General features: G+C 41.8%; 1 protein-coding gene across 1 annotated transcript; it reads right to left on the minus strand.

Annotated features, from left to right (window-relative positions):
* Nucleotides 1-34,627: 34,627 nt before the first annotated feature.
* Nucleotides 34,628-52,134, minus strand: LOC147640229 (uncharacterized). The gene is made up of 7 exons (XM_086778253.1): nucleotides 51,227-52,134; nucleotides 50,811-51,093; nucleotides 46,562-46,819; nucleotides 45,732-45,905; nucleotides 45,457-45,633; nucleotides 36,181-36,294; nucleotides 34,628-35,843 (listed from the first exon to the last, which is right to left on the minus strand). The coding sequence occupies exons 1-7, from the start codon at nucleotides 52,051-52,053 to the stop codon at nucleotides 35,463-35,465; spliced, it is 2,214 nt and encodes a 737-aa protein (XP_086634379.1). The 5' UTR covers nucleotides 52,054-52,134; the 3' UTR covers nucleotides 34,628-35,462.
* Nucleotides 52,135-72,089: the final 19,955 nt, after the last annotated feature.

Here is a 72,089-nt window from a genome sequence, read left to right on the forward strand (position 1 = left end):
CAATATTTGCACAAAAGCAAGGCTAAAAATATGGGGAGAATGGCTCTATGGACATTCTTAGGATGGAGAATGAATTTAGGGCCATGCCTTTAGATAATTTTTGCATAAAAGCAAGGCCATTGTTGTGGGGAGAATTATTTTTGCATAAAAGCAAGGCCATTGTTGTGGGGAGAATTATTTTAGGGCCATTCTTGGGGGAGGGGTATGGCTTCAAGGCCATGCCTTTGGATGAATCTTGCACAAAAATAAGGCCAGAGGGATGGGAAGAATGGCTCTAGGGCTATTCTCTAGGGGTGCAGGGGCAGGATGGCTTCAAGGCCATGCCTTCAGACAATTTCTACACAAAAGTAAGGCAAAACGGATGGGGAGAATGGCTCCAAGGCTATTTTTGGGAAAGAGAATGGCTCCATAGCCATGAAGTTCCTCTTGAGTAATACATAGTGAGGAACCCCCCACATGGTCTTCCACATCTTTAGTGATGGTACCTTTGAAGGTTGGTAGTTTAACTTGCACACAGTTAAGGACTATTGCCAATGGCTCCAACCCTGGTGGAGCTGCCATAGGGCTAGAAGAAGAAGATGTTGAGGAGTAAGGGAATGAGAAAGAACCCTATGATGACTAGTTCAAAGAGGAGAACAAAGGGGTGAATTACCTCCAGAAGCTCTAGTCTTCGGGGGCATACACCAAAAAAGAAAGAGAAATTTTTTTGAGACTATCCTTGACCTCCAGGAGAGTCCCATCATGATCGCCAAATTTTTTCTTAGTTGTGTGACTCCACCAATCCTTGATAGGGAACTCGTAGACTACCTACACAAACACTATGGTGGTTGGGGGAAAGGGAGTGTGGATCCTCTCAAGGAAGTATACCGGGCAAGGATGGGTCGACCTCACTGGCTAGACATGCAAGACCTATGCTCTACACCATCTACCGTGCTCTCCGACCACCTCCTAGCACCGCAGTATCCCCATAGGACACTCACTCACACCACACCCACTCACACCACACCCACCACTGACCACTCACTCACCTCACACACACACAGAGATAAACAAAACACCACAAGAGCATAACATTGTATACCAAAATGTGGAAAAGAATGATACAAGAGAGACTGTGCTCCAAAAGAGAATGTCCACACTACGGAGAGAGTGCTCCCCTTAACTCTTCCTTGGGTGTCCACCTCCTCGAATTCCCAACCCCTCATCATGTTGTGTAGAGGAAAGATCTTCCGTTAAGAAAAGGAAGATGGTGCTCAAAGAGGATCTTGCCCTGCCTTGGGAAAGGGAGAAAGGTTTTGCCTCCATGAGTACCATCGGAGTTGGCCATGCACGTCATAAGTGCATGGCCATGCACGTCATAAGTGCCACTGGTAGTCGAAGGACCATATGGATCGAAGATGTCAGAGGGCATCAATAATGACAGTGGTCGGGGATGTTAGAGGGCACCAATGGTGATAGCGATCAGAGGTGATAGTGGGAGGACTTGCTCTTGGTGGAGTGTGGAGGACCTGGCTTCAAGTCCCCACGGGCAAGATAGAGCAACATATATGAGAGAGAGCAAGAACACAAAATGTATAGAAAGCTTCTATATTACCTTTTATTTCAGCCACTCCAAAGTTAAATTAACCTTCACCTTCATGTGTTGGTTGTGTTGTGTTGCAAAAAGTTCTACCCTTTATATAGGGTCCACCAAGGGCTAGGGTTGGGCCAACCCTAGATCCCTTTTCCACCCACATGTCCAACTTATTTGGGGTGTGTTCACACCTACATGACCTCTTTCTCTCACCCTTTATCACTTGTACATCATATATTTCAACACCCCCTCTCAATGCCACCATGGGACAATGCCAAACATGGAGCAAGGTGAGCATTGACATACAAGAATAAAAAGACCCCCTCTCAACCATAGGATAGATTACAAGGTAGGTAGCCTTTATAAATTAGGCTTTTACAAAAGTGATGAGTTATAGAGAAATGTGGTTCACTCCCAATTCTAGCAAACATGCTTCTACTCGTCGATTAGAAGTTTTCATGTCGTGGGCGCCCTTGGCTTTAGCTGAAAAACACGCATTTTTTCAAGAAGAATAGCCAATCTCTCATAGTTAGCCAAGGAGTTTCACTTCAAGGTCTTCTAATGAAACATCATATGCAAAGTTGGGCACCTAAAACTATAATCTGATCGAATATCCAATAATTGCAAATCCCCTTTTCTTTGGGAACCAAGTTTGTATACAGGCCCTGTCCTAGGTTTAGACAGGTATAGTGAATGTGAGTAAATTGCCTATAACTTTTACATTATTACTCATACGATGTTCCCACTTTGCATATCACAAATACAAATAACATAGAGCTTAACTTGATTTATCGAGTAATTTTTGATGTGTTCTACTATTTTCTATATTATTTAAAAGATATTAGAATTATTAAAAAACATACTATTTTATCCTCCCACCACATCTACCATTTAAAATGCTCAAATTGTATGGATCTAGTGATGATTAGATTGGGAAAGATTAGTATAATGTGGGTATAAGATAAAATTACAAATCTAACGGTTTGATTTTTGTAGATTTACTTTGGAAAATTTATTATGACTGTTAAAGGCCCATTAAATCAATAGTAATTTAATTCTAGAAAAGTAAATATTGAATCTTTCAATCTAAAAACTCAAGGGATCAATACTCTTGTTGCCATGAATTTATTAAAAGAATTTTGGCTTGATTTGAGTATGGGAAGGTCCATTTTCAATCCTCCCAAGTGAAAATTCCCATATTGTGTCCTCCCCTTTTCAAGTCTAAAACCAATCCTAGTTAGGTTTGGAAATCTAGGCTTGGTAAACTTCACAGCTTAGGTTTCATTCCATGTGTGAGGCTTGGGTAGGCCCAAACCTTATATATGCATGCCACTTTATGTCCACGTGAGCATCGAGAGGATCCACATAAGCAGCTTGCCACATAAGCAGCTTGCCACCTCCACCCTCCATGTCAACATGTTGACTCCCCACCTCATCATCCTAGTCATCATTAATGCCACATCATCTTGCCACCTTTGCATGCCACCTCGCACATGGTGACATGGCATGCCACATCATGGAATTGCCACATCAACCATAATAGTGCCACATGTCAAGAGAATGCCACGTGTCATGCACGCTTGTGACACGTGGCATCTCCTTCCCACCTCCCCTCTTTTTTCAAAAATATATTTTTGGAAAAGTTAATTTAGTAATTTAGAGAAACAGAATATAGAAATTTAAATAATAAAATATATGTAACTTATTAAATAAAAGAATTTAAAATCACTAATTTTAAAGGATTATATTTTGGGATTAGATCAATAAAAATATTATTAAAGATCATATTATTAATTTTAAAAAAAATAAATTTTTTATTTTTATATTTCTTGAAAATTTTTTATGTAGAATAAACCTTTGAATAAAATTTGAAAAAAATACTTTATTTAAAAAAAGCAGTTATATAATTATAAAATAAAAGATTTCTTTAAAGATATATTTATATATCTAGTAATGATAAATATTTAGACTTGTTAATAAATATTATAAATAATATTAATTTTTAAGTGGATAATAGTTTATCTTTAATTATCTTTATGTTTATCTTAGTTATCCAATCAATCTTAGATAGGAAATCCAGTGAGATTTGAAGTGGATAACCTATTTTTCCTATATAATCACACATCTCTAGTACTATCCCACACTTATCTGTAGTACTATCCCATCATTGAGCCTTTATAATATTTTCTCTCTTAGCTTCCTTGAGAATGGGTTCTCAAAGTCGTAGGAGTCGGAAACGTGATAGGACTAGACTCCCCCCCATCCACCAAGTTCAAGAGGAGGAGAGGAGAAGGGTAGCTCGTGAGAGAAAGAGAGAGTGGAGAGCACGTCAACGAGCAACACCTTCCGTTTTGGCGATGATCCAAGCCTTGCTCCTCCTCTTCCACTTCCTCTCCCTTCGCCCTCTTCCCCCCCACTACCCCTTAGTTTAGATAATCCACATGAACCCGCCCTTCTTGAGTCCTCTCTTCTACAAGAACCCACCCCCCCTCCTTTGGGCGCCCTTCGTGTGGATAGGAAAGAACTATCAAAGTCAGGGGCACATCGTCGTGCCCATGCAATCTTCCAATCCTATTTCAAAGACCTCACGTCTTCATCACAGGCATGTGTGCTTGATGCTTTGATTGATCTGCCCAACATGGCCAACTGCAGGGCGCTTTCCGACATTGGAGGTCGAAGAGAGAGGAGAGCTGGCATGGCGGTGCTACAAAGTGTTCGTCATTCCTATATAGTTAACAAGAAGAGGAACTCTGCGCGGACGCTTTGGCTGCTCGACGGGCTATTGTGGCAGCCATAAGTAGCTCCCAAATGAAGGGTAAGGTTAGTGCCACATCTCGCATCCTTTCCATAGCACCACACGCACTTAGAGTTGGGTCTATTAGGCGACAAAGTTTAGATGCCAATGAGGTTGGTGCTATGTGGGCGAGTAGTGGTCGTGTAGCTAGGCATGATCGCCTACTAGATGAAACCACTAGAACCTTGATAGAAAGTTTTTGGGAGGAGAATTGTCGTGCATCGCCAGTTTTCAAGAAAGCTTTGCGTAAGAGAGTGACAAGAGGAGTGTTCATTGAGCACGGTGCTTGCTTTCTTGAAATGTCCCAAACTGAGTTGTATTCTAAGTCTGTGGCTTCGTATCCAAAGCTTAAAATTGGGCAAAGGTCATTTGAGGGGTGTAAGCCTTGGTTTGTGAGGTACTCACGTCGGCGTGACACATGTTGTTGTCGCTACCATGTTGAGTTCAAACTTTTTTATGATGTGTTCCATTCTCTTAGTAGGCATAGAGAGTTGCCTCGTAGTCCACGTGATTTCATCCACTCTCTTTTGTGTGCACGCACGGAGGATGCCCAGTTCCATAGGATGCCTTGTGTGGAGAGCAATTGCACATCATGTGGTTCACTTGCACATCTACAGATGGTAGATCTTGATGCAAGTGACCAAGAGATAGTGGCATGGCAACGTTATGAGTATGTGACACACCAGCTCTAGAGTGGTGGACAGTCCAGGAAGTTGCAGCTCGTGGACAAACATACACCACGTTGTCACTTCACAGCCACATTTAGGGAGCAGATCTACCCCTACATACGGCACAGTCATTGTGCCAAGTGGCAAGATCGTCAGTTCCGAGCATGCCTAGCAGAGTTTCCTATTGGTGTGGTCGTCTCTGTGATTGATTTTGCAGAGAACTACACTTTCACACCTTTTCAGGAGATACAATCTGAGTATTACTTCTCAGAGCAGGTAATGGTTATATTTTGTAATATTTGTTTTATGTTTGAGCTACATTACTTAATTGATTTTTTGTGTCCTAAACGTATGTATTGCTTACCTCACCAGGTTGCTATTTTGGTCCACATTAGCTATCGACATGCAGAGGCTCATGTAGATGGGATAGCGAGTACCCCCGAGACCCGTGTCATTATTCGAGAGTATCATTTCTATATCAGTGATGATCGTTCACATGATGCACATTTTGTGCAACACTGTTTTCGTCTCCATGACGATTTTTTAGGAGATTGTGGGATCAGACATGTCCAGCGATGGGTTTGGTCGGATGGTTGTGGCGCACAGTTCAAGTCATCATGTCAATTCTATTGGCTCTACAGGTTGTGCTTATGGCTTTCTTACATTTACAATTAAACTAAATTCACTAGAACATCTTAAAGAAAACAATAACTAAGACTATCTTTTATGGATTTATAGGTGGCATGTGCAGTCTAGTATCCCAGTGATTTGGTCATTCTTTGAGACTGGTCACGGGAAGGGTGAGCATGATGGTGCAGGCGCGTGTGTGAAACGTGCCTTGAGGCGTCATCAGCTGGCGACAGGATGCTCAGTGGTTCAGAGATGCGGGCCACGTAGTCGAGTGGTGCTCCCAACATTTGTGTGGGAGTGCAGCATCATCGTACCCCAAACGTGATGCTCGGATTGTCAGGAGATTTTTTTGGCATGTGGATGGTGGCACGATTGAACGTAGAGCCTCCCATGATTGTGACACAGTACCTGGCACCTTGGGCTTACATTCCATCAGGAGCACGTGCATGGCGGCCCCCACGATTTACACACGACGGTTTGCATGCTTCTGTGGAGCATGTATGGATGGCGATTGGTCACATTGTGCCTCGAGAGGATGGGCAGATGCATGGATACAGACATTCCTCTCCCCCGAGCATCCTTCACATCCAGTGGTGTCTGATGAGCACACAGGTCCTGCGTTCATGGTCAGTTATGGTGACCTGACAGATTTGCTACAGGAGGGTGATGTATTTGCTGTTATTGCCAGTGAGGGAAATAGCGAGGGAGTAGACTACTATGTGATAAGTGTTGCACTAGGCCAAAGTGCATGCTTGACCAGGATACAGTGGATGATCATGGGTTTTCTTATGACGCCCATAGCATGATTGTGGCAGGCTGGTTCTACCAGCAGATTCGACTTCATCGGGGGAGTCTTGAGTTCCAGCAGTGGAAGTGGGAGTTAGAGGCATTTCAGTTCTCTCATCTAGTGGTTGCTACCAGGCTCACTCTTGTTCGAGTACAGAGCCGAAAACACAGTTCTCACCCTCGTTTTCGGCTTCGAGTGGATGACCATGAGAGCATTCTAGAGCAGTTGAGAGCTAGAGAGGGTGCTGCTGACTAGATCTCTATCTTGATAGTGACTAAACTCAGACTAGCTGGGTTAGCTCACTTACATTGTACTTAGATTTTTGGGCAGTGACTAACCTCAGACTAGCTGGGGTAGCTCATTTTCATTCTGATGTACTTATTTGATGTTTATATCATTATGAGTTTTCTCATTATTGAGTATCATTACATTTTAGTTGATGTTCTTGATTTTATTATATTTTTTAACACTTTGGCTATCATATTGTTTGTTGAAAATCTCCATGCCATCGTACCCAAAAATGCTCTGATGGGGACCAAACTTTGCAACCATGGGGAGGGGACCCACCCCCACATGCTTGCAAAGTTTGGTCACAATCAGAGTATGTTTGGATTGGCAATTAGCGCCCAGTGCGGGTTTTTCAAGTCTCTTGGTTCTTAAGAGGCCATGGAAAATCCGGGCCTTCCTCATACCATCGTACCCAAACATGCTCCGATGGGGACCAAACTTTGCAAGCATGTGGGGGTGGGTCCCCCCCACATGCTTGCAAAGTTTGGTCACAATCAGAGCATGTTTGGATTGGCAATTAGCGCACAGTGCGGGTTTTTCAAGTCTCTTGGTGCTTAAGAGGCCATGGAAAATCCGGGCCTTCCCCATACCATCGTACCCAAACATGCTCTGATGGGGACCAAACTTTGCAAGCATGGGGAGGGGACCCACCCCCACATGCTTGCAAAGTTTGGTCACAATCAAAGCATGTTTGGATTGGAAATTAGCGCCCAGTGCGGGTTTTTCAAGTCTCTTGGTTCTTAAGAGGCCATGGAAAATCCGGGCCTTCCTTATACCATCGTACCCAAACATGCTCCGATGGGGACCAAACTTTGCAAGCATGTGGGGGTGGGTCCCCCCCACATGCTTGCAAAGTTTGGTCACAATCAGAGCATGTTTTGATTGGCAATTGGCGCCCAGTGCGGGTTTTTCAAGTCTCTTCGTGCTTAAGAGGCCATGGAAAATCCGGGCCTTCCCCATACCATCGTACCCAAACATGCTCCGATGGGGACCAAACTTTGCAAGCATGTGGGGGTGGGTCCCCCCACATGCTTGCAAAGTTTGGTCCCCATCAAAGCATGTTTGGATTGGCAATTAGCGCCCAGTGCGGGTTTTTCAAGTCTCTTGACGCTTAAGAGGCCATGGAAAATCCAGGCCTTCCCCATACCATCGTACCCAAACATGCTCTGATTGTGACCAAACTTTGCAAGCATGTGGGGGTGGGTCCCCCCCACATGCTTGCAAAGTTTGGTCCCCATCGGAGCATGTTTGGATTGGCAATTAGTGCCCAGTGCGGGTTTTTCAAGTCTCTTGATGCTTAAGAGGCCATGGAAAATCCGGGCCTTCCCCATACCATCGTACCCAAACATGCTCTGATGGGGACCAAACTTTGCAAGCATGGGGAGGGGACCCACCCCCACATGCTTGCAAAGTTTGGTCACAATTAGAGCATGTTTGGATTGGCAATTAGCGCCCAGTGCGGGTTTTTCAAGTCTCTTGGTTCTTAAGAGGCCATGGAAAATCCGGGCCTTCCTCATACCATCGTACCCAAACATGCTCCGATGGGGACCAAACTTTGCAAGCATGTGGGGGTGGTCCCTCCACATGCTTGCAAAGTTTGGTCACAATCAGAGCATGTTTTGATTGGCAATTGGCGCCCAGTGCGGGTTTTTCAAGTCTCTTGGTGCTTAAGAGGCCATGGAAAATCCGGGCCTTCCCCATACCATCGTACCCAAACATGCTCCAAACTTTGCAAGCATGTGGGGGTGGGTCCCCCCCACATGCTTGCAAAGTTTGGTCCCCATCAAAGCATGTTTGGATTGGCAATTGGCGCCCAGTGCGGGTTTTTCAAGTCTCTTGGCGCTTAAGAGGCCATGGAAAATCCGGGCCTTCCCCATACCATCGTACCCAAACATGCTCTGATTGTGACCAAACTTTGCAAGCATGTGGGGGGGACCCACCCCCACATGCTTGCAAAGTTTGTGTTTGGGGTATCATAGCATAGCGGAGGCTACACTCAAACCCACTCACTTGTCATTCCGTGAATGCGACCCGGTTAGCGCATAGAGGCTATCCCGAATGGGAGAAGAAGAATTAACCACATACTAATGACATAGACTCAATACATACTTAAGCTCAACTTGGCCTCATTCCTACACACCCATTCATTCACAAATCCAAGCAAGAGGAATACAATCACTATGCACTCAAGCAAAGAGAAAGACCTCACTCCACTCCTATCTTCCTACAAGCATGCACACATTCAAGCATCAAGCTTCCATGAAAGCTTCAAATCAATCCATGTACTCAAAAATGAAATACTAAAAGCATGCATAAGAGTAAAATGATTAGAGAAGAGGATGAGAAAGACTCATGACATTGCTAATAATTCAATGAAGAGATTTACCTCATACAATGATGTAGATGGGGTGAGAGAAGAGTCTTCACCTCTATGAAGAAGAGGGAGAGTAGGTCTCTCAAAGGAGCTCTTACATGAACTAAGCCCAAAGTGTCTAAAGCTCTCAAATGAGCCACCTTTTATACAAAAATTCTAGGACTCCCATAAGTCCCCATGTGGGATTATTATCAAACCCTCTCCCACATTCATCTACAAAGTGGAACTCTTTTCAAGAGCCCTAAGTATTGTTTTTGTTGCATCTTGGTATTGGTATTGATCCTCATTTGCAAGCAACACTCCCCCCTTCCTATTTTGCGCACGTCCTCGAGCGCGGTAGTAGCAAGAGCTGCAACAAAAAAACAATTGATGCAAGTCAAGTCCTTTATTGATAAAAAGAAAAGAAAAGCAAAATCAGCAATAATAATTACACACGTGAGCATACAAGTGCAAGGCTGATTAAAGTTTTAATGAATACTAAAAGAGGTGAGTAAAAACTAGTCAAAGTGAGACTTAGGTAGTAGATAATGCTATGCAAAGGCAAGTGTCGTTGTACACCTCCGGTTATGACCGCAGTCTCATTGTCCTATCAGTATGTAAGTTACTCCTAAGTGGCAACCCTACTCCTAAGTATGAGCAAAGGTGATTGGAGCTCTCTCTTGTTGTTTTTTTTTTTTTTTTTTTATGTGTGTAGAAGGTGATAAAGATTAAGGTTCTATCCCCATGAGACCCGAGCAATGGCCAAGAGTCCTCCGCCAAGAGAATCTAAAGACCGCTAAGTATCCCAAGGGCGACAGACCCTTTTTCTTTCTTTTATGACCTAAGGAGTACCCCTTGAAGATGAGGGCATCGGTTTCGAGGGCCCATAGTGTACCCCCGAGTCCTACCAACATCTATCAAGGCGATAGATTCCTCAAAGGTCCTCTATTGAAGCTTCTAGACATCAGTGTTTACCCCATGGAAACCAAGGCATCGGCCCCAAGGTGCTGAGACAGCCCCAGGTCCTACCAAGCACTTCGCATGGCGGTAGACACTTCATGTCACAATTCACCTTGTATATATATTTTTGTAGGGTATATTTTCATAAATTTTTATTACTCGTAGCACCCAGCTCATATCTAAGAGATAACTACCACTAGGGATAACTAATATACCTTGAAGACATAAGTACTTGGCATACTCCCTTGGTATATATCCTACACTGTCTTGGAATAGAAATATCTCTTACTAAGTTTTCTAAGACTCTAGAATGTACTCACCACCTTTTAACTACTAATCAAAACTCAAACCAGCCAATATTGTGTACATGCAAACCATATATTCGAAAGATAAGAGCGCTAAAAGAAATAAAGATTAAGATTTGCATACACCTGATGTAGTGCCCTGTTGATGTTGTTCGTTTGCCTTGAATAATTGCTGATTTTGTGCAGATTGCTCCTCCTTGATCTTTGTAAGCGTAGCCTATCTCCCCCCTTCCTAGTTTGTGTGCATGGTAGGTGGACTGTAGGGGCGTATCTGATGCTCTTCTTAAGCTGAGATCTCTGCACAAATTTTTATTAACAAAAGAAAAAAACAAAAGAAGAAAATTTGTTAGTGGTGCCAATCACCGAATATAGCCAAGGGGAAAAAACCCAATGGGAGAAAAGTGCCCTGGCTTGTCGTTCTTATTGTGGAGTCAATGAGTTACTCTTGCGCTGATGGTGGGTCCGTGTCCTCGTCTGCTGGAAAGATGGTATCAATTTCCTCAGGATGCAGAGACAACCCCTCACAAAAACCGGCCTCTGGAGAAGGTGGTAGAGGAAGGAGTGCTTCCTCACTGAAATATGGCATTGGTTCTATGGGAAGGTTAGTCAGACAGTTTTGATTTTGGAATTGTGCAATGTAGGTACTCATATTGATCCAATATTGACATGTGGAGGGTTGGGGAAGGAGGGCTTGCAAGATTGGTAGTTGCAAGTCATTTAAGCTTGAATCCCTCCATTGTTGTGCTTGTACCTCCTCAGGTAATCTTCGTTGATTTGGTCCCCTTTCTGGTATTCTCACATTAAGAAGATTATGGCGTTGGGGAGTAATTCCCACAATTTGCTTCATTAAGGCCGTGCCATATCGTCTAAAATAAGAGCGGCATATCCAACAAATATGTGAAGCTTCACTTAATACTAGCCGTGCGCACTCTTGACAATGTGGAAATGGGTGATGCTGTTGAAAGAATAACGTAACAAAGTGATGCCCACAGCAATTTTCACCTAAGGGAGCATAGAAATACCTAGAATGTGTTTGAAACGGAGGAGCACTATAACCCCCGCGATGATCAAGTCGAGTACTATCGGGGTCAAGGCATGGTGGACATGTATCGCGCCAAATATCCATCAGGAGTTATCTGGACGTAGAATAAAGAAATTTAGAACACTCATATCCTTCATGACAATTCCAATCAAAAACTAGATTATCAAAAAGAACACATCTCCTAAAGGCATAAGGAACTCCATTATTCAAACATTGTTTTACCAAAGAGCTTTAATTGTAGCGTTAATGCCTTATCTTTAGCTTTTGGTATATCCTTTTTAAGAGGTGTAGACTGTAGCAATTGTCTTGGAATTTGAGCAAGATAAGAGGATTTAGGCATTGAAGTACCAGAATCTATGCTCAAATGAGACTCCTTGGGACTTGTCGTAGGTACACCAGTTGATGGTTGAATTGTGAAACAAGGAGAAATAGGGGCAACAGTTGTTTCAATACATGTTTTAGGAAGATCAACACAAGTAGATTTGTAGGTGCTATCACAGTCACCTTTCCTTTCTTGGGGAATTTGTGTTGATTTCTTTTGCACCCACTGATATGGGCAATCAGGGGTGACTCTTGGAACCTTTCTGAAACACTTTTTTACCTTTTGCTCAGCATGGCATTTTGGAAGCCAAATTGCGGTTGCACCCTCATAATAACCTTGTGCTTTAAGAACTTGTTTTGGGACCCAGCGAGTAACAATCCGAGATTTAGGTTTGGAAATGATGTGCTTCTTAAGAGGCTTAGCAACTGGAATAGATGGTACAAGTTTGTACGCATCTTTGGGTAGCCACATTGATGAATCCTTCTTGCCTGGCCTTCTTTGAGCAGCAACTAGAGTAGTTGGAACATGCCAGCCATGGCCCTCACTTGAGTACTCATCAATTATCCACATCATTTGTTTTGGAGCTTCAAGAGCAGATTTTGATTGTTTATTGGGTAAGGTAGAAACATTACCTTTTGGACACGATAAAGCACGTGGTGTAGCAGATCCCAAGATACAATCAGAATCAATTTGCAACTTGTATTGTCTATTCTGCCAATCCAATGAGCAATTGGTTGCACTTAACCACGATCTACCGAGAACAGCCTCTACTACTGCCTTGGACTTACGTGCCACATAAAAGGGCACTGACATCTGATGATCCTGAATGGACATCATAAGGACGCATTTTCCCTCTATAGGGTTATCTTCTCCTGAGAAGCTCCGTAGGTCCACAGGAATGTGTACAAGTGTGGGTTGACCCAAGGCTATCCATGTGTCAAACGATAGAACATTATAGTCTGCACCAGAGTCAATTAAGGCAGAGACAAAGTAGGTAGTCTCATGAAGATGAAGGCATACTTGAATATTGAATGGATCGACATATGGCTCATCAGTAGCCAACTGTATGGCCAACACAGAAGCTTTGCGACGCTCCTTGGCTTTTGCAATTCTAGCTTTAGCCTCCTCTTGAGCCTGACGTTTAAGTAGGTCAAGTGCTTTTTTCCGTGTTTGTGCAGCATGCATCTGTTGAAGCATGGCGTCAGTTAATGGTTCATTGTATTTCTTGAGACGACTTCCATTAATGAAGTTAGGCATTTGCTCACCTTCTAGTGTCTCCAGACGAACCGCACCACTTGGAGTAAGCTCATTAATCACAAACGGTCCTAGGCCACGTTTCTTGAGCTTACTCTTATGCTTCTTAAGTGTATATAAGAGCACCAGGTCTCCTTTTTTGAATCGGCCAGTTGTTACATTTCTATCATACCATTGTTTTTGTCTCCTCTTCTCAGCATACATCCCCATTACCGCCAATAAGCGGGTCTCATCAAGCCTTTCCAATTCGTCAACACGTTGTGAAAGCTCATGACCAGTCCAATCCAATTGTTTAGCTACTCGTAGAGTAGGTACAAGAAATTCAATGGGAAGAATTGCATCTAACCCAAAAGCAAGTTCAAATGGGGTTGTGCCCACAGATGTTTTATAGGCTGTCCTATATGCCCAGAGAACAGAGTGCAACTTTTGCTCCCAATCAGTCCTATGTCCCTCAACAATCTTTGTGAGTGCTGTGCAGAGAATCTTGTTAGTACTCTCGGCTTGTCCATTGGTCTGGGGATGATAGGGTGCAGAACGCTTGTGAATTACCATAAATTCTTGAAGCAAAAATTCTATGACTTCATTTACAAAGTGTACACCTTGATCACTAACGATCTCAATAGGTAAGCCATAGCGTGTAAACACGTACTCATACAAGAACTTGGCCGTGGTTCTGGCATCATTTTTGACTGTTGCCTTTGCCTCTACCCATTTGGTCAAATAGTCGGTTGCGACTATAATATATTCTGCATGCGTGTTACGAGCTAGAGGTTTAATGGGACCGACAAAATCAATACCCCATTTTGCAAAAGCACGAGTGCTTAGCATAGGCCGCAATGGCATATTGTCCTTTGTGATGGGAGGTTTGGTCCTTTGACAGTCGTCACAACGTTTCACATATTCTTCGGCATCCATTTGTAAGGTTGGCCACCAAAGCCCAGACCACCTAATCAACTTTGCTGTGGTATTGCCAGAAAAGTGTCCACCCCCAACACCTGCATGTGCATGAGTTAAGATTTTCAGATAGTCAGCTTCACATACACACATGCGTAAGTTGCCATCCTTGCCCCTCTTGTAGAGTTGGCCTTCTATCAGCATATGGTTTGCCGCTTCAATTTTAATAGCATGCTTTCGATGTTTAGGAATTTTTGGATCCAAATGACCATGCTGAAGATAGTCCACAATATACTTACTCCAACTTGGTGTAGTTGAAATTTGGAATAATGTGACATTAGGAATTGGCTTCTGAATTTTACATGAAGCACAGTTACGAACAAATGTCTCAGCATCTGCATGCATGGTAGGCCACCATTGCCCATCCTGAGATATACGTCGCACACAAGTGGTAGCTGGTGCATGGATTCCATCAATACCTGCATGGGCCCATTCCAAGATCTCCTTATATTGGTCGGGATTAGGTATAAGCTTCAACACTCCATCATTACCCTGACGATATAATCTCCCTGAGATTAGCTTGAATGGTCGCCATAGGTCCACATTAGGACCCGCTAGTTGTATCTGCCCACTTGTTAAAATTTCTAAAATGGATTCAGACCATCTGGGGGCTGTCTCTACAAGGAAAAGTGTTGAGTCTAACATATCATCATCCACACCCACAGGAGCTTCTCCAGAGGTGATTCGAGACAAGTGATCTTCCCTTAGATGAGTTGTTCCTTTCCGAACTGCAACTTCAAAATCAAATTCAAGAAGGATGATAAACCACCTCACAATCCTTCCAGTTGCACAAGGTTTATTCACCAAATATAGCAATGCTTGATGGTCCACAAAAAATATGAATTTGTTTGCCAAAAGGTAATGGCGAAACTTTTTCACTGCATATATCATGGATAATCCTTCTCTTTCTGTTGTGGTGTAATTCTTCTCAGCATTGTTCAACTGTCGGCTAGCATATGAGATTGGGAAATCCTTATTGTGTTCTCCCGACTGAGCCAAAATACATCCAATTGCAAAGTTGGAAGCATCAATATGGACATGAAAGATTTGGTTCCAATCTGGTGCCCGTAAGATGGGTGCAGTCACTAATGCTTGCTTCAACTTTTCAAAGGATTCCTCACACTCATCAGTCCAATTAAACTTTACAAGAAGAGCATATAATGGTCTGGCTAGGACAGCGTACATGTAGATGAATCTACGGTAATAGCCACAATGTCCCATGAATGTTTGTACCCCTTTAGGGTTGATAGGCCGAGGTAATGAGACAATGACATCGATTTTATCCATATCTGTTGAAATCCCATTGCGAGAAACAATATGGCCCAAAATTTTCCCTTGTCTTACCATAAATTTGCACTTGTCAGGATTCAAGCATATACGATAAAGTTGACACTTTTGAAACACAAGTCTCAGGTGTTTTATATGATCATCACGCTCTTGTGAGTGAACACATAAATCATCCATGAAAATCTCAAGAAATTGTCTAAGGTACTCCTTGAATACATGACTCATTAACCGTTGAAATGTTGCTGGTGCATTTGTTAGACCAAATGGCATAACACGATAAGCAAAGATGCCATCCTCAGTAGCAAAGGCTGTCTTGTGTTGATCCTTTGGATCAATTGACACTTGATTGTACCCGGAGAATCCATCCAAGAAACTATATGCCTTTTTCCCTGCAACTCGTTCCAGAACATGATCCGTGATTGGTAGTGGGTAATGATCACGCACAGTAGCTGCATTTACCTTCTTGAGGTTGACACATACTCGAAGTTTCCCATTTTTCTTGGGCACCACTACAATAGGGGAGACCCATTCAGTGTGTTCAATCTCATAGATAAATTCTGCCTCTAAGAGCTTGTCTATTTCTTCCTTTATCTTCCGTGCAAAATTCTCATTGTAAGTATAAGGACGTTGCTTGGAGGGTTTTGCATCCTCTCGCAATGGTATTGTATGTTGACATATGCTTGGATCAACTCCTTTGAGGTCTTTATAACTCCAAGCAAAAACATCACGATACTCCTTTATGGTTTGTATTACTAACTTCTCCTCATCTAAGGACAAGTCTGTGGCAATCCACACATAGCGAGGCTCTTCTCCTGGCTTAGCAATATCAACCTTTTTTGCATCTTCAGGACCATCGTATGAAATCCCTGGCATGCTTGGTTTTTGTCGCATGGGCTGTTGAAGAACAATCTTCCGATCTTGAAGAGTGTACTGTGTGAAATTGGGAGGAACATTTAGACCTTGTTCTTGTTCACTTGAGTCTCCGCTCATGGAAGACCATGCGGTTTTGAGTTCACCTTTGCCATCATGCATCGGATTTTTAGCCGTTATCTTTGCACTTCCCACACTCTTTTTTGAATCGGTGTTAGACTTGAGTTTTGGTTTTTGTTTCTTCGTTCTATTACGATTTTTGCTAACAGTTGTTAGCTTTTCTCTTGCTTGGAATCCCTCTGATCGTTTGACTTGGTCTTTGATACTATCTTGTGCTTGGACATAGTATAGATATCCGTTCTTTCCTGAGAAGTGAGGTGGTGGTCGAGAGTTTTCACTCTTAGACTCCACCTTTTCTTTTTGTAGTCTCTCACGTTGTTCCCGCTCATCTTGTCTACTGATTCTCTTATGGCTCTTACAACATTTACGTTTAGGTCGGCTTCGAGGGATTTCTACCTGAATCTCCCTTCCTTTCAAGAGTAGGCGTGCCTTTCCTAACTCTTCCTCAGGGATTGTATCTTCATTATCAAAATCAGGGTCCCAGCCATCTTCCTTATCAGCATCATTAGCAGATTCGAGTGTCAAATCCTCTACTGAGACTTCCTCGACATGCATAGCTGTTGTGGATGTATCCCTATAGTACAAATCATCTAGACGGACACGTGTTTGTACCATTCTTATAGGAATAATATCATATCCATCAGAGTCACAGAATTGAATTGGCTTTGGTAAAGCACATGTCGATAATGTTGCAAGGACATGACTCCATTCTAATGGATCAATTAAATGCTCAGGGAAGGGTTGTGGAATGTATGCCTCGTCAGATACACTTCGATTACCTATAAGTCTCTCAGTGTTGAAATCCCTACAGGAGGCTCCACACATCCATAGATCTTCTCGCCCATCTGACAATGTAATTTTTGAGCCCTCGGATGAAGCAGAATCAAACTCATCTATTGGAGACCTTGTTACATCTCGATATGAGTGATTCCTTAGGTTGACCCTTGTGATGACAGAATCATGTCGGAGATACAAATAATTGTATCCCCAATCTTGAATCATTTTAAATTGTCGCATGAATGGTCTACCCAATATCACTTCATAGTTTGGATGCTTTCCGAAATCCACTACTGCAAAGGTATGCTCATATTCAATCCCACATGTGGTGACCAATATGTTCTCAAGCAGCCCAAGGGGATGTTCTAAGCTTCCATCTGCTAGCTGCAAGCGCATCCTGGTACTCCTAATAGCTGGTTTGCCCCATTTCTCCCAAATGGACCTTGTCACAATGCCCACTCCTGCACCACTATCAAGTATTGCAGTTGAAGATACTTTTCGCACTTCCAATGGGAGGGTAGCATTTCCCTGATCATCCTCACAAAATTTTCCTACTTTGTTGATAGGAACTGGCATTACATGCTTTGTCTCATGGTGTATTGTACACTCATGGGGACCCTTTTGTAGCAATACCTGCTCTGACAAACATGTGGCAATATCATTCCACAACTCAGGTTTAAGCCTTATCAATTCAAGCAAAGGTAAGGTACAAGTCACTGGTGCTGACAAAATAGCCTGCACCATACTCATATCTTTTTCCTTTGTCAACCTTTTATGCATGGAGGGTATCCTCAAGGTTTGAGAACAGTTCTCATATTCTCCCAGATAGGATGGTAAGGTTTTCATTGTATGCTTACTTCTAGGAGAAACCATTGTTTGACCTTCCTCCCGGATGCTTGGGTGTCCAAAGTTGTTTTCCGAATCTCTGGTAAAATCCACCTCAGAGAATGGAGGCGAACTAACAGAAGACATGTTCTCATTAATTTTCTCATTTACTGCGGCCCACATGTCATTTGCCATGTCCTCATTAGCATCAATAATTTCATCATTGCATGGGAAGACAAGGCTAGGTGATGGTAGACTTTCTTCTTTCAATGGAGTGTCAATTGGTGTCGATCTTTCGCTTTGAGCTTGTGAAATGAACTCACTTTTCATTTCCTTACTTGATGACACTTCCGGTATAGTTTCTAATGTTGGCTTAAGAGAGGTTGGGCCCCGAGGAATAGGTGGTGGTGGTCCCTCAAGTATCGACTGAGCTTCCCTAATGATTTGCTGATGTACAGCTAAATTGATCTTCTCTTCACGAGGGTTTGGGTATTCTTGAAGCTTCTTGGGTAGCTCTGATAAGGCTGCAATGCGACTTCTATGAGCATCAATGATGGCCTCTAGAGTCTCATTCACTTTATCCACAAAAACAGAACCCCCAGAGCTATCCTCAGTCGTACTAGCCTCATTTTGTTTAGCACTTGGCTCAGTTTGAGGTTCCTCACGCACTTCTTGGGATGTAAAAGTTTTATCCCGTATGTTTTGTTTAGAGGTTTCCTGAGAACTAGAAGTGGATGCACTTTTAGTTTGCTTGTTTCGGTTCTTCTTCCTCCTAGTGGTCTTTTTTCTACTGGATTGTAGGGTCTTGTCCACTAGATTTGTCTTTGCGTCCCTAGTTCGAGGTGTCTCATCAGTTTGTATTTCAGCGTTTCGTGTCTGTGATCGAGTCATGACTCTAAGTGGTACGACATCCTCATTTTCAAATGAAGGTGGTGATGGAATTGCCCCTACAAGGTTAAGTGAAACCTTTGGTTGAGAGTTGCCCTCCTCATGTGGTTTCAACAGACAATCCTTTGGGAAGTGTTCGACGCAACACCCCAGACAATATCTTTCTATTGGGGGAAACTGTTGCACTGTTGTATTGGACCTAGATGCTTGCCTTGAGCGATGTGGACAATCACGAGCCCAATGAGGTTCTCCACACTCATAACAGGGGCCCATTGGTTTGGCCTCTACTTTCCTTGGCTGCCATTGACCTGAGGGGCCTGGAGTCCTAGGTTGGTAGCCGCCTAGCAACATTAAAGAGTTTTGTTCCCCTGGTTGAATCTCCACCAGTGCTTGGTTTGGGTATGTGGTACTTTCAAAGCCATTTTCTTTGGATGAATATGATACATATTCTTCCTCCACATATCCTGGGTTTACCAATTCTCTACACATGTTTGAATTGTCGTAGTCGACAACCCTCACAGGAGCAGTCCCTGGAGCAGGAGGTTGAGCACCAAGAACAGGTCGTGCTTGTTCTTGTGTCATCGGTGGCTTACGTTCAAAATTTGTATATTGTTGATACATTTGTGGAGCCACTCCACCCCTCGGCTGCTCACGTTCTTGTCTCATTCTCGCAATGCGAGTACAATCTTGTGTGGTATGAGTAAAGTTCCAAGCACAAGCTTGGCACCACTTCTTCATGGGTTGGTTTGAAACTAAAGGAGAAAAGGTATTACAGTCCTCTGTTTTATGGTCACCGCCACATGCTCCACAAAGATGAGGACCTGGAGGAAGTACACTCCTCATTCTCTGCTGCTGTTGTTGTGGCTGCATGGGTGGACGATAGGTTTGTCCTAATCTCCTTAGCACTAGGTTGGCTATTTGATCTGGATTTACCAGCGCGCTAGACCCTGAACTTTGGTCATCACCCCACTGATTTCTTGGTTTAACCTCAGGACCAGAACCATCTTGGAACTTGAAGTTATCGGTGAAATCCATAGCATCATGGCAACACTCATTGAAACTTGTATGTTTCTTCGCATAGAGATGTGTATGCAGTGTCGAATTTTTGAGGCCTTTTAAGAAGAGAGAAATTAATCGACTTTGAGCGGGTTTCTCATCTTCTGGGCAACGATTAATGTACTGCTTCATTCTATTTACACAGTCTCTAACACTCTCATTCTCACCTTGTTTGAAAGAGTAGATGTGTGCTACCGTGTCATGTTGAATTCCCATCAAGGAAAAAGCAGCAATAAATCTCTCTTCCAAAACTCGTAAAGAAGTTTTGTCTGAAGCCTCTAATGCCTGAAACCAAGCAAGGGCTTTTCCTTCAAGAGTGAGTCCAAACCCTTCTATTTGAGTATGCTTATCAGCAACTTGCTCAGCTCGAACTGCTTGCCTAAAAGCTGCTACATGGTCGTATGGATCTCCCGACCCTTCATATTTCTTTACCAATTTCTGAAGAGTTGAAGGTCTTACTTGTCGTGAATACTCATCATAGGGCCTACGGCCTCTCACTCTCAGTGGAAATTGTTCCTCTCTTTGGAAAGATGGTCCACATGTTTCCAAAATTGGTGTGGGTGCCCTATTACCAGCCTCACCAAACCCCTCTAAAGATCTTGTCACCCTCATTTCAGGAGGTGCACTTATAGGAGGCCGAGTTGGCTCCCCCCTCATCCGATTGTCATAGTGGGAAAGATGTTGTAGTGGTGTGACCTGTGGTCGCACATTTGGTGTAGGACGATATCGTGGTGCTAGAGTTGGGCTACTAGCAGTGGTCCACTTAGATGTTGAAGGTCCCTCTCTAGTGAACTCTCGTAGGGGAGGAGCAACAGTTTCTCCAAGAAAGGCTGTCTCTCCTGGTTTGGCTGTATGTGTTGAGAACACTTCCATAAATAATGGTTGTCCCTTCCACGTGAGTTCCCTAATCTCTTTCCAATCTAACGTTCGGTATTCATTGGCCCATTTATCAACTATTCTGTTCATGTGTCCTGCACACTTCTCAACTACCACTACATAAGCTAGAGGAAGATCCAGCTCTGGCGATTTAGTTGTGGCATAATATCCCTCTAACGAATCCTTATAGACCTCTTGAAGTGGGTCATCCTGTAAGACCTTAGTCACAGGAATTTGTCGTACAAACTCCCATTGGCTTTCAGCCCCCTGATCCATTTTACACTTGCCTTTCCTATCCTTGTCCAAATTGAGATCTACCAGAAGCAAATCATCTATGGATGGCTTTGAGGATTGGGCATTGGAAGGTCCAGGCATGTCTGGCTCGATAAGCCAATCATCTCTAGACTCCCTTGCTCTGGAAAGTTGTGATATGTCTAAAAACTCTGTTTTAGAGAGCTCCCCTAATTTGTCTACCTTTTCTGGATGGTAGGTGACTTCATAGCGAACACCATCTCCACCCATGTACATGTTACCTTGGTCATTGACTAGAGGTGCTCTATCAAGTTCTGAGAATATGTCTGCGATCTTAACAAGGTACCTTTGTTGTGGGTCCCTAAAGATCTCAGCTCCTTGAGCATTTGTGTAGACATATTGGAGTCGCACATTGAATGTTAACCCCATGGTGTCAGCCTCAAATGGATTAAAGGATCTTGTGGGTGTTCTATTTGGGGCTACGGGATGACTAGTTGATGGCCCTAGATTGTCCATGGACAATGAACTAGTTGTTCTAGAGGAAAGGGTATCGGATTGGGATTCAGAAAGGGTTTCAGCAATATCTGCCAAGTTTCCTATCGATTGGGTCCCACTTTCCTGAGTAGGCACTCTAGAAGGTGCCCTAGGCCCTATGGCAGAATCTATCAGACGTCCTGACCGTAAGTGCATAAGGTCAAATTTTGTTTTGGTTTTTTTTGTGTTTTGTTTTGTCTTGGTTTTGGTTTTTGTGTTTTGTTTTGTTTTTTTTTTTTTTGATAAAAATATATATATATATGTATATATATATATATATTTTTTCCTACCTAATCACTAAAGGCAACTAAAAAAGAAAATGTGTGGCGTAACTATCTATCCTATTTGTTTATTTTATTTTTATTTTTATTTTTTAATGATTTTATGATTTTATGATTTTTTCCTTTTTTATTATTTTTTTTTATTTTTTATTTTTAAATATTATACACAAAATTATGAATCACACTAAAAAAATACTAACTATGCACAAAGTTACAAAAATGAAAAAATTGCAGGTTACACTAATTATGCAAAAAATTAAAAAAATGAAGAACTACAAAATATGCAAAAAAAAAATAATAGACTCCTAAAAATCAAAAATTTTCTTTTGTTTGTTTTTTCCTTTTTTTGTTGGTTTTTATTGTTTGTTTGTTTTTTTTTTAATAAAATGAATGAATTTCGTGCTAAATAAAAATATGACTATACTAATTATGCATCATTTACAAAAATTTTATAAAAAATAAAAAATAAAAAATGCAAGCTACTTAAATTATGTAAAAATTTTAAACAAGGAACAATGGATTCAACACTTTTTTTTTTTTAATATCTCTTTCTCTTTTTTCCTTTTGTTTTGTTTTGTTTTTGTTTTTGTCTTTGTTTTTTTTTTTTTTAAATATATATATATATATATATTACAAAAATTTAAAACAATACAAATTTCCCTAAATATGCTAAAAATTACAGAAATGAAAAATAAAAAATATGCAAACACTATGGACTCCTAAAAACAAATAAAAAGATTTTTTTTTAATTTTAATTTTTTTAATTTTTTTTTTAATTTTTTTCTTTCTTTCTTCTCTCTATATTTTTTTTTTGTTTGTTTTTTTTTTAATTTAAAAATAAATAAACATAAAAATTAATTAAAAAAATAAAAAAATAAAAAAAATGAAAAATCCACTAACCTTATCGCCGCTCCGCCGAATTCGTCCGGATTTGTCGCCGCTCCTTCACGTGTTGCTCCTTCGCATGCTGCTGCAATCAACCCTCCTTAATGGCCAGCTTCCACTTTCTTTTTTCGGCTTGGCACCGCCTTCTGTGCATTTCCAGCTATTACAGCTGCCTTCACCTCCTTCTGCAGCTCCCGTTCAGCTTCTCTTGCCAACCTTCGCCTGCTCTCTTGCCGACGGCCTCCTCCTCACCGCTGCGCCTACTCCTTTCACAGTCACCTCTCGCCGGCACAGCAGCTGGCTCTCGCTTATGCCAATGCAGCCGGCCACCTTCTCTTCTTTTTCTCCCTTCTGCGCTTGCGTTACCTCCACGCTGCACCAGGCTCTCTCCTCTCCTTCGATTCCTTCGCCTCCAACTGCGCTTCTACACGTGCGCTTCTAAACGTGCGCTTCTACACGCCACACGGCCATGTCCTGCTGCCTTCAACTGCTGCGCCCATGCTTTGCGTACTGTACAGCGCTTCGCTGCTGCTGCCCACATTATATGCACCTGCCTGCATGGCAGCTAGCCACCAGCGCCTCAGCCAGCCGCCATCGCTACTGCCCTCCTTGTGCCTGTTTGCACAGCTTTGCTTCTCTTTGCCTCTACTGCCCTGCTATAGACGTGGCAGCGTTAAGCTTGTGCACCTGCCTACGTGGCCCGTACTTGCACACGTGTCAATTGCCACGTCAACTGTTGATTGTGCTGTCCCTCGCTGCCTCCGCCGACGTCTTCTTGCTGCCGCCGACGTCTTCTTCAGATGCAGCCTTCCACTGTCAGTCCCGCCACGTCAATGTAAACAAAACAAAAAAAAACGATTATATATATATATATATATATAATTGTTTGTTTGTTTTTTTTTTTTTTTTTTTTTAAAACAAAACGTCTTCTCTGCCTCCTTTCAGCCGCCGACTTCCACGATACAGTCCTGCAAAAAATATAAATCTCTTCTTGCCACCATCCAAGACAACACACCAAGAAGGCAATATAGATTTTATATATTACAATAGTGATCTTGATGAAAGGGAATGGCACGGCTTACTTGCTTGCTTGCTACCAAAATTTTTATTGTTTTTTTACATGTTAGCGAAAAGCATGAAAGCATGAAATGGCAAAAAAAAAAACAATGAATGTAAGCATAATGATGGTACTTGAAAAGCAATAAACAATAAAACATAAAAAAAAACAATGCGGGAGAAACCTCAACCGCAATGGGGTTTAAATTTTTTTTTTTCTTGCTTCTCATCAAAAAACGAAAACCCACAAGGCGCCCTTGAGATCACACACTCAATGCCCTTGCAAACTCTACTCTAATCTACCCTAATCCACGATTTTGCAATCAATGGAGCACTTAATAAGAAGTAATGGTTAACACCCTTCACTAACTTAGGTGTGCGTTCCCCGGCAGCGGCGCCATTGTTTGGGGTATCATAGCATAGCGGAGGCTACACTCAAACCCACTCACTTGTCATTCCGTGAATGCGACCCGGTTAGCGCATAGAGGCTATCCCGAATGGGAGAAGAAGAATTAACCACATACTAATGACATAGACTCAATACATACTTAAGCTCAACTTGGCCTCATTCCTACACACCCATTCATTCACAAATCCAAGCAAGAGGAATACAATCACTATGCACTCAAGCAAAGAGAAAGACCTCACTCCACTCCTATCTTCCTACAAGCATGCACACATTCAAGCATCAAGCTTCCATGAAAGCTTCAAATCAATCCATGTACTCAAAAATGAAATACTAAAAGCATGCATAAGAGTAAAATGATTAGAGAAGAGGATGAGAAAGACTCATGACATTGCTAATAATTCAATGAAGAGATTTACCTCATACAATGATGTAGATGGGGTGAGAGAAGAGTCTTCACCTCTATGAAGAAGAGGGAGAGTAGGTCTCTCAAAGGAGCTCTTACATGAACTAAGCCCAAAGTGTCTAAAGCTCTCAAATGAGCCACCTTTTATACAAAAATTCTAGGACTCCCATAAGTCCCCATGTGGGATTATTATCAAACCCTCTCCCACATTCATCTACAAAGTGGAACTCTTTTCAAGAGCCCTAAGTATTGTTTTTGTTGCATCTTGGTATTGGTATTGATCCTCATTTGCAAGCAACAGTTTGGTCCCCTTCGGAGCATGTTTGGGTACGATGGTATGGGGAAGGCCCAGATTTTCCATGGCCACCAAGAGACTTGAAAAACCCGCACTGGGCGCCAATTGCCAATCCAAGCATGCTCTGATTGTGACCAAACCTTGCAAGCATGTGGGGGGGACCCACCCCCACATGCTTGCAAAGTTTGGTCCCCATCGGAGCATGTTTGGGTACGATGGTATGGGGAAGGCCCGGATTTTCCATGGCCTCTTAAGCACCAAGAGACTTGAAAAACCCGCACTGGGCGCTAATTGCCAATCCAAACATGCTCTGATTGTGACCAAACTTTGCAAGCATGTGGGGGGGACCCACCCCCACATGCTTGCAAAGTTTGGCCCCTATCGGAGCATGTTTGGGTACGATGGTATGGGGAAGGCCCGGATTTTCCATGGCCTCTTAAGCACCAAGAGACTTGAAAAACCCGCACTGGGCGCCAATTGCCAATCCAAACATGCTCTGATTGTGACCAAACTTTTCAAGCATGTGGGGGGGACCCACTCCCACATGCTTGCAAAGTTTGATCCCCATCGGAGCATGTTTGGGTACGATGGTATGGGGAAGGCCCGGATTTTCCATGGCCTCTTAAGCACCAAGAGACTTGAAAAACCCGCACTGGGCGCCCATTGCCAATCCAAACATGCTCTGATGGGGACCAAACTTTGCAAGCATGTGGGGGAGACCCACCCCCACATGCTTGCAAAGTTTGGTCCCCATCGGAGCATGTTTGGGTACGATGGTATGGGGAAGGCCCGGATTTTCCATGGCCTCTTAAGAACCAAGAGACTTGAAAAACCCGCACTGGGCGCCAATTGCCAATCCAAACATGCTCTGATTGTGACCAAACTTTGCAAGAATGTGGGGGGGACCCACCCCCACATGCTTGCAAAGTTTGGTCCTCATCGGAGCATGTTTGGGTACGATGGTATGGGGAAGGCCCGGATTTTCCATGGCCTCTTAAGCACCAAGAGACTTGAAAAACCCGCACTGGGCGCTAATTGCCAATCCAAACATGCTCTGATTGTGACCAAATGTGGGGGGGACCCACCCCCACATGCTTGCAAAGTTTGGTCCCCATCGGAGCATGTTTGGGTACAATGGTATGGGGAAGGCCCGGATTTTCCATGGCCTCTTAAGCACCAAGAGACTTGAAAAACCCGCACTGGGCGCCAATTGCCAATCCAAACATGCTCTGATTGTGACCAAACTTTGCAAGCATGTGGGGGGGACCCACCCCCACATGCTTGCAAAGTTTGGTCCCCATCGGAGCATGTTTGGGTACGATGGTATGGGGAAGGCCCGGATTTTCCATGGCCTCTTAAGCACCAAGAGACTTCAAAAACCCGCACTGGGCGCCAATTACCAATCCAAACATGTTCTGATTGTGACCAAACTTTGCAAGCATGTGGGGGTGGGTCCCCTCCCCATGCTTGCAAAGTTTGGTCCCCATCAGCAGAGCATGTTTGGGTACGATGGCATGGAGATTTTCAACAAACAATATGATAGCCAAAGTATTAAAAAATATAATAAAATCAAGAACATCAACTAAAATGTAATGATACTCAATAATGAGAAAACTCATAATGATATAAACATCAAATAAGTACATCAGAATGAAAATGAGCTACCCCAGCTAGTCTGAGGTTAGTCACTGCCCAAAAATCTAAGTACAATGTAAGTGAGCTAACCCAGCTAGTCTGAGTTTAGTCACTATCAACAGCAACCCAATCAAAATCGTCATCTCTAACTGCCGGTCAACGTGCGCATCGAGGCTGCTGTGCACGTCGAGGAGGCTGTGCCGGCCTGCGGGGGTCGTCGAATGTCTGCAGGGAGGTCTGCCTCAAAGGCAGGATCGTGAGCTGGTGCCGGTGTACTCGGGAGCTCACGAGTCCCAAAAGCTGCTATGGCCCTCTCTCTCTCTCTACGTCGTGCTAATGCAAGATGCCTCTGTCTGTAAACCCAAAATCTATAATCTGCAATGGTGCGTGTCTCCTACTCTGCCCGTGTAAGCTCCTCTGCTGCTGTAAGGACACGCTGCTCATGAGAAGCAGCACTGCTGCTAGCACCATCACCCGCTGTGCCACTAGGGCCAGCACCACCCACGCGCTCATATGCTGTCACCTGGCTCTCATGTAGGACTCTCTGGTAAGCGTCGAACTTATGTGAGCTCCACTCTATCTCAGGAGGCACCTCAGGCTCCTGGGCTCTATCGTCGAAGGCGTCGAGTCCCAAGTCCATAGCTGATGTAAAGTCGACAGGCCTGCTAGTCCTGGCATCTACTCGTACAAGGCCTGGGTGAAGATCATCGATGCCCACCAATACCCTGTACATCGCTAGGTCGACGCGTGCACGGCAGGATGGGCATGCTGAGAACCGGACGAGCTCCTGGGTGATGCAAGACAAGTGGAAAATATGTCCACATCCTAGGGCATATCCTCCTGTACTATCAATGTCCTCGATACATAAACAGCAGCACGCATCACGTAGGAAGGGTGGTGCATCCTGCGGGAGAGGTCGTCGAAAAACCTCTGTGACAGGCCGTGGATATAACGGTAGGTAAGGCACTGTCATGTCCGATGATCTACGATACTCTCGAACATGCAGCATCAGCTGCTCTGCCCTGTGCTGGGCAATCTGCTCCATAATCTGATGATGCTGTGCCTCAGCTCTGGAGCTCTCTACCTCGGTCCGAGCCTACACAAAAAAGTAAAGCATTAAAATATTTGATTAGTTTCTCATTAGGTATTACTTAAAGAAATTTGTAACTTAGGACCTTAATTATAACTCTTTTACGTGCAAGAGAAACCTACCTGCTGGATGTCGGACTCTCTCAGATGCTGTGCCTCTGCAGTAGCTGCCTCTGCCATCTGTAATGCAGCTCGGAGGCGGTCAATCTCCGCTCTCGCCTCTACCAACTCCTGAGTGAGCCTCTGAGTGGTAGGTGTGGGAACTTGCGTGACACAATCAACCATGCTGCTCATGTAAAAATATAGAAAAGTACATATAAACATGAAGATAAATGACCAAAAAAACTTAAGACGTAATATATATGTAAATACCTCCACATCTGTCGGTATAGATCGTGAGAATAGGCGCACCACGTGCTGGATGCTCTCCGTGGTACTCCGTACGTCAATGCCGACCTGCGTGCCAAGAGCCTCTACTGTCGACAATGGCACAAATGAAGGATCTGTGGTAGGTGCTACACGAAGGGCTGGTGGAGGCCGCCTACCCTGGTCCTGGAGACGGCCGCGCGGCCAGCACCACCACCCGGACGATGGCTGGTGTAATCGACCTCCTCCCCTAAGACAAACTCCGCATATAACTGCTTTGCGAAGTATATGGGAATCTGGCGGTTATTCGGCATCCTCCCATATGCGGCAACATATCGACTATAGATATGTGCCGCCGTACAAGGATGCGAACACCGTGAAATAGTGAGGGGCTTGCCCGCCCCGGGCCTCATCCCACGACTATCGAGGAAAAGATCTAGGAAAGCCCCGTCCCTAATAGGAGCAAGATCACAGACCTGACGATATGTCAGGCCATGTGACACAGGAGCAGCGCGATGGTGGGCTATCCACTCATCTACATAAACAATATCGTGAAGGCTACGAAGGGACGCAAGCATCGCCTCCAAGTCTGCCACGATATGTAATGTAGACGGAGTGTCTCTAGCACTCCTACGGATAGCCGCTAACTCGCGGTCTATCTCCGCGATGAGGTCCGCAATAGATGAGCGGCCCTCCTCGTGGCCCTCCATGCTAAAACCTAAGCCAAATGTGAAGGGTCCAATGTGAAGGGTCTAATGTGAAGGGTCTTATGCTTAGTGCTAAGTAGCACTAATGAAGCTAAGAACAAAGCTAATGGGCTCACTAATACTAATCCAAATCAAGAGAGCAAGAGAGCAAGAGAGTGAAAACGACTTGTGAAAATGAGGCAAAAAAAAAGTTTTTCGGTTTTATAACCTCGATCGAGGTTCGGTAACATCATGCAATTTAGGGTTTGCAAGATTAACGCTCTGGATATTAGGGTTAGTGCAACATACGGCCAAGATACACACCTAATTCTAGGGTTGGGGAAGGATCGACGGCTGAGATTTGATATTACTATCTCGTTCGAGGTAAATGGACGGCCATGATTTAAAGGCATTACCACGACAAGGTATCTCGACGGTCAAGATTCATTATATACCTCGATCGAGATATTTAAACGGCCGAGATCGCATCTTCCAGCGTACGTGAATGGACGGTATAGATTGCGTTTCCGTATCTCGATCGAGATAATTGGACGGTGGATATTGCATCTACGTATCTCGATCGAGATATTCGGACGGTGCATTTTGAATCTCTGTATCTCGATCGAGATATTTGGACGGCTGAGATTTGAACTCAGTATCTCGATCGAGATATGGGGACGGTGGAGATTGTATCCGATTACCTCGAACAATGAATGGTCGCGATTGGATGTAAATTTCTCGTTCGAGATACGTGGACGATGGAGATGTGCTAGTCAAATATGCCTACGGGGATACAGCGTGGCCCTGATGTGGATCCGAGTGGCATAGATATCTCGATCGAGATATTGTGGTGGCGGTGACATGTATTGGTGACATGGATGACGCCTGGAAACCCGGACCTGCTAGCGTGGCATTAGTTGGCATCTCGATCGAGATATGTCGATTTAGGCTCGGGAGACACGTGTCGTCTTTTGATTCGCGGCACTATCACGATCGAGGTACTCCGCCCGAGATGCATGGATGTCCCAATTTTAGAGAGAGTGAACGAAAGTGAGTACCCTCATCTTGCAACCACCCAGTGGTCATTGTACACTTCCAGAGCAAATGTTTACTCCTTTCTTTGGAGAGCAAATGTTTACTCCTTTCTTTGGAGGTTATGTCCAAATCCCGATTCTTTTCAACTCTTGCTATGATTGCAAAAAATAAAAATAAAAATACAATTAAGGCATCTTTGGTTTTTGTTGCATCAAGTAGCTACTATAGAATCAATGAGAGCTTAGGGAAGAAAGTTCTTATAGCCATTCTTGGTGGTACCTTCAAAGAGAAAGGCCTAAATGTATGAACGAGCTCTTAGGAGATGTAAACATGTTTTTTGAGTGAATTTTCATTTCTCCTACATTTATGTTTTGAATTCTCTTATTGTCTAATTTATATCACGTGTCCTTTGACTACGTGTCACTCACCTCTAATTGGTGGAGCACAAGTCACCTCTTCATAACATTAAAGAGGGGTAAGAAAATAGTACCCATACATACTTTGGAAAAAGAGTATTGGGGGAGAAGCCAAACTAGGGCCTATAGGAAGAATCATATGTTGACAACTAAACTCAGTATGAGTGGGAAACAGAAAAGCAAAGCAATGTGAAAAAACCAAGAAGTAAAACAATTGTGTGGTTGATCTCTAAAGCCCTTATAGAGCAAAAGCACGTTAAATCTCACAACGGGTTTTATGAACTGTTTTGTAATAGAATTGTAAATCTCTATTGTGCTCCAAAGTTCCACTAAGAAGCATGAGAACAACTCACTTAGCAACTAATGCACACACTTAATAATGAGGAATGCTTGTGAACAAATCATACATATGCTCACACACTCAAGATTTATCATGTCAACACATGAATGACCATACTCCCATGGAAAGAAGCTCTGATACCAATTGTTGAAATCACTAAGTTATGAAGCTAGTCACCAATAGATGATGTGATAGCTTAACACAAAGCAATACTTCAACCAATTATTTTGCTAATGAACACTCATTATGTAACAATGATAAAAGAATTCACACATATCATTAGAGCTACTTAACACATAGTATGGTTAGAGTACTCTAAAAAGAGCCAAATGGTGATAAGGGTTTCAGAAAGTAACACAAAGCTTGGATAAGCACAAAGTACTTACAAGAATGCTAGAGCTCTCATACACTAGAGAAAGTTTGCTTTTATAGGCTCAAAGGAGAAAGGCATCTAGCTCTCACCACTTGCCCAATATCCCCTCTCTTGCCACCTAGAGGAGGTGCCTTTAATGCTAGTCAATAACCATGGGTTACAAGCTAAACCATGGCTGCCTATACCCTTAGCATAAATGTATTAAATCCAATGTCACACACTAAGTGATGGATGTAGATCAAGTTATTCTCAACACCCTCTCTTGATCTACATACATACCACCTAGGGTGTGTAGATCGAGAAGTCACACAGTCACATAGTATCAGAAATAAAATTTACCACAAAGGGACTAAAAATCTCAATCTAATGTGTCGACCATGTTAGCTTCCTCCTCATATTTGGCTTTGCCTTTAGCATTGTCTTTGTCTTTATCTTTGTCGGTGGAGTTCTCTTTCTCTTCATCTTTCTTCTTCTTCCTGCAATCTTTGATCACATGCCCTTTTTTTCTGTAATAATAGCAGATTCTTTGAGCCGTCATTTTATCTTGATCTACAATTAAAGCTTGATCTCCCAAGAGATATGGTGCAGTATGAGATAATGAGCTTGCCTCCATTCTCATTTCTTCTAAACTTAGAGATGACGATCCTAAGACAAGTGTGAGATTGGGTTGATTGAAAATGACAAAAAACACATTATTCAAATGTTGGAGACATGCTGCATAAAAGTACAAAAACAACTTCTTCTTCTGAAATAAAAACACCTTCTCTAGAGAACTGATTGATTAGACACCTAAGATCATTCATATGAGTTGCAATTGTTGTCGTTTCAAATTTCTCTAACCTATAAAAATGCTTTTTTTCGAAACAGACGTGCTGCAGCATTGGTTTGACCAAAAATAGATTTCAATCTTAGCAAGCTTCATGTGCACTAGAAGCAGTGCTAACTTGATGTATCTGATTATCACTAAGACCATTGACGATGAAAGACAAAGCTCTGGCATCACTATCTTCCCATTTATGAACTGCCTCTGGGTTCCTTGCTCTGTGGGTTTCCTTTTCGTCCCACTTGCATTATGTCTCACTCAGCTTCACCAAGCTACCTCCCCATACAAATACATACTTCTACATAGAAATTCTAAAAATCCCAAACTTTTTGCTAAGAAGTAGTAAAGAGATTTGCTTGATATTTTGGTTTTGATTTTTTTTAAAATCTTTTGTTACTTGATATTGCTTGACTCACAAGAACTTGGCATGTCATACACAATGGCGAAGGGTCCTTTATAGTGAGGGAACTTTGCAAATGTTTGTTGTGCCCAAAAATAATAACCCCTCCAACGTCTATCGGCAAGTTTTAGCACTTTACCACACAAATAAGGCATGGTGGTCCACAAATAAGGCATGGTGGTTGCCGTAACTGTGAATGAACTGGGATGTTTTAATGCGCCTTACACAGTTGAAAGATGCACCTCACATAGTTGAGATGCGCGCGGTGCTTCGCTTGCTGCCTTTGTTGTGCTGGCTTTCTTTGCTGCCCGTGTCTAGTTGATCACAAAGTGGTGATGCTCACGGGAAAGGAAACCGTAGAGCAGGTTGACGTTGTGGAGAGTAGAGCAGTGTATAGGCCACAAAATGCCAACTTATGCCGGTGAGGTGCCGGCTCTACTGTTGACTGATTGCTTGTGTGGTGATGCTGGCTGCCGTTTGTTGGATGGCGCTCAAGGCTGGACAACAACACAAGTGGTCGTTCTAGTTCTGTGTACTTTATACAATCGGACCACGTCCTGATCCAGTGTTGTTTGGTCAACGCTGTTGGTGGTCGTTTGCACAGTCGACTCGGAGATGAAAACACCGAAAACGATTATCACATAGAATTACAAGTACCACCACCCTGCTTTCAACAATTGACACCTGGCTGCATACAAAGAAGTGGAAGTGTTACTTCCCACTATAGGAAGAGATTATGTTCCCACTATAGTATCTATTTTTATCTTGTCTTCTTTCATCTTATCATCATCCCAATTTTCTCAAAGTACAGGATCAAGATTGGAAGGGACATATCCTAGATAAGGTGAAATGAAGCTTTGGGATGCTTGGCAAAAGTTGGCAAATGAAAGGGTGTTACTAATCATAAATATATGTGCACGTATACACACGTGTGCATGTCTGTGTATGTGCGTGTATATATGTATGAATACATAAATGTACATATGCGTATATATGTATGAATGTATGTGTAGACTATATTACATGTATGTATGTATGTATGTATATATATACCTAGATGAATCCAAGAACATGTCCAAATTCACCTTTTAGGAACGTGCGTGTTATATACTCACGGTAGTCAACCCACAAGACTGTATAACTATCAACTCCATTATGCATAGTATGGACTAAATACTACGACAAAACGTCATCAGTGCCCAATAGTGGGTGTAGAGCTATGTATCAAGATATGCTCTCATACACGTACTCCACACACACACACACACATAAGAGCATATATTCACACAAAGCCCTTCATACTGAATTTCTGTCAAACCTCTAGAGATGCAGGGCAAACTCAACCATAATGAAGCCTAGCACTAAGGGAAGTAGCAAATAGAAAGAATTAGTACAACAAATAATGCATCGCTAAAGATAGAAAAAATAAGCATAATATCAACTGGCTGCAACTCAGACGATATATATATATATATGTGTGTGTGTGTGTGTACGTACGTACTTATCTCTCTCTCTAAGTATGTACGCATCTCTCTCTCTCTCTTATCTCTCTCTCTCTCTAAGTATGTACGCATCTCTCTCTCTCTTCTCTCTCTCTCTCTCTCTCTCTCTCTCTCTATATATATATATATATATATATAGAGAGAGAGAGAGAGAGAGAGAGCACTTATCTCTCTCTCTCTCTCTCTCTCTCTATATATATATATATATATATATATATAGAGAGAGAGAGAGAGAGAGAGAGAGATAAGTGCTCTCTCTCTCTCTCTCTATATATATATAAGAGAGAGAGAGAGAGAGAGAGAGAGATAAGTGCTCTCTCTCTCTTTCTCTCTCTCTCTATATATATATATATATAGAGAGAGAGAGAGAGAGAGAGATAAGTGCTCTCTCTCTCTCTCTATATATATATATATAGAGATAGAGAGAGAGAGAACTTTCTCTCTCTCTCTCTCTATATATAGAGAGAGAGCTCTCTCTCTGTCTCTCTCTCTCTATATATATATATATATAGAGAGAGAGAGAGAGATAAGTGCTCTATCTCTCTCTCTCTCTCTCTCTCTCTATATATATATATATATATATATATATATAGAGAGAGAGAGAGAGAGAGAGAGAGAGAGAGAGATAGAGCACTTATCTCTCTCTCTCTCTCTCTCTCTCTCTCTATATATATATATATATATATATATATATATATAGAGAGAGAGAGAGAGAGAGAGAGAGAGATAAGTATGTACGTTTGTACACATGTATGTATGTATATGTATATGTATAGAGAGAGAGAGAGAGAGAGATAAGTATGTACGTTTTTATCTCTCTCTCTCTCTCTCTATATATATATATAGAGAGAGAGAGAGAGAGAGAGAGTTAAGAGAGAGAGAGAGAGAGAGAGAGTTAAGAGAGAGAGAGAGAGAGAGAGAGAGAGAGATAAGTATGTACGTTTGTACACATGTATGTATGTATATGTATATGTACCATATATGTATATGTATATATATATATATGCATATATACATATACATATATAGTATGTATGTACACACATACACTCACACTTTTTTTTTTGGTGAAATCATATATTAGAGAACCCTCAAAGTTAAAGGCTCTCATTGAAGTACATCTAAAAAAGTGGAAAAACACTTCATAGTTCTGTTGATCAATCTACTGCAGCTCAAAACTGTAACATACTGATCGACGAAAGTATACACACACACATATATATCTTATTCTTATATATATAATGCTATCAAGACGTGATTCTGGCAATCTCACATTGACAAACCCGGGAGAAATTTAGGTCTAACAAATTTTGGTTTGAAAGTGATGCTTAAAAGATAGCACATAATTACTCAGCTCTAATCTTTACTGGCTATAGCGTAAGGAGAACTTTAAAAAAAGCATGGCACTACATTTAGCCATGTGGCATCATATGATTGGCTGAAAACAAGAAAAGAAGTAAAGTTCTTAAAGGCTGGGTAGAGCGTACTCGGTACCAAGCAATAAGCTCCGGCTCCCCCACCGGTAAGCAGCAAGACACGGAAACCAGTAGGACACCACTTAGCAATACACGGCAAAGACGCGCGGAGGAAGCCTGCCGAATGGCAAGGCGAGGATCGATAAAAATAGGCAGCAGCATCCTCAAGAGGAAAGGCCGGGCTGTCGATGGTAAGAAGCAAACAACGGCCACTGTAATGTTGCGGTGAGGAAGCCCGGTCGGCAAGGCGAGGAGCAGTAAACACAGGCTCAAGGGTGAAATAGTCAGCAGCAGCCTCACCAGGAACGGGCGGGCAGAGGTACAAGTCTTTGAGGATTCATATTCTTGCTCTCCCGGCTACACGTGTTGTGAAAAATCATAAATAAACCTCACCTGGAATACCATAAATTCAAATCAAATTCAGGATTTGTATGTCCTTCATCCTGGAACTGTAACGGTAATGAAACGAAAAGACTGTAAGTAGGCAACCGTCTTCTTTGCACTCAGGAGCTATCATACATTCTTTCTAGTTTTTATTCCAATCCTTCACATGCAGACTTTTAAGAAGTGTCTACACCTTAACTGGTGTCCCACACTTCTCGAAGGAGGTGAAAGCGACAGTTAGTGCCAGATTTTGAAGCATCGAATAGTTCCCCATGAATGCAGCCATTGTTCCTATAATCATCAGTCAATGCCCTGCAGCCACCTGAGATCAATCCTGTCGTATTTTCTAAAAGCCATGTGATCGGAGACTCCAGTTCATTGATCTCGTCATCACTTGTGTGGCCTTTCCTTAACAAAGAGGAGTTACTCCTTCCAAGCCGAATGTGACTGGTCGGATCTCCAATCCATTGTCTAACCAGACTAGACTGAGGTGGGGAATACACAGTTGTAGGTGCCGTTGCAACTTGCAGTGAAGCAACATCAGTCTCTGCCTGCATTTGACTGGCAGCAGATATCTATAATATAGCAAGACAAAACAATATCAAACTAGGAATGTGTGTGGGTGTGAGTGGGTGGTGGGTGTGTGTACACACACATGCATACATGTACACCTATGTAAGTATCTACGTGCGTACCTGCATGTATGAGAGAGAGAGAGAGAGAGAGAGAGAGAGAGAGAGAGAGAGAGAGAGATTGTATGCATTGTCAGTACAACCTATTAAGCATTATTTTCCATTATCTATTCACTAGTGAGGTTAATAATATCTTATATCCCCTTGATTTTGGAAACATGCTCTTTTCTCGTAGTAAAATTTTGCATCCTGAAAGCATCAGACCTGAAGTAGCACTTACTTCTGAATCTATGGATTTTATTAATTCAGGTGTAACAGGCTCTGGAGAGAATTCATCTGGCTGAAAATTCAGAAGAATCTTTCCTATGAAAGGTAAGCTTAAGGTCGGGCACACCTGTTTAAAAACAGAATGATCTCTCTCTCTCTCTCTCTCTCTCTCCCCCACGTGCGTGCGTGTGTGTGTGTGTGCGCGCGTGCGCATGCGCGTGAGAGAGAGGTGGGGAGGGTGTCGTTTCTTAATGTCAAATACACATAAAAACAGTCTGACTGAATTCAAGAGAGTCTGTGTTGTAGCAGACAAAGTAAAGAAAAAAAGGTGTATATGATATGCCCATAGTAGCCAGGAATTTCATGAAACATGTTTCCCAAACACATTTCAAACGTTTATAAAGTCCCAGAGGTTTCAAAAACGTTTCATAGAAGGGGGAGGACATGTCAAAAAAAATGCCAAATGTGTTACCTGTATAAATAAACTTGACAACTATGGTTCAGTACATTCTATCATACAAATCATGCATTGCCTGCTTTTAAACAGAAACAAGCGCATAGATAGAAAGAAAGGCAAAGTTCAAAGTTCAAACACATGCAACATATATAGACAAAAACTGGCAACATGCTGCATAAGTGCTCTTAAAATAGTAGCGAGTCCAATAGAGTGAAACACAAATGTCATTAGAAATAAGTTGTCCTCGAAATAGCGAAAAAACAAATACAAAAGCTCTGAATCATGATTCCTAATCTGTCTAAACTAGAAGGATTCAGGATTCTGATTCCTAAACGTCCTCTTCCTCAGTGTCATCTCCCTCCTCTGATGTCATTGACTCTGTATTGGAAGAGCTAGATGCCCAAGCATTGGTCTCCATAGTTGCAACACTTGTAGAAGCTCCATCTGCTGCTCGTGTCAGAGGAGCTGGTACCATTAACTCCTCATACAGCATGCCATAGATGTCATGCTCTTCTGTTCTTCACTTTCTCTATGTTGATCTTGTCAGCATTCACCCGCAATGGCTCAATAGGATTACCTCTCCCTGCTCAATTAGATGAAGGTTGCAATGGAAATAAACCACCCGTTCTAATTGTGTAGTGGTTGACATGTTGCTCTTCTTCATACGGAAGAGGGCCCATAAGCTCCAGCTCTTCTCACAAGGATCAGAGCTGCAATCCTGTGAGAGGGCTCATAATGCAAGGCATGAAGAGGACATTAAAATGAAGAGTAACTTGTAAGTAATAAAGTGTAGCTAGTGAATACTTATCAGTATAGGAGTACCAATCCCATATTTCTCCCACCATGACAATGGTTGCAGCTGAGTCTCTCTCATAAGTGTGGTGGCTCTTTCAAAGACATGGCTCCCATTGCGAAACACTAGGAGCTCGTTTGCTTGAGATGGAGCCTTTGAAGGTAACCTAGCCAAAATATGGTTGCACAATCTTATGTGATGGCTGGACACACAAGAGGAAAATAAATGTGTAACCATTTTAGTGTCCTCTTGTAAGGGCACAATGTTTGTGCATGCCATTGATGCTTTTGTTGGTGATAGGAGCCTTTATATGGCAACATTTGCACCAAGCAGTGTTAGAGATTAGCCCTCAAAACATAGCGTAGGTGATTATTGACAATGGGTCAAATTGTGTCTATGTGCAAGATCTTAGAGGACAAGTTCCCCAGATTGTGTGGACTCCATATGCAACTCATAGCGTGGATCTCTTAATAGAGGATGTCACCAAGATTGGGTGGATCTCCGAGATCTTTCGTACATCTCGAAGCATTGCAATACTAGGCTAGATTGGACGGATGATATATGTTACACACTCGACAATATGACCCTCGACAATATGACCCTTTCTCATTTAAGCTTTGTTGGAGGTAGCAATTCTCGTAGCCACTCTCGGGTTATCGCTATGACTAGAAGTTGTGGTGGATTATCCCATATGCAAGAGCATGGGAAGTCGAAGAGTCATATATAGGGTGTGGTGGCACATTGTCATAGATATCTCCTTCGGCCAGGTCTTTGGGAGCCAAGCCACCGACATTGCTCAGTGCCCTAGGGTGGTGTGCGTGTTACTACTACGTGACTTTGACAAGCTTTGGGTTGATTATGCCTCAACGCTCTTTATACATACACTATGATTGGCATTATATTTTCATATGCCCTTGTGGGAACCTCCTCTCCAACATCACAGACTATTGCACATAAATAATAGTTCTCTCTCGCATGATGCTTTCAAAGCTTTAGTACATGATGCCATTTCTCTGCTTTCTACTCAACTATCAAATAATGTTGACACTGCTTGGTTTCGTTTTGTCCAACGAATGCAGATAGTCATTGCTGACTATGGCAGGTGCTATGTTGCTGACATGCCAGGCAAAGAGTTGAAATGGCTAAGCGACAAATCTAGTGGCTCATGACACTTAGCCATCTTCAAACACTTACATAAGATCAACAAAATGTGTTGTGCGAAGCCAAAGCGTGTGTCTCTGTGAATCAACAAACAAAAATGGCAAATGTGATTGAGACGTAAGCAAATCCAAGATAAAGGTTGCTCATTGAAACAATTTTTCAAAAGCCTGCATGTTGATAAGTAGAGACACAAAATTGTGCGTGTTAAGAAATTTGATGGCACATGGATATCCACAAAAATGGAGCTTGCAACTGAATGTGTCAATCATTATCAACACATATTTCAGAGTTCATCTGTTGTGGATGCCGATGTTCATGATGCTTGCAAAATTTTCTCAAATTGTGTGCATCCCATTGTTGACAATGAATCTGCTTTGAAATATGATCTACCTTTTACTGAGGAAGAGCTGACACGTGCGTTATATGGCATGGACCGTTGGAAGTCACCTGGTTGGAATGGTCTGATGGTTGAATTCTTTGTTGCCATCTAGGATGAGCTTAAACTTTAGACCTTGGCCATGATTAATGTTGCATGGGAGACAAGATGTATGCATGCCTACTTCCTGGAAAGAATGACTTGTGACTTTGGTACCTAAAAAAGCATTAGGAGAATCCTTTAATGATTGGTGAATAATCACGTTGATGCCAATTATCTACAAATTGACAACTAAAATGCTTGCAAATCATTTTGGCGGACTATTTTTTCATGGTTTGCATCCACAACAATATGCTTTTGTCCCTAGAAGACAAATTATGAATAGTATTGCTAATGTATATATGACGATGGAATATGCCAAATATACTTATCAGAACATCCTTGTTATGCAAGTGGATGTAGCTTTCGATACAGTTCAATGGGACTACATAGCTGAGGTCATGGCTGCAATGGGCTTTAGTCATAAAATGCAACAAGCTATTTTTGGTTATATCAAGTTAGTCCTGCCGAAAGTGTTTTGGGTCATGATCTCTCATCGAAGTGGACATTGCAAAAAACTGTGCATCAAGGATGTCCTCTTAGTGCATTACTGCAGGAGATTGCCACACGATGTATATGGATGTCTTGACTGCACAAGGATAATTACATGGTCTACAATTATCCTATGGTTCACATTTTGTAGCCCAGGCCTATGCAAATGATTCTTTGTTCATGCCCAAAAACAATGTCATGTGCATCACAGATGCCATGGACATTTCTAGGGCTAGATCCAGAGGGGGCAAACAGATAAATAGTATGAACCAGATAGAGTCAGATTTGGAGCACAAGGTGCAGAAGTGGCCAGGTTGGACTTGGAGAAGCACCAGGGGGCAGTCGGCTGAGTACAGGAGCTGTCGGCTGTACCAGGAAGCAAGGTGGCTGAAGGCGCATGAAGACAAGGCAAGATAACCCAGCCGGCTGAATTAATAAAGCATTTAATGCATTAATACTGGCCGACCAGCAGTCGGCCAGCTCCTACCTTGTCCAAGAAGCCTATAAAAGGCACCAAGTGCTCATAGAATGAATCATTCTCTCCCACTAGGGGATTGGATCATAGGAGGTCCCATAGGGGACAGATTCTAGGGATAAGAACCTTTTTATGAAGGCAACCCATGGCTGCAAAGACATGTACCCTTTTTGTACAATAGATATACTGAAATTCCAGCACTTCTCACTCTCTCTCTCTACTCTCTCTCTACCTGCGTTTTTGCATCAGATGGTGCGTTTTTGCATCAGATGGTTTTTCAAGAGTGTTTAGGGCTGAAAGAAGACTACCCCGAGCTTCCGCGTGTAACATTGGTATCAGAGCATCAGGCTCAGCCAAGCTAAACACTGATTCAGTCCCAGATGATGGTGTACAGGTCCAAGGTACAGGAAAGTACACGGATTCGAAGCCCAAGGCGGGAACACAGATCGGGAAGAACTCCCAGGAGGTTAGTTGGTGGTGTTCCACAGTGCCAGATGGGGATGGCAGTTCCGTGAGCCAGATAGGTTCTAAGGGAACGGTCCCAAGGGAGGTTGATCCTCCAAGGGTGATGTGAGAGTGCCAGACTCAGTTCCAGGAATGAAGACCAAGACGGTGTTCAGAGTCAGGGCAGGAATGGATTGTGGACTAGAGGAAGACCAGATGCATAGATCTTCATCAGAGACAGAGTGGTTTGGAGAACAGAACGGATTTTCAGAGAAAAAAGGTTTGCCATGGATGGATGATGACAGAGGGACTTCGGGACAAGATTGGGATGATGACAGTCATCCAAGAGCAGGTTGGATTCCCGTCATCAAGTTTAGCAGAGGGGGATGTCATGTGCATCACAGATGCCATGGACATTTCTAGGGCTAGATCCAGAGGGGGCAAACAGATAAATAGTATGAACCAGATAGAGTCAGATTTGGAGCACAAGGTGCAGAAGTGGCCAGGTTGGACTTGGAGAAGCACCAGGGGGCAGTCGGCTGAGTACAGGAGCTGTCGGCTGTACCAGGAAGCAAGGTGGCTGAAGGCGCATGAAGACAAGGCAAGATAACCCAGCCGGCTGAATTAATAAAGCATTTAATGCATTAATACTGGCCGACCAGCAGTCGGCCAGCTCCTACCTTGTCCAAGAAGCCTATAAAAGGCACCAAGTGCTCATAGAATGAATCATTCTCTCCCACTAGGGGATTGGATCATAGGAGGTCCCATAGGGGACAGATTCTAGGGATAAGAACCTTTTTATGAAGGCAGCCCATGGCTGCAAAGACATGTACCCTTTTTGTACAATAGATGTACAAAAATTCCAGCACTTCTCACTCTCTCTCTCTACTCTCTCTCTACCTGCGTTTTTGCATCAGATGGTGCGTTTTTGCATCAGATGGTTTTTCAAGAGTGTTTAGGGCTGAAAGAAGACTACCCCGAGCTTCCGCGCGTTATATGGATGTCTTGACTGCACAAGGATAATTACATGGTCTACAATTATCCTATGGTTCACATTTTGTAGCCCAGGCCTATGCAAATGATTCTTTGTTCATGCCCAAAAACAATCCAAATGATCTCAAGTGCATCATGAGAACTTTGGAATTATTTGGTAAAGTAACTAAACTTTATATCTACTTTTCTAAGTCTACACTACTTCGGTTGACTTCTTGTGACTGGCATGCACTGTTATGGCACAACAAATTATTTTACCAGACCACCTAGATAAACATTTGGAACATCCGTTGGCATGGTATATGTCTACCCACAATGCCATTCATTGGGTATTGAAAAATTGAAGGCCAAGCTAGCATAGTAGAAGCTTTCTACATGGCCTTTACCTATGCATCTCAAAATTGTTCAATCGATCATTATGGCCTATGTGGAATTTTACTTGCCGTTGTTGATTCGGCGTACAACTGATACTGATACTTTTATGTGTGATGCCTTGGAATTGTTGTGGAAAACCAAGCATCATACGAGAGCATTTTGTCTTATGAGACGATCTTTGGTCTACACACCTAAAACGCATGGTGAACTAAATATACTTGATCCGCATTATCATCTCTTGGCAAGAAAGACCACCATGATTTTCACTTTTTTCAACTTCGACAGCCATGGGCCATAATACTTGCACACATGTGTGATTCCATCAAGACTAGAGCTTATGGCAATTGGCACATTTCGTACTGGGAAGCAGTGCTTAGTAAATTTGAAGGAAAAAGTCCGAGATGCCCTTACGCATCTTCCCTTCTTCATGATTGGAAATTAGCTTTGTCTCTATTCATTGGCATGGTAGACATGCACTGGCTAGGAATTCTTTTCAATTGGAAAGCATTCATTGGTCTTTGGTGTTTACTCAACCACTTGCAGTACAAGAACCATGAAAGGCCTGCTTTTTGGCCTCCATTGGAGTTAACACTGTGGCGGATGTGGTAACAGATAAGGAGTTTGTGTTGATTTTTCCACAAGCCTGTCTGAAACATAACTTGGATCTGCATCACAGGCGAGTGTGTTAAACTATTACCACATTGTTGCGGTCTTTTGAACCCATCCCACCCTTGGATGATCAGGACAGACTTCATGATTGACAACTCGTTGGTCATACCAATTCTCTTCAATTGGATGCGCTTTCGGCAAGTAATGTGTACAAATTGTTGCTTCCTTCCCCGTGAATCCAGCCTTATGCCGATACTTTATGGGGATTGTATAGGAATACTAAATGGTGGAAACAAAGGCTTCGACTAATCTGGGGTTGTAAGCTGCCTCTCAAACAACATCTATTCTTATGGAGATGCCTTGTGGGAATACTTCCAATTTCCACTTTCTGGCAAAACGACATATCTCCGGTGATAGATGTTGTAGATGTGGACGACATGCAAAGTCCGTTTCGCATTTTCTTTGGCATTACACGGAGTCCAGGATCTTCTTGCAAACATCAACTCAATCTCCAAGGATGCTTTCCATCCTTCAAAGGTGGAAAACTCTTCTGGATTTTTGGCATTTTGCCATCTTTCATGGCTGGATTTGACACTTTCATGATCTGGATGAGTTACCGAGCACTCTGGACTATTTGGAAGGCTAGGAAGCATATTATGTTTTGACAACCTTCCCTAGATGTAGATATATATATCATTATGTCATAGTTTTGTCATTTTCCCTAATCACATTCTTGCATTCATATTATGTCAAAATGTTGATATTAATCCATTTCTATAGACCCTAATCCTCTCTAGGTATAAAATTCAAGTTGGTAGTAGAGCCAACCATCTCTTCTTTATCATCTTTGCATCCTAGGACAACTCTAATTATCTAAATCATTAGCATCCTAATTAACCATTAATCATGTTTTTTTCCCTCTTTTCCCATGCCTTCTCATTGAAAACAAGGTGCTTGGGCACATCTACAGCAAAGAGGCTTCACTTGGTGCATCTACAACATCTTCAAAGGCTTCAAGACTTCAAATAAGGGGAGCAGTGATCAATTTGAAGCTTTAAAATTCACCTTGCAACAGGCGGCAGTGAAAATTCCAGCGGAAGAAGGGTAAAGTTGCTCTTTTTCATCATATATGGCTTCATCATATATCATGTGGAGGCTGTACATGTTGATTTGTTGAGCACAAACAACAAGTATTTGAGCTTTAACCTTCAAAACATTCTCTGGTTTGTTAATAAAAAATTACCTCTCTTAACAGTGTGATTAGTGCTAATCACTGGGGGTTTTTTAATCCATTAAGGGTTCAACTCTACCACTGGGGTGTTGCTAAAGCCTTGTGCATCATCAAAATCCTTTTCCCGTTTGATTTGGTGCTCTAACTTGTTCTCCCAAAACAGGGTATTCCCTGGTTTGACAGTTTTTTGAACTTGGAAAGAGTAAATCATACCATTGCATTTATGGGACTAGACATTGGCATTGGGTCATTCCATTGGTAAGGCCTTCCCATCCTCTATAGAGAAATCATGTCAACTCCGCTCATTGTTGAAAATTTTAATCGTGATGGTTACCATACATGGCAAGTAAACTTAAATTTGTACTCATGAAGGATGGATTTTAGGAAATTGTGAGTGGAAGAGAGAAGTGTCCCAATTTGGAAGGAAAGGAGAAAGGTTTTTGGCTTGGAAGAGATGAGACATCCCTAGCCATCATTGCATTAGGACTAGGAGATAATTTCATCCATCATATTGCATCGGAAGAAAGAGCATGGGATGAACTAGAAAAATTGTTTGGTGCCACACAAAAGAATTAAAAAATCAGTTTGAAAAGTCAGTTTTTTGGATTGGCCATTAAAGAAAGTGTCACGCTTCAAGCTCACTTAAAGAAAATGAATTTTCATGCAACAACTTGCATGCATTGGAGCTCTAGTGGAGGAGGAGGATGCCATAGCAATCCTTCTCAAAAGCTTGACTTGGCTACCTACCTGACCCTACTTTCACCGGTATTGAAGAAACCTTGATTGAAGAAGAGAAAAGACTCAAAGTCAAAGCGAGTGGACCTTCATTACATGAGGAGAAAGCATTCTTCACCGAAGGACCAAGAGCCAAGGTGAAGTGCAATTTTTGTGGCAAACTAGGCCACGTGGAGAAAAATTGTTGGCACAAAAACAAGACTCGAGCCAACACTCAAGCAAACATAATGATCAAAGAAAGAGAAGAACCATTTGAAGGGGCTTCCCAAGATGGAGGTCAATCATCGAAATCTCTCTTCTAAAATGATGGAAGAGGAACACCTCTCTCCCCTTGTGTTTAAACCCACTCATTGTATTGTATGCCTACCCTTGTATAAAACTTCAAGCCTTAAGCCAACATGGTAATCAAAGAGGCACATGTGATAGTCCACTTATAGACCCAATTTATTTATGGTGGAAGGAGTTTATCATTGGAGGGGGAGTGTTGAAAATTAGCAAGTGATGTTGGATGAATGTTAGGAACAAGGGGGAGTGTTGTGTGACCCTCAAATAAAGTAGAAATTGTACTAGTCATATGACTAAGGTTCAAAGGCCCAAAAGAGGTGCAAATGTGAAGAAGAATGCGGAATGTCCAGCCCAAAGGGTGCCCAAAAGAAGGTGCCTATAATTAGGTGAGAAGAGGCCCCAAGTGGGTGCTCACTTCACAAATCTAGGCAGGATGAGGGGATGGCTTAATCAAGTTTATGAGTCACAATTAGTGGCTAATGGAGATGTATCAAGCCTATTAAAGGCCTCTATCTAATGGAATCATACATGAGATTTTTGTTAAATCGCTTATCATGTCATTATGCTATAGTTTTTTCATTTGCTTAATAGACATCCTTGTATTCTTATTATGTCAAAATGTAGATGTTAATCCATTTCTACACACCCTAATCCTCTCTACGCATAAAATTCAAGTGTTGATAACTGTAATAGACAAGCTAGTCAGGATCAAAGATGGCGATATCCCACAGTATTGAAATTAGTTCGAGGACAAAAGAGCCTACCTCCTTCCTTAAAGACCTGTCTATGAGAGGTTGTTTAGGAAGCATAAGCAAGTCTCCCAATGCTTTCAACAGGGGAAACAAAGTTGACCTTTTGTCATTATCCTCCAGGACGTGACCCCTTAAGGTATGCGTGTCTTTCTTCAGTAGGTTTGCAAACCATTCAGATAGCGTGGCAATCTGAAACAACGATGCACACTGCATGCATTAATCCATATATTGAGATTCCAAGTCCCATGTCATGCAAATGAACTAGATAAGGCCCTCAAAAGTTGTACCACATTCTTCAGCTGTGCCCCTATGCTAAAACTCAAGCTACCAGTTGGGATAGGGAGAACCCGATAATCACTTATTGGATCAGAAATAGGATCAATAGGTGCTTGCTCAGCATTTCCACGAAGTATAGCATTGAACATAGCTATGTCCAACTTGACTACACATTCCTCCATGACCTGTTTCACAGTAATATGCAAATTGGTGTCAACATTTGATATCAATATCGATGGAACATTAACTTTCACGCTTAATAATGAGAGATGCAGTTCATGCATTAACAAAGACAAAATTGTACTTTGATGGTCAACATGATTGTCAAGGTCACTGTTTGAGCATGTGCTCCCTCTTGCACATAGATTATCCACACTATTTTTAGAGCCATCTATATGTAGCCAGGGGTTTGCACATACACACCATCCATACTATTCTTGCACATACATGAAGGAAAAGGGTTTGATCCATCCATATCTAGCCAAGGGATGAAGCTGCAATATAGAAAAAGGGCACAACTTTTGGTATGCTATTTGGGACAGCTCACCACCCTCCTCTTGTAATGGTCCTCCTTTTATGACGCCCTAGCCATGCTAAAAGTAAGGTTGCACCCTCACTAGGACATTGGAGGGTCTATTATTACCACACAGATGATAAGCTTGTTTGTGCAGTAGAAGGTGTTCAAACTTTGAAGGTGTGTACTCAGCCAGCACAACAGCAGTTAGAGATCAAAATTACAGAGCCTGGAATGACAATGTTTTTCTTAACCCATCAACATACAAGAGAAACCCAAAAGTGAGCAAGAAAGCAAGAAAGTGATTTTTTTTTAGTTCTCATTTACCATTCTAGTGAGCATAGGTAGGCATCCACAATCAATGTTAACTGCTCGAACAGGACAAAGCCTTTCGTAGGTTTCTGAAAATGCCTTCTTCCAAATCTCTATTGATGTGCTCCCTTGTTTCCCACCTCCAAGTTCTAATACAATTGACTTCTTACTATCTCTCCTTTTGTAAATGCTCATGTCTCTGTCACATGCGTCAGCTTGGGGACTTTCATGCAAGTTGGCATCTATAGGGCGTTGCATGTGTGGAGTCAATACCTGTTAAGAGGAAGTGGGTTTAGTGTTAGGGTGCAACAAACCATATGCTACGCTTATCTATAAATGTTGTGAAATAAGGAAAAACCAAGAATGGAGCCAATTGATGAAAAAAAAGGAATGACCTTGTAAAAAAATTGATGCTTAACAGGCAAATGTGCACATATTTTCATGCAAGAGAATTTACGAACATGAACAAAATGATGTTGACAACAGAGATAAGCAGCGGAACCGCCGTAAGGATTTCTAGGGCAGAGCAGCGCCACCAGGCTCGCTAGCCTGGTGGGCCCCAAGGATATAGTTATGTCAAAGAACTGTTGTGAGCACTTATCACAACAGCTCCCCAACGATGGTGCCCCCAATCCACTCCCCCCCAAGTCACTTCGTGGGAACTGACACCCAGCCCCCCCTTTCTAGAGACTGTTACCTCGTCGTGATCCCTCACCAGGCCTCCAAGTTCCCGCAAGGCCCTCTGACCTAGCAGAGTCTCCAGAAGGCCCAACCTCTGAGCCAAGGGGGGTGGTCAGTCAATCATGCATGTCCTGCACAAGTCAGTTTCATGCCTGTCCTGCACAAGCCTGTGTCATTCCCGTCCCGCACAAGATTGTAACCCTCTTGTAGGATGTACTGACGTACATGCTAGCCAGACACCCACTAGGCCCACGAAAATCTCGGGCAGTCAATTCAAAGGTCGAGTCTAGGTCCTACGGTCCTAGAGTTCAAGATGTGTGTGAACCCATATGGTCATGGTACTAACAACAACAGTTTGGACCCAGCTGAAAAGGCCCAGGTCGCTGTTTTTGGTGCCACCACTAACGTCTTCCGCTGGACCCAGACCCACTTATCAGTACCATCATCTGTTGGGGTTTTGTGTGACGCCTAACAAGAGGGGACTCCGGTGAGGAAAGGAGACCAGTTATCGAAGTGTTGTGGTAATTTAGAAGGCCACCTAGTCATAGTCTTGTTTGATTATGGAAGCACCAAAGACGTCATTTCCAAGCAGATTTCCCGCAAGCTCGCTTAGATTTGATACCAGTAGACAAGACAATCGTTGGATTTAGTGACGGAATGAGTCTAGCAGCTACGTTAGTTGCACCGAGTGCACGATTGGTATTCCTAGAGGTGGAGTTTACAAGCAATTTCATAGTTGCACCAGATACTCAAGAGCAAGACCACAGCACCTCCTGACGATCTGGATTGGTACCATACTAAGACAAAGTCATTTCATACAAAATACCCTCAAGGTATGTCACATGCATTCCACACTTGGACAGTTTGATGCCATGGACATACAAAAACCCTCAAGGTATGTCACATGCATCCCACACTTGGATGCCATGGACATATTGTTTAGGACAAGTGCAAAGCCCTAATGTTGGACACCAGGCATTTTCATTGTCAGCCCTTTTCCAAGGATGAGAAGCTAGCGTACCGCCAAGGGGTGGTGAGTCAATCGTGCACGTCCCTCAAGCTAGTGTCATGCCCATCTCACACAATATTGTAACGCTCTTGTAGGATGTAATGACGTACAAGCTAGCTAGACACTTATTAGACCCATAATCGGGTGCTCACATAGCCAAGTCAACTTTTTATCCACCCAAGGGACTGGACTACAGGGTCTTCGCCTCCCCGTCACATCTCAGGAGGAGCCTGTAGACTCCAAGTTTGGAGATGACACAGCCGCTTACCTCTTAGGAGAGGAAGGGAACCTACAGAGACTTGTGCTAGCCATTGAGGACTTTTGCTTAGCTTCAGGTACTCAGATCAACTAACCAAAGTCGTGTGGTTTTTGGGTTGGCTCCTCACCCACCCTGGCTTGGCGAGCAGTTAAGTCTTTTCAATGGATCCCCCATGGCACCGTTGGGTATTTGGATTGTCAGGTTGGGATTGATATTTCAGCTGAGCAACAGCTTGCCCCTCTTCTTCTGAGCACTGCCAGGCTATCCCTCACCAGCCACGTGGTTGTGGCCAACCAAGTGCTCTAGGCTACCGTGTGGTACATTACTTCTTGTTGTGGCGTCCTGTAGGGCATGCCTCGGGCAGGTGCAAAGGCTGATGCAGAATTTTCTGTGGGCTCGGGCCAGGGTGGCGTAACCATGATCATCATTGGCACATTGACGACCCCCCCCCCCACACACACACACACACATACACACACACACAAAACCACCCCCCGGCCAAGGTGGCCCGTGATAGCTCTCAGCGGGTTTGTCTTTGGGAAAGCCGACCTTTGACGGGTATATAGTGGGACCCCAGAGAGTGAGAATGGCAAGAACCTTTCAGCACAAAGAGCCCAACCACCACCTTTTTTCATTATACAGTGAGGATGGGACACCGGATTTAGATGCATGTGGTAGATGGCAACGGGGCATTAGCCTGGGGTGACAGAGGCCTGCTCCACCCGTTTCTATGAAGAGGCTGCAAGGGAGCAAGACTTCGTCCTATAGGATAGAGACTAATCTGACTCCCAACTTATCTGCAGAGGCCTAGTCTTCAGAAACTAGTCAGAGATGGGAGATCATCAATAGTCTTTAGCAAAATCGCAACTCCTCTCATGGACATTACAAAAGGGAGAGTTAATTGGTAAGATGGAAGTGGTTCATAAGGGTAGATGAAAGTGCCTGACACGGGTAGACAAGCTCCGAGTAGAAAGAACCTGCTAGATTGTTGGCAAGGTTCTGGGAGGACTTCTGGGAACTCTCTAATGGGCTACTCAATATGGTGGAGGCATCCTCCACTGGCGTTGCTTGATGCGAATGTTTCTAAGAGATTCAATAACAAAGGGATTGTTCACTTACAGGATTTCAGGGATGGTCCTCTCTTAGGGTGGAGAGAGTCTCATCAGATGGCTTTAATATTTGATGTATCAAAATTTGATAAACCAATGTTGAAAGTAGTTTTAAGGAAACTTCAAAACTTGCAGGTGAATACATGTTACAAAAGGAGACATGGGTGTCAGACTGGAAGTGGCCAGGAGGTTCTTTTCTGGCTAGCCCTTCTGCTGCTTGTTTGTGTACGTAGTCAATGGTCCAAGAGATGGACTTCTCTGAGCTGAACAAAATATGGAGGGTTCATTGCTCTACTAGTTGCTGGTCCCATAGATGCATGTCTATATGCTAGAGGCCTCTCTCTTCACATAATGACATTTCTGTGGAAGGTGTTAATTAATAATGGGTGCTCTTGTGGGGGTGAAGGTTTTGAAGAGAGAGTTTGCGTCAGGTACCTGTCCCAGATGTAAATCTCAGTTAGAGGACAGCTGGCATGGGCTTTGGAGTTTCCCAGCATTGACAAGTATGTGGACTCAAATGTCAAGATGGTGTAGGGATGTGTTGGGTTGTTATGTGTCTTGGTCTAACTGGTTGTTTGTGGGGAAACAGGTTGGACCAGCAAAGAAAGTAAGCCACAATTACAGTATTCGGCACTATGAAATGATATATGCTGATAAAGTTCTTCATTCAGACTTTGATGTCCGCTGTCAAAAGAGGAAACATCCCATCAAAGGATAGCTGGAGCAGCTGCCATTCTTCTTGAAAGTGCTGAATTTCCTCCAAGTCCACTTGCAGCGAAGAGGCATGTACATTACACGAGAGCACATTCTCATAAAGGAACTTTGCAAAAAGAGCTGGAGCTCCCCCGGTCACACCCCCCCCCCCCCCCCCCGCACATTTCTGCACCATCCCCCCTTCTCCTCCTCACGCCCCTCTACCCTCCTCTGCCTGCCCTCCGCATCCCCAGCCCCCACCTCTGCCCTGCCCTCTGTTGTGCCGCCACCTGCTTTCCTCTATCTGCCACCTCTGAGCACATCGCACCCATCTTAGTACAAGAACACAAGAATTCAGGAATCCTCCAAGGTAACTACCCACGGTCAAAAAAGCAATATAACCACAGAATCTGACTAAAATTCGGTGCATCTTGACAGTTAAAAAGTTGTATGAAATTTAATGGAAACAACCTACAAACAAAAGCTTGATACCATGGCTAGAGCTTCACGAACCTGCCACCATACAGATTCAACCACTTTTGCATAAATCCATGCCTCCACCCTCTCCAATGCTGAAGTTAAAGTCATGGGCTTTGTCCAGTCCTCAGGCATTACTTTGCAAGAGGTCACATGGCTTTCTTCCCAGTGCCTATGAAGCTGAGTACCCACAAACTGTAGTGTTTCTGGTTGTGAATGTTCTTTGACAGCTCCCATATTCAGATACAACGATGGAGCATCAAAAGCCATAGATATTGTTTCTCTTAATACAGTTGTATTAGACCACCAGAATGTTAACCTGCATCCAACTAGTAAGGGGAAATGAATGATAGATGATCCCCCTCTTTTCATTGAAAAAACTAAACATATGCAGAACTGATTTTAGAATTGCTACCAAGAATGGCCGCTGCCATGTCCACAGAGACAAGTACCTTGGAACATCATTTCCACATGCTCTGACTATTAGAATGAGTCCGGCTACTGTGTTTTTAGCACAGCTCACTCTCCTCTCCTCACTCCCATGTTTGCAAGCATGGATATACAGTCGTGAAAGCCTGCGCGCCGGAGAATGAACTTTCAAAGATGAACTTCCATGTTCTGCTACTACCGAATACAAAGCAGCCTCGACAGCGGCAACATCTCTCAGCTCCCCTTCCAACTTCTCGACTCTCATTTCCAAGCGCTGGACTTTCACTTCTGCAGTTACTTCCTCTCCTGAATTGATTCCTTGCCTCTGCTGATACTTATCAGCAATAAGTTTTTCCTCCTCATCTTTTAGATTCTGTTTGATCAATTGTGTCTCAGATGCATTACCTGTGTCCCGCAAACTCACCCTGGGGCTTCGAGATAGCTGGTTTCGGGATAATTTTGGAACTTCTTTGGTTTGGACAGTGTTAGCCGTCACAGAGTTGGACAAAGAATCAAGCTCTGGTTCATCTTCAGTTTTTGCAAATTCCTCCATCAATTCATTTCTTGCATTAGGTATCCGATCTGTTGGGGTTCCGGCCACTTTGCCCTCTTCCGTACTGTTATCACAAATTGCAACTGCTCCCTCCACAGAGCCATTACTAGAAGCAGATCCCATGGTTGTTGAGGTTGTGTAAAGGGCATTGTTGTCCAAAATTGTTGGCCCAGAAGGCAAAGTGTGGGAGAGAAAGCTTGTATCAGTCAATAGGACAGCTCGCTCAGCAGTGCCAGGTATTTCCAACTGTTTGCAGGAGATCGAATGCAATGTCAAGGCATTCAATTGTTTAGACATAGAAAAGAGTTATGGTCAGGCAAGCTAAGATAATCAAATTTTATGAAAGCAGGGTAAGAAACCAGTTACCACATCGGAAAATTATTATGTGCTGTGCTTCTCATAGATTTTTTCAAACTCTAGTGTATATATTTAGATTCCTGCATCTTTAGTGCAGAGTTTATATATGCTTTGAAAAAACTTGCCTCCGTTGTCTCCAAGCTAATATTGGCGTCCTCTTCAGCGGGGAGCTGCTGTGTTTCTCCGTCCAATGGAATGACAGACGAGGCATTAGAAGTTTTGCCAGAATCTATATTGGCCAGGGAAGTACGGCTATCGTCACCATAGCCAGAGCGCAAAGCTTTATCATCTTGCTGCCATAAGACAGTGATGTGTATAAACGAGCTCACAGCGCCTTTAAAGAAGCTGTTGGAGGCCAGCTTCTTGGATATTGTTAGGGGGATCGCTAGGGTTTTGGATGATGATGATGCAAAGGCTGCCTGCAAATCCAGGATGGCTTGAGCTAGAGGTTGCCCTTTGGGATTACTCGCTTCAATCAAGCTAAAGACAAGAGTATCGGATTTTTTTGGTCTACTATCGTTAAGAGATGCCGGAATCTTAAACGTTTCGTTGAAAACTAGGGTTTCGGCAGCTTGGTCGGCAACTCCGGCGGTCTGCGAAGCCCGCAAAATGCCTTTGCTGGTGCCGATTAGCTTGTCCCCGCGGCTCCATCGCAGGATCAAAGGAGAGGTTTTGGGAGAATGCAGGCCATGATGCCATGGCTTAATTTCTTGGATATGGAGGTGGACAAGTTGATCATGCTCATTCTGCACCTGCGCAGAAGAAGATGAAGAAGAAGAAGAAGAGATGCGGTCCTTCTTGTTGCGCGACCCAAGCCCCAGAACCATGGTGGAAGACACAGAGCAGAAAACCTTTCTGCAGGCAAAGAAACTCAGAGCTTATATTTTTGTAGTGAAAGAAGTTTGGAAAGAACCATAGCCAGGACTGACTGCTGTGGTACGGGAAGCGTTTAGCGAGAAGAGAAAGCTTTGTGCTGTGTTTTCCTGGGGATTGCGCTATGACGATAATGTCTATGCACAGAAAAACGTTCAACACGAAGCTCCCCCTTCCTGCCTCTTGCGGTGGTTCGCCGCCACCCGCAGAGCATTGCCGCCAGCGTGAAAATTGTAATTCTTAACTTTAAGAAATTTGAAGGTATTTGTTAAAACCTCCCGTGGAGGCAACGAAAATACATGGATTTTTTTTCCGGGGAAAAAAGTAGGGGTTTTAAAACCTTTAACTTAAGATTTTGTAGGCATTTTCAAATAAAAGAGTTGCAAATACACTCACCCTTTGTCTTTTTTTGCACAATGGTTTGAATTTGCATCATTTGACCTTGCTCTTCACATTGTCTTGCACCATTTGACCTTGGTCTCAAGAGAAACTAATCTTGGATTGCCAATGCCAACAATTTTTCCATCAAGAGAGATACAAAAATGATGCATGAATTACAACGGGCGCGCATGTGCACACACATCATAATACTTAAGCAAGAGATATACAAAAGTGTTGCATGAATTATGATGGTGTGTGCACGTGCACTTATATGAGTGTGTTGTACTCTTCTTATTTCCAAGGACAATCATCAAAGGTTGCTAGCACAAGGGCAAAACAAATCTCTTTCTCTCACTGCACACTATAGGTTGGCTCTTGCTACTATCTTTTTAACATACATAAAACCCTCATTCATAAGTATATTCGTAAGTGTGACATGGACTCTCTCCATTCTATGATATTTTGTGACTTAGCATTCATCAAGTTTCAAAACAAAACATTAGCTTGCTTCTACAACCTATGTCTTCTTTCATATTCTTCGTAGTTGCCTCCAAGTGTTTTGTCTACAATTCTTGCTACATCTTCTCCACAACTACCTCTTAAATTCAACTTTTCTTCTTTTTATGAGCAAAAAACAAACCCTTTCTTCACACATACAACCATTATTCTCACAAGAGTTATGGATAAGATATTCTCAACTATTGAGGTAAGCTAGCAAGAAAAAGAGGGGAGGCATCAAAGATGTTAGTTCCTACCCTTACCTGGGCTAAAATGGAAATGTAGCTATCATTGAGAAGTTGCATATTACCTACACCTAGCCGAGCTCAAAAGTCTAATTTTTGCTTGGTCGTTCCTATCCTCCATTGGTGTGTCACTCACCATGGTTGCTCCACATCAACATCAAACGATCACTCTCTCATTCTCACTCTCGAGCAAGAGGCACAATGCATAACCTAATCTCTCTCTCTCTCTCTCTCTCTCTCTCTCTCTCTCTCTCTCTCTCTCTCTCTCAGCCAAGAGTCTAAGAGTGGCCAACATAAAATAATAGTGAGAGTTCACTTATATGCTAGGCCATCCAATTTACACTGTGGCCCCTAACATAGCCGTGAGCCTCGCCCCATCCATTCCTTCACACCACACCAACACCGTCCCTCTCAACCTCGCCTCCACCTTACGTACCCCAGCTTCTTTCCAAACTTGTGTTCACAACCACTTACAAAGCCTCACATGCACTAGCCTTGTTCTTAACGCCATGAGCACCTCAAGGAGAGGCATAATAAGCCCAAGCTGCCCTTCATGAGGCTAAATAAGTAGCAACAGCAAGCTTCACCCTCTTTTGCGTATTCCTTACTTGCTCCCAAAAGTGGAGTTCTAGTGGAATAATGGTCTTGTAAATTGATTAGCCTTACAACTCTTACTTCACGAGCACCTCAAGGAGAGGCACAACAAGCCCAACTTCGCTCACCATGAGGTTCAACAAGCAACAACAACAAGCTTCACCCTCTTTCACAAATTTCTTACCTGCTCCCGAAAGTGGAGTTCTAGTGGAATAATGGCCTCTTGTTCTTCCATGGGCATCATCGATAGTGAAGATGACACATGGTCCTATTGTTCTTCCCTACAGGATATGAAGCGTAAATGCTTGTCCACATACTTTGGTCTCGTAAGTAGAGTGTCAGCTAAGCAAAGTGTTACATGCTTCCATACATGTGTAGTATATTTTTCACATGGTTCACATCAACAAACCTTACCCTTTTTAACAACCCACTTTCATGACAAGAATTTGATAACATAAGCAAAATGCAAAAACACACGTGTACGTGTGGACTTTAGAATGTGTAGACAATAAAAAATGTACAAGTGGCATTAGAAAATCCATACACATGGTACAAATTTTGCATACTTTCATGTGGCATTAGCATAAAGTATGGGAGGTATAAGAAAATATATGTACACAACAGATTGTATAAGCTTAGAACACTTTAAAAAAACACAATATTAGAAAAACACACTATTTTTCACAATATTTGAAAAAAAAGAACATGCAATTTACAATATTTTCTTATGTGCTTACAATCAGTTTATTGTGTGCTTATTACAACAATAGCTACGAGCATTTGCACACTCTTAGATTTAGCATTGTTGACAATTGATGCATTGTGTTGTGAAAGTGGATCGTATGCATCTTCCTACCAGTATGCTAATATTCAACTCAGTTTGCATCTTTTGCATGTGTGTATGTGTAGGCGCATGTGTGCATATGTGTGTACATACACATGTGTATACATAATCTTTTTCCCTACATGGCATTCGCATTCATAAATCAAGTCAAATTGATTCCTTCATACTAGAACTTAGGGTGACTAAAAATATAGTACAACATGGGGTGACAAAAAACACTATCCAAATTAAGTCATTTTCATAGTAGAACTTGGGGTGAGTAAAACTATACTACAATAGAGTGATTAAAAATAAATTATTTGTAGCATTATATGGTAGTGATGTGTGTGAACACACTTAGGACCACCGAGGCACTGTTTCCCTCAATAGGAGGTTTTTTCTCTCGTGCATATGTACACCCTCTTATCTACCCATTTTCGGATGTGTACTTATCTTTTGTATCCAGCACACATTTGTTGATTCTAATCTAGTGAGTTTGTGTGCTCTCAAGCTTCTCTATCTTGTGTGTGTGCATTGTTGCAATCCTAACCCTAATTCCAACAATTGGTATCAGAGCTAGCTTCCTTGACACTTGATCTAGTAGTCTACCTCCCTCCTCATGACCCTATTTTTCTATCTCCGATTAAGATACCCTCTTAGTAGAAGAAGGTGTATATTGTAGTGTGTTGTATATGAAGTATACATAAATTTGTGGGATCCACGGTGCATTTTGGGCACGGCAAGGTTTCTACAGACGTTTTAGAAAGGCGTCAGTTTGGATTGGATCTTCTCGATTTTAGATGTTTGGGCTGTGTAGCGGCAAAGATTTGGTGTGCAGCAGCATCTACAGTGTCTTCAACAACATCAACCATCATACTTTCGCAGTAACACTCTATTCTCTACTCTATGTTAATTTTCATACACTTTACAGGTGATTCAGTTAGTTGGCAGCCATCTAAGGTTGCATTCAGTGAATACTAAGTACTTGCAGTGTGTTGAAAGATTTTACATTTGGTAGAAAGTCATGGCTAGCAGTAGTGATGTATTCAACATGATGTCTAGAGGACAAACTTGATGGGACTAACTACCCATTGTGGTCCTATATGATGAGGCATGTATTGGTTGCTAAAGGCCTTTGGAATGTGGTCAGTGGTAGTGAAACTCCTCCTGTTTCACAACTACCAGTGCAACCAGGTGCTGTCAATACATCTGAAGTAGAATCTGATAATACAGATGTGGCTCCTCCACATGCACCACCAGTACCACCCATTGCTTCTCAAATGAGATGGGATGGAATAGATGCACTGGCACATACATCGCTTACACTTTCTATGAAGCGAAGCATTATTCCTCATATTCAGTCATGTAAGACTTCAAAACAGGCATGGGATACACTTGTTGCATTATACCAAGTGGGCAATGAAGTGTTGCATATCTATGCAAACAGTTAGAGTCTGAGCACATGAATGAGGGAGACTTAATGGACAGCTTCTTGACCAAGATCAAAGATTTTAAGGAGCAGCTTGCTAGTGTGGATGAGATATATCCTGATAGTACATTGATACCCACAGTTCTCAATGCATTTCCGAAGTCTTATTAGAGTTCTGCCTCTCCCTTTATACTCTCGATGAAGGGAAATCCAAATGCCCTTACATTTGATGAGCTGGTTTCAGTACTCTTGCAAGAAGAGCAGTCTAGGCAAAACATATCTAATATGCGAGTTGGTGACCAAGCTTTTGTTTCCAATCAGAAAGGAAAAGGTAAAGCTTTTGTTTCCAATCAGAAAGGAAAAGGTAAAGCTTCTTCACATGGTGGCTATAAGCTAGAATCAGAATCCTCAGGTAAGGATGCAAAGAAAGAAGGTGATAAGCCTTAAAAAAAGGGCAAGTGTCACTATTGCAAGAAACCAGGGCACTACATACATGAGTGCAAGAAAAGGCTAGAGAAGGAGAAAAAGAAAGAATCGGGCATGGCTGATGTATCTACACCAAATGCAGAGAAGAAGGAATCTGTAAGTTTTGCTAAAGATGATTGGGCATGGACTATACATTGCAGGTATGACCCTTCTGTTTATGATGTATGCATGTCAGTGAGACAGAATTGGATGCTTGGTACTTTGACAGTGGTGCTAGTAAGCACATTACTTCACAAAAAGGTTTGTTCTCATCTCTGAAATCTATCCCAAGTGCACGAACCGTCACATGTGCAAATGGTTCCTCATATCCTGTCAAAGGAGTTGGTAGAGTTGTGCTCACTGCTACAAATGGGGGTGCATTTACTCTTTCGAAAGTTTTATATGTGCCAGGCATTAAGAAGAACTTACTATCAGTTTTAGCCTTAGCCTTGTCAGGCTTGACGATGAAATTTGTGGATGACAAATGTACAGTTCATGACACAGAAATGATGGTTATTCTATCATTGCCTCAGGTACCTTGTTTCATGGCCTATACAAGATGGATGTATTTAAGAAGTTGCAGCATGATGCTTGCTCAGTCTCTACGACTCGTGCTATGAGTGATGCAGAATTATGGCATGCATGATTTGGTCATCTGAATTATGGCAGTTTGTTACGCCTTCAAAGGCATGATATGGTGTCTAAGTTGCCAACTCTTGAGACCCCTACTATAGACATGTATGTGAGGGGTGTATTCTTAGTAAATGCATCGGGCATCATTTTGAAAGGATGGATCTGTGAGAGCTGTTAGGAAATTATAGCTTATACATAGTGATGCATGTGGTCCTATGAGGACACCATCTATTGGCAGATATCTCTATGTCACTTTTATTGATGATTACTCCAGATATAGCTAGGTGTATCTATTAAAGCAGAAGTTAGAAATTTTTATGTGCTTTAGGCACTTCGTATCCATGGCTGAAAATGCATGTGAATGTAAAGTTGGCACCCTTTGTTCAGATCGAAGGGGGGGTATATGTCCAAGGAATTTCATGCATATATGGTTGAAAAAGGCATAAGGCATCAATGTACAGTGCCATACACACCTTAGCAAAATGGTGTGGCTAAGAGGAAGAATAAGTCTCTCAAAGAGATGACACGATGTATGGTGAAAGCTCAAGATTTACCTCATGGCTTTTGGTTAGAGGTAACTATGTGCGCAAACTATGTGTTGAAAAAATGCCCTACCAAGGCCTTGCAGTCTAAAACTCCTTATGAAGCTTGGCATGGCAGGAAGCCTTCTATGGCTCATTTACATGTTTTTGGTTGTCTTGCTTATGCTCTTGTGCCTAAGAAACAACGCATTAAGCTTAATGATAAGGCAGTTAAATGTATATTTGTGGGATATAGTTTAGAAAGCAAAGGGATATATACTCTACCATCCGGCCTCAAAGCGGATTTTGGTAAGTAGAGATGTTGTTTTTGTCGAAAGCAAAGGGATATATACTCTACCATCCGGCCTCAAAGCGGATTTTTGGTAAGTAGAGATGTTGTTTTTGTCGAAAACTCAATTTAGCCCATGTTTTCATGCAAAAAACAGCAAAATGTATGCTCACAGGACATGTTTGATTCGCTCCTACCTTTGTTTAATGGAGAGCAACCATATGTAAAGCAATTGAATGCTCAACCAAGTGCTGAAATTCAGCATTTGCAAGTGCAAAATCATCCTTTTGATAAGGCAATTATTGAGGATGTAGTGGATGAAGAGAGAGCAACCATAGAAGAATCTAGGCGTATGCCAAAATGGCTTGTGCAAACATTGAGGGATAGTAAGTTGGCAGCTCCTTTACCTAGCAGAACTCGTGTAGGTTCTCATCATGCAGATTATTCTCATGTGGATCATGATCTAATTTCTACTTTATGTAATGAGGAGGAACCTGTTTCCTTTGAGGAAGCACAGGATGATGATCATTGGATGCATGCTATGTGTAGGATGAGTATAACTCTATACTCAAGAATAATGCCTGGTATTTGACAGATCTATCTCATGGCAAGAAGGCTATTGATACTAAGTGGGTTTACAAGTTAAAACGTAAAGCAGATGATAGCATTGATCGCTACAAGGCCAGACTTGTTACAAAGGGGTATGCCTAGCAAAAGGGCATTGATTATGATGAGACCTTTGCACCCACATCTCGTATGACTACCAACCCAAAATTTATTTTTATTTCACAAAGTGTTAGGCCTTTGACCATATATACAAAAAATATATCAATGAAGAGGTGGCTAATTGGAATCCTCATCGGATTTTGAGTGATCATCATCATCATCGTCGTTGTCCTCTTCACTTACTTCCACCACTTCATACTCATAATCAGGATTCTCCTCTTCCTCTTCCCCTTCATCCTACATACATACCATCAAGAGCAAGGTAAGAAAGGGTAATAAAATACAATTAGATGTAGATAAGGGAAGGGTTTAAGCTCACTTACCTCATCTACTTGAGTCCCCAAAATGGACTCATCCAACTGTACGCCTTGCATATGCATCCACGCCCACAGCGGCGGACAGGGGGGATCCTTATCCATAGTCGTACTCCTCCTTTGTTGGGTCACGCCCAACAACCTCCCTCTACAAAAACATTTAAGAAAATATACAATTAGTTAAAGAAAATAATATAGGTCAAAACAAAATGAAAGATGAAAAGAAATGATTACTAAAATAGGCACTTATGAAATGAGCAATGAAGGACTTTCGTCCTGAGCCAAAGTGTGAAGTCCCTCGCTTCCGTAGTTGCGGGAAGAACTCGCTGTCGCTTATTGTTGAAAAGCACTTGAGTGCTTTCTCACGAAGCTGCGTGCGTGCCTCCACTCCTCGGGCGTGCAAACGCTGGGCTTCTCCAAATTATTCTTTGCTGCTCTCTTGATATTTGCTCTTCTACTAGAGAGTAAAAGCTTGATTTGTCTCTTCATCCACTCGTCGGAGAAGCAAAGACCCACATGTAGAACAGGGAACTCCGACTTAAACACATCAATGACGTATTTCTTTGAAAGCTCATCTTGTGCTTTCCACTTTTTAAAGGAGTTCATGAACTCCAGGTTTGCAAGTTCATGCATGTAGTTCATGACTTGCTTCCCTCGTGCATCCATCATAAGGGCACCATCGACATTGGATGGTAGGGTGCGTGGATCAAATGGTGGAATGGGTCTCCTGGGGGCTAGCTCATAATGTGTAGATGAAGAGCCCCCTGCTGTGGGGAGACGCATATGGAGTCCTAGCAGCTTTTGCCAAAGCAAAAGCAGCATGCTCCCCCCTCCCCCCTGCTAGCATGTTTACTAGCAAAAGTGAAGGTGAATACATAAGGGCTATTGCATAAGGGCTATGCATAATAGGCTATTACATAAGGGCTATACATAATAGGCTATTGCATAAGGGCTATGCATAGAATATGCATAGGCTATGCATAAGCATATTGCATAAGGGCTATGCATAAGCCTATTGCAATAGCCTATGCATAAGCCTATTGCAATAGGCTATGCATAAGGGCTTATGTGTAATAGGCTTATGCATAACCTATAAGGGCTTATGCATAAACCTATTGCATAAGCCTATTGCATAAGGCTTATACATAAGGCTTATACATAAGCCTATGCATAAACCTATTGCATAAGGCTTATACATAAGGCTTATACATAAGACTTATGCATAAGCCTATTGAATAAGGGCTTATGCATAAGCCTATTGAATAAGGCTTATGCATAGCCTATTGACCTAACCCTAATCCCTGGAACCCAAGGGTGTAAAAACACAAAGAGAAGAAGCATAAACAAAAAATGAAAAAAGAGGGCTTACCTCTTTAATGAGAAGCCGTATGAGAGGATTAGCCTAAATCCTTATTCACTTGAATAAACCTACAAAAAAGAAACATAATAAATAAAAAAAGTTAGTTCTCATTCACACATTAGCCTATTGTATAAGGCTTATGCATAAACCTATTGCATAAGCCTATTACATAAGGCTTATGCATAAGCCTATGCATAAACCTGTTATGAGACTGACATGAAACACTATAAGATAAGACTAGAAAAGCTTATTTATATGTAAAAGGTTTGCATGTAAATAAGGTTCAGGGGATTTCAAATTAGAAATACCTAAAGAAATGGTTAATAGGAATTAACTTCAATGTAAAAGGGATGTAGATGGTGCATAAGGGATGTAGATGGTGCATAAGGGAAGCCCAAAGGCCACAGAAGTAGGCGCCCCCTTCTAGGGGGAGTTGAGGAGGCATTCGATAGTGAAAGGGCCATGCCTAGCCATTGAAAGGTCAAGGGGCTATAACCATGTGTTTAGGGTCCATTTGGGATATGATTGGGTGGAGAATCAAAGTTCTAGTCTTACAAGTCCTCAAGCTATTGATGCAAGGAGCATTACATTGGTATCAGAGCTAAGTACCTTATTTTCCATGTTCCCATTGAGCTAGTCATTGCTAATTCTAATCTCTACTCCTTAATCTCTTCTCTATTCATTAATCCTTAATCTCTTCTCTATTAATTTTCATAATCCTCATATTTTTGAAATCTTCTCCATACAAATATTTTTGAAATCTTCTCCATACAAATATTTATTGCTTAATAGATTGGGCATACCTCTTGTGCCTAATTGATTGAGTATACTTCTTGCCTAATAAATTATACATACTTTAGAGATTCTACATGAAGCAAGTGTACATGACAAACTTGAAGAATCATTGAAGAAAATATGAACAAGGAGGAATCAACAAAATGTTCTTCACATCATTAGAGACAATTCATATTTACCCAACCAAGTAAGGTCGTTGTGTTGCATCTTTTTTTTTCTTTATAAAAAACTTTCCATTTTGCTTATTGTTAGAGTAAATGGCTTCTAAAGGTGGGAAGTATGAAAATGGGGAGAAGGGGGAAAACCCAATGTCCCCTTTCCACATGGAAGAGGATATTATAAAAATAAATGAAATGGATATGCAAGATTTAGATCTTAACGAGTATGAGGATATAGAAATGAAGGAAATGAAAGAAAATATCTCTAATATAGAGAATAAACTTGAGAAAATGATGGGTTTTCTTAGCTCCTTAATGAGAGGAGAAGGATTGGGAGTAAAAGAAATATCTAAAAATAATATTGATGAGGGAAGGGAAAAAACTATGAAAAAGGATTGACTGAAACCATAGTTGAAGAGGGTCCCAAACCTAGAGATTCGGGTATGGTATTCAAAGATTTAAAGGCACCCACTTTTAGTGGAGAAGAGAAGGAGAGAAATAAAGATGCGGTCCATATTTTTCTACAAAATGGCAAGATTTGCATCTTTTAAAATGTGCCTGATCATAACTGCCCCATTGAAGCTAGCCTATCCTTACAAGGTAAAGCTTATAAAGTGGTGAATCAGCTTAGTAGAAGCTAAGCAAGTACCCGATTCTTGGGATTCATTTAAAGAATTATTCTTATAGGAATATTTTCTTGAAAATGAAGAAGACCGAAATTGGGAGGAGTAGATTATTTTCTATGGAACAAAAGAATTTAAATCACTCAATATATAGCTTGCTATAGAGAAATTGTCTTAAAGCTTAAGGGAATAGACAATTTTCAGAAAGTAAGAGGCTTTATTAGAGGCCTAAAAAGGGAGTACAAGAAGGAAGTTCACTCCAAAGAGCAAAGAAACTTAGATGAGGCTATAAAATTTGTAAAAAATTTTGACGATACCATGGATAATGATAATCGTAAAGAAAATGATAAAAAAATTTCATATAAGCCTCATGAAGAAAATTTTGCCTCTAAAAAAGAAAGGGTTTTTTCTTTAAAAAGGAAGAACCTCTTAAAAAGCAAAAATCCAATCCTAGTAAGTTTCTAAAAAAGCAAGATTTTGAGAGAGTGGTTAAAGAAAAACTTTGTTTCTCTTGTCTTGAGTTGGGAAATGATCAAAGGAATTGTTCTAAGTTCCAAGGACAAGAACTTACTAGGAATGGTAATGATAAGCCTAAAGGAATGCACACTTGAATTATTTTCATTAGGAAAAACACTTTTGAGAAGCTATTTGCATAATACACTAACATTTGAGCATAAAGGAAAATTTATTACATTGCAAGGAGAGCACAGTGTACCATCTTCTCCTTTGATATGTAATATTGAGCTCCAAAAGCTTCATAAAGATAATGGAATAGAACAAATGTTTTTCTGTTATGCAATGTCTCAGTTTACCATTGTGAAAATTTTGATTCAAGTATTTGTGAAGTAGTTAATTCTTCTTTAAACCATTTATTAGAAGAATTTAAAAATAGTTTTCCAAAAACATTGCCAAAAGGTTTACCTCCAAATAAAGGGATAGATCATCCCCTAAAGGATTCAAAGTTAATTAGTAAGTCATCTTATAGAATAAGTTTGAAAGAAACAAAAGAAGTTGAAAAGAAGTTGGCTGAAGATTTAGAACAAGGCTTTATTAGGCTAAGTAAGTCTCTCTAGATTTCACCTGTGAGATCCCACTGCCCCCTCCGTGCACCGGATTCTCGATTGTGCCGGCAAGCAGCGAAAGCAGCTCCCTCTTGCGCGGGGCACGGTTTCCCACCACTCGGGGCCTCGCCCTCAAATGTCCGGGCACGAGACTAAGTTGGTGGTCATTCCGAAAACCGAAACCAGGAAAATTTCCCATGCCCGGAAAACGGGGACGATTCCACCATTTTGAATTTCTTAACGAATTTTTCTAACAAGGTCAAGATACTGAACTAACCTTCATCTGAATAAACCAGATAGAAGGGAAACTATTACAGACTTATCTTGAAGGAATCAACACTTTTTTCCTAATTGAATCAGGCACAGCCATTGATGTATTCATTTGAGAACTCTTCAGGTTATTATTTAACTATTCGAGTTCTAAGCGTATTCCTATTGATCAATTTTATTATTAAAACTCTGCTGATTCCAGCCTATCCGGCCCATGGGTTAGCCACCGCCCAACCACTGGAATTGGTAGAACCAGACAAGTACTCACCCACCCATAATTGAATGTCTTTCTTAACTTTTGCTTTAGAATACAGATACGTACACACTCCTCTTTAAACTTTAATTTATAAAACAATCCATTGACAAACAATTATTGGTTACAGATGTCTCTTGAGACCAGCAGGTCAGCAAGACGAGATCCAGTAATAACAGATTACAATAATTTTCTCGTCATCATACATATATATATCTTCCACGACATACGCATGGGTGTCTTAAGCACCGCGAGCCCGTGCATCGCCTGGTCAGAACCCTCCAGGATCCTCCTTAGGTGTCCTGGCACTTCACTCAGGGACCGCTTCGTCGGTCCTCGCCTTCGATCCTCGCCCTCGTACCGAAAGCACATCATTTTACACCATACCAAGGCTAGTCAAGACCTGGGTAGGTTTTTGCCGCGTGAGCTGTCCTTTGACACTCCCCACCAGCTATTGCAACCGAACTTCCCTCAGAAAAACACATATACCAAATGCTCCCTCCAACCAACATTCTGGCGTAAGACAGTCCTTTAAGAAAACAGGGTTTCTATGTAAGTTTTCAGTTTTGATTTTCTTTTTGAATACAATGGGTATATCTTAAATCCGTATCCCAAGACTTCTAGATCACAAGTCTGGATTCCCAAGCAGAATTCCTCGAATTCTGTAATCTTGATCCTCAGATCAAAATCAAAGGTCTCAACTTAGTTTCAGATTCAATGGGTGATTTGAGTGTAGATTACTGAACTGGTCACATCGTCTTTTCTTGAAACTGACGAAGGAGTTACGTCTTGGTCATAGTCTAATTCAGGGTTTGAGTCTGGAAAGGTTCTCCTTGAACTATCTTTCTCGAAGGGTAATATTTCAATTACTACTTTACTGAATTTCATTCATTGAGTATTTTGCTTAACTTAATTCAAAATTAGTCACGAATTCCTATGAGGAATAAATTAATCATTTATCGAAAATTCTGACTTCGATAGTTTTTTTTGAATTTTCTCATTACCATCCTAGAGAATATGAAACGGTATAATTTTCCTTCACTGAGTATTAATTACTTATTCATTTTCCAATATTCATGGGATTTAAACATAGGATTAAAGAGAACTCTTATTTTGATATAAAAATTCTGTATGCATCTATTTATGCATAAAATCCAACTTCTATGGAAATAACACTTTTACATAAAAGAAAATCCTTTTATGCATCTATTTATGCATAAAAAATAATTTTGATGAAAGTAATACTTTTATAATAAAAAATTTCTTTTATGCATCATTTTATGCATAAAAATCAATATTGGTGAAAGTAACACTTTTATAATTAAAAAATTTTCTTTTATGCATAAAAATCAATATTGGTGAAAGTAACACTTTTATAATTTAAAAAAATCCAATATACATCTTTCTATGTATAGAATTTGAATCTAATGAGAATAACTCTATAAAAAAAATCAATATGCATCTTTCTATGCATAGAATTTAAATCTAATGAAAATCACTCTTTTATAATAAAATAATAATAATCAATATGCATCTTTCTATGCATAAAATTTAATTTTAATGGAAATAACACTTTTATAATAAAAATATTTCTACTATGCATTTTTCTATGCCTAGAATGAAAATAACACTTTTAGAATACACAAACGATGGGGATTACTCTTTTTGAATAATAAAAGATAAACTTATTTCATAAAATTTAAGAAAATTTTACCATAACCTCCTTTGTATGGCTGACCATTTTTTAATTTTTCCTAACCTTAAATTATTATCCCCAAATGGTTTAAAGCATTCTAAACTAATCAAATTCCACTTTTAAAAGAGAAATAATATGAAAAGTTTAATTCTAACAATTTGATTACTTAACTAGGATAAAGAAAGGCTGAATTTAAGAATGAAGAGAGGGGGAAAGCCTTTCTAACAAGGCATAGCATCAATTTATCATTTTAAAGATAACAAAAATTAGAAAACCATGAAAAGAATAAAGAAAAAGTAGGATTTCTAACTTACATGAATTTCTGAGAGCTTTCCTTTGGCTTGATGGTTTCAGGGATCCACTCTTGTTTGCACAACAAGAGTGGCCACCAATTGTTTAGAAGAGGGAATGGTCAAAAACTAATGAATTATTAAGAAATTCACAGTTGTTAGCTCTGGGTTTGTTAGCTCTGGGAGGAGGAGTAAAGTAATAGTGCATAAAACACTATTAAGCTTCAACAAAGGGGGAGGCTTCTATTTATAGGAAAAAGTGAGCTTCTAACCAAGCAAACTGATTCTAGAATTTTCCAGATCAGTTTGGTCAATTTTTGACCATTTTTTGGTCAGTTTAGCTCACTTTTTGGAACTAGACTTGAATTAGGAGAGAGGAGAGATAAAATATCTCAATTTTTGGGAATTTTAAACTCCACCACACATGTGAAATAGGCGCCTCCTTCATGAGGGGGAATCCCCACTCTGAGGTATCAAAAATTCATTTTTTTAGTATTTCCTTTGGTTCTTAGTCCACTCTTCATCTTATGTAAGTATTTACTCATTTTTGGGGGGATTTTCTTTATTTCTTCTATTTATCTCCTCCACATATTTGGATGAATCTGATTGGCCCCTCAAAACCTTAATTTAAAATTTTCAAAAAATCTGGACCTTTAGGATAAGGCCCTTTGAACAGATTATAATTGATTTCTAATGCACCTTCTGAAAATCTTTTTGAACTTCTGTTTCGGGGGAATTTATTTTAATAAGAAGAGATATTTTTTCATCCAAAAATATCTAAAATCTGAATAATCTCTCTCTAGAATATTTTCTCTCTCTAAGCCAAAATAGGTAGAAACAAGATCTTTTATATATCTAAAGAGGGATTTGATTATAGGGGAAGATACTGGACATCTTGAGAGGTTGGGGAGGAATCTTACATTCTCTCTCACTTGAAAAACGCGAGATGTTCTCATCTCGCAAAGGGGTAATCTCGTTAACAGTTCGGCTTCTTTCTCCTAGGTGGCATCTTCTCAAAAGGATAGAACTTCCATTTGACCAATAATTTTCTCAGAATTCGGTTCCTGAGAACCTTTTCTCAAACATCAAGGATTTCTTCAGGTTGGAGTTCCATCTTCCCTTAGGTTGAAGAAGTTAAGATTTCAACAAGCACATGATTTGGGCTTCGTATATACTTATTAAGAAGGTTGACATGAAATACATTATGTACTTTGAGAATGAGGAGGCAGAAGAAGCTCGTAGGCTAAGTCACTTACTTTCTTTATAATCAGATATGGTCCATAATATCTGGGGGATAACTCCTTGTACTTCCCAAGAGATAGAGAACTTCTTTTGGGGCGTACTCGAATGAAGACCATATTTGCTTCTTCGAATGAAGACCATATCTTCTTCTTCGAATTTTCTATATGACCTCTTCTTATCTGCATACTGTTTCTGTCTATCCTGGGTAGCTTTTATATCTTTGCGAATTGACTGCATCTGCTGCTCCATGTTGTCAAGCATCTGTCTGGACATCTCGACCCTAATCAATGGGTCAGACTAAGTTAATGGAGTTAAGCAATCTTGTCCATACAAAGCTTTGAAAGGGCTTATCCCAATACTTCTGTTATAAGAAGAGTTGTAGGCAAACTTGACTAGGTGTGCAGATAGCTTAGCCACTTCTTGGGTTCCCTGCCACCACAGCATGACCGAAGTATATCTTCTATTACTTGGTTCACTCTTTCAGTTTGACCATCGGTCTCGGGGTGGTAAGCTATGCTGAGATCCAAGAAAGTTCCTACTGCTTCAAAAAATACAGTCCAAAATCTTGACATGAATTTGGGATCTCGATCACTTACTATTCTTCTGGGTAGGCCATGCAATCTGAAGATTTCTTTGAGGAACACTCTTGCCACATCCACTGCAGTGTAGGTTTCTTTTACTGGAATCAGATGGGCAACTTCGGTTAGTCTATCAACTACCACGAAGATAGAGTTGTAACCTGATTGCACTGAGGGTAATCCAGTAATAAAATCCATACTGATATCAGCATTCCCACTTCATTTGGGGGATGTCTAATGGATGTAACTTCCTAGGCATTTTTACTCTCTTGGCCTTGACTTTTTGACAGGTCAGACATTGACGTACATGATTAAGCACATCCTTTTTTAGACCATGCCAAAAGAATCTTTTCTTCACAGACATGTAGGTTTTGATGAAACCTGGATGTCTTGCAATAAGGCTGTCATGGGCTTTATTCAGAATTTGACCCTTAGTTTCCTCATCATTGGGAATGCATAGCCTGCGATCATAATACATAATTCCATCATCCAAGCTGTACCCTTGAACTCGGTTCAACTCCTGTGGAGTTTTGCTTTCCTACATAAGTAGGGTAGCAATAGGGCCAAAGAATCTATCCTGCATGATCTTCTCACTTGCTTCAATAATCAAAGGATTTGACACTACAGTAATTGCAAGCAAGGAGGATTTTTTGCTGAGGGCATTTCCTACCACATTTTCTTTGCCTGGGCCGTACTTGATTTCAAAATCAAATTCCTGCAGGGTCTGCATCTACCTTCTTTGGCGCATGTTGAGATCCTTCTGAGTGAAGATCCACTTTAAGCTCTAATGATCTGTCATCAAAGTGAATCTTTGACCCAGTAGGTAATGTCTCCACAACTTCAGGGCATATACTACTGAAAGTAGTTCCAGGTCGTGGACAGCATAATTCCTCTCATGCGTTCTGAGTTTTTGGGATTCATAGGCCACTGCATGACCTTCCTGCATGAGTGCACCTCCCAGGGCCAAACCACTTGCATCAGTTACTACCTCAAAGGGTAGAGAGAAATCTGGCAGCTTTAGAATGGGATTGGTTACCAAGGCGGTGTTCAGCTTATCAAAAGCACTTTGGCACCTGGCAGACCATTGAAACAGGATATCTTCGTGAGATTAGTCAGGGGGGAAGCTATGAGAGCATACTTTGGTATAAAAATTCTATACCAACCAGTCAATCCCAAGAATCCTCTGACTTCTTTCACTGTCTTTGGTTCAGGCCAATCTATGACTGCTTAGACTTTTGCGGAATCTAGAGAAATTCTATCTTTTGACACCAGAAAGCCCAAGTATTCAACATGGTCGGCAGAGAAAGTGCATTTGCTCTTTTTTGCAAATAGTTGGTGCTTCCTTAGCATCTCAAGAACTTTTCTGACATGAGCTTCATGGTGGTCAGCTGCATTCTTTGAGTAAATCAGAATATCATCAAAGAAAACAAGAACAAAATCATCCAAGTATTCTCTGAGAATGTCCTGCATTAATTGACTAAATGTAGCTGGGGTATTTGTCAATCCAAACGGCATGACAGTGAATTCATAATGCCCATACCGAGTATTGATGGCTGTCTTTGGGATATCTTGCTCATTAATCCTGATCTGATAATACCCTGATTTGAGATCTATCTTTGTGAAGATCTGGGCTCCACTTAGCCTGTCCAGAAGCTCATCAATTCTGGGGATAGGATACTTATTCTTAACTATCAGCAGCTGATTGAGACCTCTGTAGTCCACACAGAGTCTTAGCGTTCCATCTTTCTTTTTTTGAAAGAGAACTGGTGCACCCCAAGGTGAAACACTAGGTCTTACAAACCCTTGTTCTAACAGCTGTCTAAGCTGTTCCTTGAGTTCGATGGCTTCAGGAACTGGCATTTTGTATGTGTGCAGGGCTACTGGCTGAGCTCCGAGGGTCAATTCTATCACATGATCTACTTCCCGAATTGGAGGCATCTCTGTTAATTCTGCTGGGAATAAATCATCATAATCACTTAACCATTCAGGTTCTTTAGCTTTTAATTTTGAGTCTACTGGATTCATTTTGACAACATAAATGAGCTGCTTCTTTCTAACTTCTTTTAGTAACTTAGAAGCCTTTACTAACTATGCAGACTTGGGGATCCTGAAATTCTAGTTCCTTGAACTTTATTTCCGTGGAGGTCACGGAAGGAAATGGTTCCATTATGACAGTGAATGTCAGCTTGATTTTTTTGGAGCCAATCCATTCCAAGGATCCCGTTGAAAACTCCCAAAGGTATAACTCTGAACTGACAGTCAGTTAAATTCCCATCTAGATTGAACTAAATACGATCTGTCTCAAGGTGAGTGAAAAGAATCTTCCCATTGGCCAATTCAACTTGCATAGGTTTCCCTGATTTCTGATCTAAGACTAGCTTACGCAAGCATCCACAGGGGAAATGAAAGAATTGAGTAGTACTGCTTGAATCAATCAAAAGCTTAAAAGGCTTACCCTGATACTCAGTTGGAGTATGAATGATGGAGAATTGACAGTTTTGCCCTTGGTTTTTAATTGCTACATAAATCTGTCCTCTTTCTTCTTCCACTACTTCTCCTATTGTGACTGCTCTAGCTGTTTGCAGGCGGAACTCTTTCTCTTTGGTTGCCCCAGTTCTGGGAAGGAGTTTTCAGGCTACTCTGGACAGAGGCAGATGGCTGAGCTGGAGTTCTCCTGGGATCGCCCTGATTTTGATTTGACTGATATAGGAAGGGGCTGGTCTTTGCACTCTTGGTCCTTAACTTCCATGTCCCCTTGACATAGCAGAAGTCGGGCAGTCTTTCAGCTGGTGACCAAAACCTTGGCATCCAAAACACTGGTTCTCACTTCTGAGCTCATCCCTCTGAATTCTTGAAAGAGGTGGGGCTCATGAGAAAAAGTTTGTGGGAAGGGTCTTCCTTCACTTCTGAATCTCCCAGTATCCTGATTCTGAATTGGGCCTTGCTACCTCTTTGGGGGAGAAAAGTTTGAAGTACTTCCCGGGGTTTGGAATCTGACTAGTTTTATTTTTGCATGAACATCCGGCTAGGGGGCCTGGGAACTCTTTTCCTTGGTACTCGGGACAAAAATCAAATTCTAAATTGGATCCCATCACTACAGTGGTTGGGCGGTTGGCTAATTCATGGGACTGGATGGGGTTAGGCTGGACTGATGGATCCGTAAATCGAGACTCAATTTCTGTTATTACGATAGATAAAGTAAATCCCGGATAGTAATTGTTCTATGGATACGAATCAACGGCTGTGCCTCTTGATGGGAAAAAAAGCGTTGATCCAAATGATCCAAGTGCAAGTTTCTTCCTTGATCTGACCGAGTATCTTTATAGTTGCGGTCGGATCAGCTTGATCAGTAATGGTCTTGACTACGTTAGAGTAAAAAGTTATCCTGGTGGAATCGCCCGTGCTTTTTTCGGATAAGGGAAGTTTTTTTCGGGTTCGGTTTTGGAAAAACCGACGGATTAATCTTTTGTCCAGATATCCGTGGGCGAGGCCCCGAGTGTGGAACCCTGGCCCGCGCTAGATGTGCTACTTTCGCTGCCAGCACCCGAACCCATTGCGCGGTGGGAACAGGGATCTCACAATTGGTATCAGAGTAATTTGGCTAATAAAGATCAACTGAGAAGATAAATATGTCAAAAATTTATCAAGAAACACAAAAAGGTTGTAATTGTGTGATATAAGTCATACAATTTGATATTCAAACTGAAATTCGTAATTTGGTAATTGGGTCTCTAGATGGAAGTACCGCAATTATATAGAATCCCTGACTTGCTTGAGGCCTAGACATGATGGTATTTACCTTATAATTCCAAGGACCGTGACTACCCGTATATATCAAGAGTATAACTGCAGCTCTTTA

This window comes from Cibotium barometz, chromosome 3, assembly GCF_041138505.1.
Source record: "Cibotium barometz isolate CiBa-2024 chromosome 3, ASM4113850v1, whole genome shotgun sequence".
NCBI classification, from domain to species: domain Eukaryota; kingdom Viridiplantae; phylum Streptophyta; class Polypodiopsida; order Cyatheales; family Cibotiaceae; genus Cibotium; species Cibotium barometz.

What these genes read in the sequence shown, in the direction of transcription:
- LOC147640229 (XM_086778253.1), bottom strand. Translation starts at nt 52,053, where the DNA reads ATGTCTAAACAATTGAATGCCTTGACATTGCATTCGATCTCCTGCAAA. An exon ending in TACCTATGCTCACTAGAATG is followed by an intron (nt 45,906 to 46,561) that starts GTAAATGAGAAC and finishes ACTGTGAAACAG; the next exon opens with GTCATGGAGGAATGTGTAGT. An exon ending in ACAGGTCTTTAAGGAAGGAG is followed by an intron (nt 36,295 to 45,456) that starts GTAGGCTCTTTT and finishes GTTTTTAAACAG; the next exon opens with GTGTGCCCGACCTTAAGCTT.